Source organism: Cibotium barometz, chromosome 27 (genome assembly GCF_041138505.1).
Source record: "Cibotium barometz isolate CiBa-2024 chromosome 27, ASM4113850v1, whole genome shotgun sequence".
NCBI classification, from domain to species: domain Eukaryota; kingdom Viridiplantae; phylum Streptophyta; class Polypodiopsida; order Cyatheales; family Cibotiaceae; genus Cibotium; species Cibotium barometz.
Genome location: NC_141072.1, coordinates 40,059,418 through 40,131,506, shown reverse-complemented (window position 1 = coordinate 40,131,506; position 72,089 = coordinate 40,059,418). Strand labels below are relative to the sequence as shown.

Below are 72,089 nucleotides of genomic sequence, written 5' to 3'. Positions count from 1 at the left end.
CAAAATGGCTTGCACCTCGACCTCTAGATGATGATGTACCTGTACTTGTGTTTGTATAAAAGGCCAACTTCTACACATTTCTAGAAGATGATTTACTCCCAACATTCATCTCCTCAGTGAGAACTATAACATTCTCAAAATTTTAGAAAGTTATTCTGAGCTTGGATAAATGTCTAAAACTAATTATATCTTTAACAATGACATTCAATATGACTAACACTAAGCTGTCCTCATCCATAAGAACTTCGATAGAGCTAAGGACATCTACAAGATACACCTATTGTAAGAAGTAGCATTTTCTTTCAGATGTTTCAACTTCTCATCACCTAAAATAAACTCCTAATATCCTTTTTTCGTAAAGAAGTTTCTCGTCATCTTGAACTTCCATGCCTAGAAGTTGTTCTTGTCAAGCTCTCTCAATAAGAATGCCAGACATGATTACCAAATAGTGCTTGTAAAAACTTTTACACTTTCTTGCAAACTTGTAATCTCCAATATAGTGATAATGTAAACGTGTTATATTGCAACTTTATATGAGCCAATCACATAAACATACATCCACTAACAATATGCAAATCTCATATTCTCTGTGTAAAGTGTCTTGCATTCAAATTTATGTCGCAACTTTGCATCGAGCAAAAATTTGTGCATAAAGAGTAGCCATAACTTTCATAGAGCACATGCAAAATATAAATTTTAAAATCAATAATAATATTATATCAACCCAAAACGATGCCCAAAATAACCTCAAATCTAAATTGTAAAATCACTAAGTTCATATCGGTCTCTTTCACACAATATAGTATCCCTTTGCTTCACCTTGAAAGTTACCTCAAGATATGACAATGTACCTTTCTATTGTGTCAACCTGCTGCTCTTACTTAGCAGCTGTAGATTTTTGGTTCGAAATAAAAGAAAAAGAAATGGAGCCACACTTTCCATGTATCGCTTTCTTTTTATGCCTCTTTCTTTCCTCGAGTTCTTCACATGAACTAGTGCTTTGATATCATAAGAAGAATGTAGAGAACAGGGTGAGATTGAGCTCCTTACCAGATTAAATAGACACATAAGAGTAGACAAGCATATAAGAGAGGTGGATGGCTAAATTTTCTTCTATTCTCTTCTCCTCTCATAATAAAAAAATAGTACATACTACATGAAAAAGTACTCTCGTACTATAGTATACAAATGGTTGGTCCATAGTGTGAACCCGAATACAAGATTTGATACTATAACTATGCTATAAATCTAGTACACTAAAGTACCTGCTGTCACACATCCTGTAAACCAATGGTAGCATATCACCCATAATCGCACCCACCATGCTAACAACCTAAGTGCCAATTTGTCATCCTAATATCACGTGTATTCATACTATTTGGGCTCGACATTTGCACTATTAAGCTTGATATCTCAACAACAAGTGTCATGTAATATGTAGATGGCTTAAATGGGTCTCATTTAGATAGTGTTCATATTTCTTTTTATATAATTTGAACGGACATTTGTGGACTCATGGTGATTTAGAGCTGTAGTTGAGTGAAAAAATCCTAACGCTACCTTTTTTTAAATAATTACTCCCCCTTATGAATGAAAGAGAAAAACACTTACTTTTTAAATTATTTTCTTTATTTAGTATTATTTCTCTTGTGTGAGCTTGACAGTAGTATCTTGTTAAGCATTTCTTAATCTTCATTAGTATATCATGTTTTAACATCAAGGTAAGATGTAGCCTTGATTAGTTGTTTTAAGCTAAGATGTTTTGACATTAAGCCAAGATATAACCTTAATTAGCATTTGATTAGTTGTTTTAATTAAGAGGTTAAATCTTGCAATGACTAGATTTACTAGTATTTCTCTACTCCTTAATTTTTTTATTAGCATTTCCTAATTTGTAATTAACATAATCAATGAGTTCATCTACATCTATGTAGATTTTTGATGTAGTGAGCATTTTGGAGGAACTTCTACGTCCCTCCCTCCCAACACACCTTTAGATCTCCCTCTATTTCTTTCCTTTTCACCTCCTTTATCCCCTTCCCCATTTGTGATGTATTCTATAACATATTTACCATCTCCAACTTCTACCCCAAGCTTCACTACTCTTCAACTCTCTTTGGTTGCTAGTGCTAAGATGCCAAAAGCTAAAGTACTACTACGGGTTGCATTAGAAAAATTATGAGCTCATTTTGGGACCCTCTAAGAAGTTTCATACTCATTTTGGGACCCTCTAAGGAGTTTCATACTCTCTTTAAAAAAAATAGGACTATGGTGAAATTTAAGAACATCATTTCCAAATTTTTTGGAGTTAGTACACACAACACATCGGGAGCAGAGTAATGTTTTTTAGTACCGTTTTTGCAGTGTTTTCAAAAGGAAAATATCAAGGGGTTTCATGATGCTGAGCAACGATTTGTCACTGCTCCACAACATTTTTATGTTGCTGAGCATCGCTCTTTACAACGAAAACTCACTGCCCAACAGTGTATATAGCAATAAAAGAACGTTGCTATACTGTAAAAATATCTCGCTTTTTTACCGTTTCTTTTGCCGCCACGTAGTTTTATCTTTTAAATACAATAAAATTATACTCTAAGTTTTGTTTTGTAGGTTTATGCCTTATCTATCACTTCTACATCTCCTATCCTATTCTCCTCAAGCTCAAGCAAGATATGTCTACTCTTTTGCTTTATCTCCTATGTAAACAAGCTTTCCGTGAAAGCTTTCTTGTAAGTATTTCCTTTCTCTTTCCTCTCTTTTAAGTTTTTCTTTTCTTCTTTTTCCCTTCTTATTGAAGCTTCACCATTAGGAGTATTTTTCCTTCTTTTTTTCTCTAATTAAGAGCTCTCCATTAATGCTTCATATGGTAAAATCTAGATTTTTTTTAATACTTTTTTTTTCTTGACTTGGTTTAATTTTATAGGTTTTCAACATATACAAGCCTCACAAGAGATCTCTTTTTTGTATGTTTCTTCTTTCATGCTTTTACATGTTTATAAGTTTTGTAAGTTTTAGGACTTTTAAGATTAGAGTTTGTTATTAATAATTTTTTTTCTTAATTTGGTTTGATTTTATAGGTTTTCAACACATATAAGCCTCACAAGGTAAGAGATCTCTTTCTTGTATATTTCTTCTCTTATGATTTTACATGTTATAGGATTTGTAATTTTAAGATTTCAAGATTAGGGTTTGTCATTTTTTCCATGCTCTATGGATAGCCTTTAGAGAGCTACGCTTCTCTCAAGAGATGGCCATATGTCTTAGCCTCATGCATGAAACATATACATTAGCCTCATGCATAAGACATAAGCTTTATGCCGGTAGCTTCCAATGCACGTCGATAGCTTTCAATGTATGCTGGTAGCTACCTATATATGCCAGTAGTTTCCTAGACATGCCAATAGCTACCTAAGTATGCGGATAGATACCTACGCATGCCGGTAGCTTCCAATGCATAAAGCCATATACGTAAGCCTCATGCATTGAAGTATGCATAAAAGTTTTAAGTTTTTATGTTTTTTCTCAGATAGATGGCAAATAACTTGTAAGGCAATGTTACATGTGAAGAAGTCGTCGATATCCCAATAATATTTGTAAATATATATTAGCCTCAAATTATATCTCATCCAATTTTAAATAAAATAAGTTATCTTAAATAACAACATAATTATAATGTTCATTTGTTAGTATGTCTATAACTTAAAGCACTGGACCGCCCCCTATGCAAGATGAATATGATTTTGTATTGCAACGGAGTTTAGAAGCTATATTTAAAAGGGTGCAAGAGGAAAAATATATTGTTATTACTGGAAGACATGCTTGGCAAGCATGACAACTAAGTACATTCCTAAACCCTAAACCTTAAGTACATTCATAAACTTTAAACCTCTTTGTTTTTGTAAAACTCATTTTCACTTCTGTTACTTTTATTGTATTTTAGGATCATGTAACTAGTGTTAGAATTAGAGTTAGGCTTTCTTGCAAGATCTATTTTTGTAATTTGGCGTGTACCTTTGTTTGCTCATTCATTTGAGCCTCCTCCCTTGTACGTGGTTGCTCTTCTCTTTAAATGTAGGCGGCTGAAATCTATCTTGCATCGAGGGAGAGAAAGGTCGCTTTGGACCCTGTACAAGGAGAGGGATAAAAGGGTCATTTTGGACCCTATACAAGGAGAGAGAGAAAAGGTCACTTTGGACTCTATATGAGAGGGAGAAAAAGGTCCCTCTGGACCTGTACAAGAGAGGGGTAGAGAGGTCGCCTAGACTTGTATGAGAGAGAGAGTGAGTCAAGTCATGCTAAACCCCACAAGCAAGAGAGAGTTTGGCTTGGATGATGTATGAGAGAGGGACTGGAATACCATGAAATCCTAAAGCATGTGAGAGAGAGAGAGAGAGAGAGAGAGAGAGAGAGAGAAAAGAGGGGGGTGGTTAAAGAAGAAGAGGACGCTAGGAGAAGGAAAGAAAGATGAGTTTGCCAAGTATACTACATGCATCGACATTGAAGAATTGTAGCCAAAAAAAGGAGTAAAATTTAAAATGTTAAATAATCAATTTCAACAATATGAAGCTCTAGAGAACCAACCACAGCACATTATCATTCGAGTGGCCTATTTCAATCAAAGTAATTATTACTACGATGGTGATGTCCCATGTGGAACTTTAGAAAGCAAGGAAACAAAGTAAGCAAACCTTGTAGACGGGACCAAAGCCACCTTCCCCGAGTTTGTTTCTGGGATGGAAATCATCGGTTGCTTCTCGTAGCTCCTCAAGGGAGAAATTTGTTGCCCCTCGTCGAAATTTGAATGGCAGCGCATCGTAGTCCGGGTCTACATAAAATTATTGAGATCAATTATTACCAATTAGATTGCGTATTAAGACTGGTAGCATGCTACGTCCATTTCATGAACAAACGTAGTCAAACCGAACCGGTTGTTTTATATTGTTGTGCTAGTTTGGCCGTTCGCTTCCGTCTGCCAAACCACAGCGCCACGACAGCTGCAGCCGCGAAAACGCCCAGCACGATTCCCACGATGATTGGAACTGTGCTTCGTTTTTTGCTTTGTACTACGACAAGAGGAGTAGGAAGAAAGAGGGCGTTCAATTTTTTTTTTTGGAGAATCAGGGGAGCTACGTTAACTACATCTACGTAGAGAGTGAGAACCGGTGCTGCGTACCTTGTTGGGGGGTATTGGGGACGCCAGTAGTCCCGGAAGCTTCCTGTGCAGAGGGCGAGGTGCTGCTAGCCTGTGGTACTAGAGAGCTGGCCTTTGGTGGTAACGCTGCCGGAGCTGGCGATGGGCCGGTGGTGGCGGTAGTGGTGAAGAGGAGGGGTGTATTGTCGAAGAGATAGTAGCAGGTGACGAAGTAGGCCTGGCCGGCTACTGCGTTCTTGCAGAAACTGGTGTAGTCTGAGACTTGCGAGAGGCATCTTTGGCACTGGGACGGGGTGAGATAGCCCACACACTGTGCAAGAGCATAGGCTGTGCTACCACCTTTGCCCACGCTAGACTCGTTGAAGCCAAAGCCAGCGTGCGCGGGGGCAGCCTTTGCCGTGGCGTTGAGCACGGTGCCTAGATTGGCTTGGTAGAGCGAGTTGGTACTGCGCGTGGTAGAGCAATTCGATGTCACCAGAGTGTCCTCGGCAACCTCCAGGAAGTTGTAGTTCTCGTAGCGCGCGTAGCAACCTTTCAACTGCACTCGCATGCCCATTGCTGGACCACACGCAGAAGTCCCCAAAATTGGCGAAACACAAACATAGCAGTCGGAAAAGGAGAGGTCTCCCCGGCACTGGTACATGCCATACACATAGGAAGCGTTGGAAGAACCAGAAGTTACTGTGGCATTTGAGTACAAGGACCTAGAGGCTTGCTGGGTGAGGGTGCCCAGCACTGAGTTGAGGTTGTGAGCAAAGGAGCCGTTGGTAGAGAACCTGGCCGTGTTACACAAGCCATACACTGACTCAGTCATCTGCTGTTGCCCCAATGCCGGGCAAGGCTGAAGAGGTAGAATGCTTATGGCTACCACTTGCAAGAGCAAGACTAGCAGCCCCAAAAGAGGGCGATCTTCCATGGCCGCCACACTGAAGAGCAAATTTTGAAGATCGACAGAATTAACAAGTTACTGTGTTCGCACAATGCTGTTGGCCTTACTCAGAATTATGCGTAAGAGCCCTTGTTAAGAAGGCAATCGTGTCGACATTAATCACTCGATCCTTTACGCTCCGTCAATGGACTGTAAAGTTTTCTTTTCGTCCTCACCACCGACTGTCACATCTTTCATAAACGTCTCGTCCTTTCACCCAGCAATTTCCAACAACGTTCCATTCATGTGCCCAGACTGCTCCGCGGAGGCCTCATTCAAGCCCTACCTAAACTCATCACTGCTATTGTGCTAGTCACTATAGTTTGCATTGACCATTGTGCCCAAACGAAACTTTCACCCAAATGCTAAATTAACCAGAGATTATATTCTATTATACATTCAATTTTTTTTCCAAATAAAAGACAGCTTATATTAAGAAATTAGAAAAGTTACATCAAATAGAGAGCTTTCACAAGCAAAATGTCAGTGGTGATAACTATTTCTCTGAACATCATCATCTCTTGAATTGTGTGGATCAATTGGTCAGCCTGTCTGACCTTAGCTTTCTTGTGTAGTTGTGCTATTTTGGTATTCAAATCTCTGAGTCTCTTCTAGATGCATGTTTCACCTGCTTGAATCAAGTTCTCTTTTAGCCAAATGTGGTTAGTCGGGTTGCTCTTCTAAATGAAGTCAAGATAGGCACCATAGCATTTCAGATCTCAGCACAACCCATAATTCCATGGAACACACAATGCTTTCTCCCAGAATCAGGTTTTTCTAACCTAAGGAGTGGCCATTCCAGCCATGAATGCACTTTGCCATAGCATTAAAGCAACCTTTGGCTTGTGGATAGTGGATAAAGATGTGCAGGTCATCCTCCATCTCATGACATTTGTAACATTTACCATTTCCAATGTTTATTTTGAAAGCTCTCTGATGGGTCCAAGTAGCTCTCTACATAATCAACCAAGCCAGGCATGCTTTTTTAGGTTCCATATACTTATTCCATAGCTTACCAAAAAGGAAATACCATTGTGATCTGTCCAAACAGAGGCCCCATCTCTTGTTAAGTTTGCAATGGACAAGGGGAGACCTCTATTTGGTTGGTATGGGAATCACGTTAGACTGATCCCTCCATTGGAATGCTTTAGGGTGAGGAAGATCTCTAATTGAGAGCAGCCAATAGTCTGTGTGGCTCCACAAACTGATTCTCTCACCAATAAGCTCTAACTCTGCATTGGGCACATTGTAGGTCCTTATAAGTTCTTCTCTGGATAGCCGAGTATTATTATGACTATCCCATACATCCCACCAACTGCAAATGCATCCTAAGAGCACTCTCAGCCTACATTTCATCCATTGGGGGTAGAGGCAGGCAAGGCCACCACAAAGAATCTTTACCATGGATGCCCCAAGTGTTGCTAGGTTTCTCAGATAGGACTAAGTCATTTTTCACAGCATTCCAAGCAGACCAAAGGGAGGAGACCAGCTGGCTGCCTACTACTACAGGTTTGATTTGAAAATTGCTTACCATAATTGTAAGGGGGAGAAGATTCTTCCATTTAGGGAATTTTTTAAGTTGGAACTAGTTGGTGTTCCGATTGATCAACCAGGCCCGAGGCCCATTCATCAAAAGGGTGGAGAAAACTTCTTAGGATCCATTTAGCAACCATTCTATCAGCTAGGTTGGTCACATCTTTGAGGCCTAGACCCCCTTTGTTGGTTTCCAAACAGCACCAATCTCATCTTACTTTAGGGATTTTCTTAATCCAAGGATCTCCTCCACAGGAAGTTTCTACACAACCTAATTAATTTTATTAAATCAACATCTGGGGGGTCTCCAACAACTTAGAAAGTAGATGACAGAGGGGAGTATGAAATGGTTGATGATCATCTTTTTCCTCCCTGCAAGATTAGGCTACATTTTCTGCCATCTGGTGAGTTTACCTTCAACCCTGTTTAGCACCCATTGCCACCTCTATTTTAGATTGACTTTGAAGCCCATTAGAATACCTAGCAATCTGAAAATCACCCCATCCTCCAAGGTGTTACACCCTGCTTGAATCAACCACTCAAGAGGCTTCTCTATTGTAAGAATTCTAATGCCTATTTTTTAGTGGTTAATTATAGAACCTGAGGCTCTACAATAAATACCTAGCAATCTGAAAATCACCCCATCCTCCAAGGTGTTACACCCTGCTTGAATCAACCACTCAAGAGGCTTCTCTATTGTAAGAATTCTAATGCCGTGGTTAATTATAGAACCTGAGGCTCTACAGTAAATATCCAAGCATGCCTAGAAGCGGCTTATACTATGCTCATTGTTTGCAACCATTGCATTTGTCTCATGTACTACAAACATTCGGGGACATAGTTGTTAGCCATTGGGGAGGGCAATAGCCTGCATTTCATCTTTGTCCATCCTATCTTTAATCAACCAGCTAAGACCATTTGCAGCAATGGCATAGAGAAGAGGGGCTAAGGGGAAACCTTGTCTAATGGACTTAGTTAGGGAGAAAGCCTCTAAGAGCACACCATTGACGTTGACCCTTGCTATGGCATTACCAAACAATGTACCCACCATCTGAATAAAGTGTTGACCTCCCTGCACTCATATGTTTAAGAGATTCCAATACATAGTGCCAACTGAGACTCTAAATAGCTTTATCAAAATCTATTTTAAAGAATATATAGTCATGTTCTGATTCTTCAGCATACTCCATACCCTCCCATAATGTAATTATAGCATCCAAGATAAACCTTCCCTTTATGAAACCCTTATGTTCTTGTCTGATCCAACTCATCAGCTGATTGGGACAACCTTAGAGCCAGGGTTTTAGCAAATATTTTGTAAGCACAGGTTAACAGTGATGGGCCTCCAGTTGCTCAGGTCCTCCTTCTCCCCTTTCTTATGGATGTGTTTGATCTACCCCTCATTGATTATGAGGGGGAGAGCCCTGTAAGACACGGCCTCTTGCCAGACAAGTAGAAGAGGAATCACCAAGATCTCCTTAAAAGTGTTATAGAATTCTGAGGGCATGCCATCCACTCTTGGGCCTTTCCTCCCCTTTAGACTGCCTATTGCCTTACCTAATTACTCTCTTGAAAGATTATTTTCCAAAGTTTTAGAGACGTTGTGGGAAGGCTGGAAAAGTGAAATCACCTCTATAGCTACCCACCCAACAACCTTGGAAAATACAACAAAGATAGGGGACACCACCAGTAGGATGCTGGAAAGAAAAATTTCACAGATACCTTGTATTTTAGATAGGGAGTTAATACTTACAATTGTTCCCTTGATGTCATATTTTACATGTAATATTGCTTCAAAGCATGTACTGACTACAATTGAAGCTTTCCTTTCGCATCTTTCTTTCTCAAATTCAATAGTAGTTAGGTATAGCCAACAACTTTACAAATGATTTGTTTGTCGTATTCTTTATAAAGAGGATAAATTAGATGGGTCAAATTACTCCCTATGGAGTTTTATGATCATAATTTTCCTGGTTGTAAAGGGATTATGGGGTCATGTCAATAGTGATGACCCTCACCCTATTGCAATTGCCCCTACTACTCCTCAAAGGGGTCAAGGCCAATAGATCCAACAACAAGCTCCTCAAATCATTACTAAACAAAGAAGATGGGATTCTTATGATGCTCAAGCTTTGACATATTGATTGCCTTGTCAGTTAAAAGGTCTATTGTTTTGCACATTTTCTCTCTGTAGAACACCTATGCTTTCTTAGAATACTCTAGATGTTATGTATCAGTAGTCTAAAACTAATGCAAAGATTACCCATCTTAAAAATCAAATTAACAATTAAAATATGCAAAAGGGTCCATGAATAAACATTTAACAAAGTTACAAGACTTGAGAGAGAAACTTCTCAATATTGATGAAATCATTCCTTAAAAATAACATGATTAACATCACCCTTAATTCTTTTCCTGAACCTTATCTTGGCTTCAATACTTCCCTCTGTCTTTCATTGAGAGGAAATGCAACCCCTCTTACTTATCAGGACCTTGTAAGCTTACTATTATAGGAGGAACAATCCACAAATAATGTTTTTTGAGAGTTCGAGTAGTGATCAAGCTACATGGGATGTTAGAGGATGTTTCTCAACTTGATCTACCAGCAAGATATGCTTGAAGGATGTATCCTTAGCGAGTTACTCTTTACTAGTTGTAAATTAATGAAATTATTGCATGCATATTTTGTGTTGTCCAATCAACTATTTTGTAGCCGACCAACACGATATCTAAGATAAGTATTTACTATACTCTCTCTATTTATATTTTTATTTCAAATATTCAAGCATTTTGAGAGTATATTGTTTACAGTTAAAACTTTATTTTTTTGTTTCTCGATCCATTAAATTTGTTTAAAATGGTCAAACAATATCCTTTTTAAGTCAAAATAAATTTCATAAGTCATTGTTGAGATTATCACTTTTTCTTTGGATGATTATTTCATTTGCATGTGCAAAATTAATTATTTCAACGTTTATTTCCTAGTTTTTAATTAAAATTGTTTGAAAAATATAGTTTGCATGATGCTAGGAAATTCCATAAAAAGGAAATGAAAGCTTTGTTGAAAACCTCAAAAAGCTTTAGCCTTTGGGAGTAAGACCTTAGATCATAGAGACCAAAATTTTTCTCCAATATCTTTTTCCAAGGCTTAGAAGAGACCTTAAATTTTCTTTGTTCCAACCTAATCATTTTTATGATGCAGAGATTACAATACTTTCAAGTTTATCAACGATTAAGTGCAAATCGTTTAGAGTTTTCATATTGTTAAGATATTTGAACACCACTTTTATTGTTTATTCTCAACTCATCACACATGGAGGTAATTTTTCTTATCTGTGAATGGACAAGAGCTAAGGGAGGTAAGAGAGAGAGAAAGAGTAAGGCGGGAGAGGCTCTATTGAAAACCAAAAGTAAAGAGAGAAAAGTGACGGTGTTTGGGTCTTTTAATTTTGTGTCATCGATATCTACATCAAAAAAAGCATCGTTATATGTTTTACCCAATGTCAGTATGACCATCAGTATATCCATCGGTATTAATGTTGATTTTAGACATGTATATACTGACACCTATACCAACAGTCATATTCATGATGTAAGTTATTTCTGTAATGTTTTGAATTTCATGAGAAAAAAAGTAACCATATATTGATTGATAATGCATACTCCCACTTAAAGGGAGCCATATTTTCATTTCTCTATAACATTTCTCTATAACATTTCTCTTAATCTCTTGATCCCCATTACATTTCTCCATAACATTTATCCCATTATATAAAATTCTCGTCATCTCTCTCCATTTTGTTAATGGAGCGTGTAAACAATTCACCATTTTCAGAGGAACAGCCTGAATAAGTGAGCATGGAATGGTTGGAGTAGAGTATCCAATGTCTGTGTACACGTTGCAAGTACTCTTTTAGAAGACATTGTGAGGAGTTTTTTTGTGATGCATGCAGATAGGACATGAGCAAGCCTGAAGGAGGTGAGAGCTTTTGATGGTGTGACTTGGACAAGTCATGGATCTTGTGAGCAGGTCAATCTGGTATGCTTTTGGAGCGATCCTTACATAAGGATGAGTGACAAGTTGATGAACAACTGCTAGAGATTTTGGATGATGCATTGGAGTCGGCCAAAGAATGAAGATGAAATATGGACATGAGCAAGCCTGAAGGAGGTGAGAGCTTTTGATGGTGTGACTTGGACAAGTCATGGATCTTGTGAGCAGGTCAATCTGGTATGCTTTTGGAGCGATCCTTACATAAGGATGAGTGACAAGTTGATGAACAACTGCTAGAGATTTTGGATGATGCATTGGAGTCGGCCAAAGAATGAAGATGAAATATGGATGAAGTGCATAAGGAAATGCCAATAGTCAATGAGTAGGATACTCCTGCCTTGCGAGTATTTGATGTGGTTATGCTACCCAAGGTGGGTTGCATGAATACATACACTCATGGTGTTATTGTTTGCAGACTGATTATTGTGGGCATGTAACCCTTTTGTATGGGATGCCATGATTTGGTCCAAAAGGCAAGTGAAGGTGGCAGTTCCAAAGACCTGCACATCAAGGGTGATGAGCCCCCAGGTCACCGCACCGCTAGGAGCTAGGAAGGAAACCGTGCACCGTTAGGAGGAGGAAAGAGGCCTAAAAGAGATGACGACGCTTGACCAACGAGCAGGGTGGAGAGAAGAGAAGAATATCGAAGAAGGATTGACGCCCACAACGAAAGCAATATAGGCAACCATGGTGCGTGAAAAGCTAGCGTAAAGAGGAGGGGTAATCCCAAAAGCAAAAAGAGGCTCAAAGAGACCCTTGATGAGCCAGGTGCTAGTCGGCGAACGCACGGTTAGGCAGCGGAGGCTATGTGGTGGAGCAAAGAGAGACTGTAAGAACACAAGACTGTAAGCACACGACAAGGCGCAAGGCTCAGCACAGCAAGGTGGTGCTCATGTAGCAAGACAAGCACTTGTAGCAAAGTAAGCACTAGGTACCAAAACCTTGGCACAAAGCTGGCCGTAAACAAGCTATAGAGTGGAGGGCTGGGCATAAGAACAACAACAAAGCAAAGGAAAAAAGACGTGCACAAGGAGTGCAAGGTGGTTACATAGTAGGCTAAGTAAGGGTGAGTAGGTGACCTTGTTTGTAGTGTGGGTAGAGGCGGCGTATGATGTGGTGTGGCCTTTACTTAAACATGGCATAAAGCAATCGTCTCAATCGTCTCAAAGCCCAGCATAGAGAAAGGTGGTGGAGGTGGTGGAGCGTAGCAAATCTCAGCTCTATCTATCGTGATGAATGGGATTGATCCAAGTTTCTACCAGCATAAAATCAACTTGAAGGAGGATGCAACCTCAATCAGGCAAAGTAGATACAGAATGAACCCAAACTATACCAAACAACAAGTGAAGAAAGAGATTGACAAATTACTGAAGGAAGCGTTCATCTATCGTGTGGATAGGGAGGAATGGCTATCACCGATAGTCATTATTTTTCCAAAAAAGAATGGAAAGTTGAGGGTCTATATATAGACTACCGCAAGCTGAATGCTTTCACCATATCCGACCCATTCCCATTGCCGTTCATTGAGGATATAGTAGCAAGACATGAAACATACTCTTTTTTGGATGAATTTAGTGGGTACAATCAGGTGCAAACAGCCCAGGAAGCTAAAGAAAAGACTTCTTTTGTGTGACAGAATGGGGGAAATTCGCCTCCAATGTGATGACATTTGGGCTTAAAAATGCTCCTACTACATTCCAAAGTATGGTTCAAGAAATATTCAATGAATATCTAACCACCTTCATGAGGGTGTTTGTGGATGACTTTAGCATGTTCGGAAAGAAAGAAGAACACATTACACACCTCACAATGTACCTGGACAAGTGCAGGAGGGCCAAGCTGAGCCTAAATCCAACCAAGTGTGCCTTATCTATAACTAGTGGATCCCTCTTAGGGCATATAGTGTCAGAAGGGCTTGCGGTGGATTCGAACAAGGTCACAGTCATTGTGTCAAGCTGCAGCCACCCAAGAATTCCAAAGAGCTTGCAAGATTCTTGGGGCTAATCAAAGTGGCATAATAGATTCATGAGGTTTCTGGCAAACGTGGTGGTGCCCCGATATAGCCTGTGATGGTGAAGGACGTTGAATATGTATGGTCCGGATCCTATTAAGAGGCATTCAGGAATCTCAAGAGGACATTGTTAGCAGCTCCCATCCTCCAGCAGCCCAACTATGACGTGGTATTCCATGTGTTTTTCAATACCTTGGATGTAGCCATTGGCAGTGCTCTATTGCAAGAAGCACAAGAGGGATGGTACAAACCAATCTACTATGCAAGGAAGAGGCTGCCTAGGCTGGAAAAGAACTAAACCATAGAGAAGGAGTCATTGGGAATGATCTACTTCATCAAGAAGTTCAAGCACTACTTGGTGGGTAAGATGCAGGAATTTGAGTTCAACATAAGGCACACCTGCGGGAACAAGCATGCAGTGGTAGACTTCCTGTCAAGACTAGAAACATGAGAAGAACTAGAAGGGGTGGAAGATAACTCCTCAGATGTGCAGCTTCTTCTTATAGAAGGGGAGAGACCTAGCTGGTATGACGAAATGTTGTAGTTCATGTTTGACTTGTTCTTTCTGGAGTACATGACCAGAGATCAGAGAAAGAAGTTGATTCTCCAAAGCAATTCATTCATGGTGATGGTTGGGCATCTCTACAAGATGGGCATTAACCTGATACTGAGGAGATGAACAAGCTGTGCTAGAAGAAGCGCATCAAGGTATAAGCGGTGGGTATTTTTTTGGAGAGGTCACAAGATGGAAGGTATTCTAGGTAGGTATGTGGTGGCCAACTTCATTAAAAGATGCACACGAGTTCGCAAAAGAGTGTGACATGTGCCAGAGGAGGCTAGGGCAACCAAGTGATGTAGACCAAATGCCCCATAACCTAGTCCTACCACTTGAGCCATTCTAGAAGTGGGGTCTCAACTTTGTCAGCCCATTCAAACCACTTGCTCTCAAAGGATAAGAAACAAATACATCTTAGTGGCCATTGATTATTACACAAAATGGGTAGAGGCCAAGGCCCTTAGAGACTACAAAGTGTCATCCGTAGCAAAGTTTCTTTATGAAACCATAATGACAAGATTCAGATGCCCTATATGAGATAGTTAGTGAACCAAGGGACTCACTTCATCAATGAGGTAATCAAGAAACTGACGGAGCAGCACGATAATACACAAGAAATTGACAGTCTACTACCCATAAGCCAATGGGCAAGCAGATTCCACCAATAAGATTCTCAAGGGAATCCTGATCAAGACAATAAATGAGAATAGGAGCGACTGGGACACGAAGTTTCACTCGGCATTATGGGCATTCCGGATGACTTATAAGAATACAACAGGACTTACACCCTTTAGCATGGTGTAGACTAAAGCAGTAGTGCCCATTTTTTCCTGACACGGAGTCTCAAGATAGCAGCTGAAAGACTCTCTCCAAAAGAATCAGAAGTACACATGATGAACAACTCTTGAAGCTAGATGAAAAGAGACTGCACAACGCCTGGAGAATCGAAGATTGGGTAAAGGAGAAGGAAGCTACAAGTGGACAAGAACGTAAAGTTCAAGATCTTTGAGGAAGGAGGCGACCTCACCCAGGAAAATTGAAAATGAGATGGATGGCCCATATAGGATTGTCAAAAAGGTGGGGACATGAACTTTTGAGCTAGCTAGTCTGGATGGTGAACAACTCAAGAAGTTGGTAAATGGGTACAAACTGAAGCCCTATTATGGAAAAATGCCAGATGAATAGAAAATGTGTCCAGAAGGGAAACACAATCCTGTTCTAGAGATGATTCAAGAACTAGAATCTGCATCTAGGCACGAACAGAAAGCATGACAGGGTTTTGAAGAAATAAAAATGGTAAAGAAAATAGCCCAAAATTAGACTCCCCATGTGTAAATATGATAATGATATGTATAGATACCAGGGATCCAGGTGCACCATCACCTATTCTTGGCCCAACCATTAATAACCTTGTAAATAGTGTGCATGGCATTGATGGTTGGATAGCGAGGAGGATCAAGGGAACTCATGGAAAATGGACACCCGTGGGAAAAGTGCAAACAATGGCCGAATGCTTCTCCATTTAAAGCTTAGTTTCCATATCACATTCCAAAAATTCTCTACGTGCTCTAGATTCCCTCTCTGCTAAACTCTTCTCCTTTCCAAGTTTGCTCATACTCAACCCCTGCACACCTATGGTGCTGGAGTTCGAGCCCCTATCCTCCACTGTCTATAAGGAGGTGGATAGGCATTTTGAATGGCTGGAGAGGGTAGGATTAAAGGACTTCATTGAGATGCCCTGGGAGGAGCTACAACAAAACTACAAGGTTGCAGAGCAGCTGTAGAAATCCAACACCATTATGCTTCCATCAGGGGAGAAAAGGGTGTTCAACCCTCTATAAGTGGAAGAGGTCTTTAGACTACCGAAACTGAAGGTGAAGGGGAGATCAAGCTAGCTGATGAAGAAGACATGATCAAGGAGTTTGGCACGTTGGAAGGTAAGGCCAAATAATTTAAAATTACAGGAACTCTAGATGAGGATAGGTAGAAGCGTATGCACTCCATGGTGGAGATGACCAATCTCACCCACAAGCCATACTGTATGTCCAAGAAAGAGCCTTCGGATTAGTAAATGTAGTAGAGGTAGGGATGAAGATGGCTTGGGCGGAGGTGTTTTACAACAATAACCTAAAAGACTAGATCGGGAAGTTCACTTGCCCAAACACCAAGATAAAGATTGCCCCCCCTACCTAATAGCATTATTTAAAGCACAACCAGGAGCTGCGAAAGAGGAGGAGAGCCGGAAGGAGGAGGCAAGCATCAAAGAAGATGAAGTACAAAGGGAGGAGACAGAGGCAAGATCCCAGCAAGAAGGGAGCTCTGGATAGACAATGTCCGGGAAGAAGAGGATTTTTGAGTTTGGGGAGAAGAAGGGCAAGAAGGGGAAGATAGTGGAAGAAAAGAGTAGCAAGAAGTTAAAAGAGGACTTTGCCAAAATTGGCAAGTCAATACTCAAATAGAAGCTGGAGGGGCACCAAGAAACAACAACCTCGGAATGCCCGCGACCCAAACATAGACAATAGGAGTCCACAGGAGCAAAATGCCTGCCAACTGGGACATGCACCACAAATGATTATGGTGAAGGAACCACTACAAATAGGAGGCCACAGGAGCAAAATGCCTGCCAACTGGGACATGCACCACAAATGATTATGGTCAAGGAACCACTACAAATGGAAGCACAAGTTGAGCTCCCTACTCCCCATCCTGCAAGTTTCCCGGAGTCCTTTGACACACATATTGGGTGCAAGCATGCCTCATTTATTTGCAAAGATGTATGGCAGATGGATTGAAGGAAAACACTAAGCTGCAAGCTTGTAAAAGAAAAAACGCTTTGCGTTTCCATTCTGGACAAATTGCCATGAATACCAGAAACAAGAAAGAAAGGATTCATTGAGTACGTATTTACCAATAGTATTGTTGCCCTTGCCTGGTAGCTTTGTAGCCGATGCTTTTGGTCATTTTAGGGAGCAAGATGCAATCATCCAGACCATGAAGAGCCAACAAGAACCTCTGTAAGAGGAATTAAATAGAAGGAGGAGAGAAGCAGGCAAGTTTGAGGAAATATGAAGACAGCTATTGAGGCTCAAGAAATAGAGATGGCGATGATAAAAGGGGAATGAGGAGGCCAAGAGGGAGATGGAGGAGATGGACAGGGTCAAGGAAAGCCAAGCTAGGGAAGAGAGTCAAATCCTCTTGATCAGAGAAGAGCACATCACAAGCATACAAGAGGTGCGGGTAGGGCAAATAGAGACAAAGTGGAGCTAGTCAAGGCAGAAGCCCGACTAGCAATCCTTGACGTTGAGGAGTTCCCAAAATTCTATGAACTGGAAGTAGAAAAAATGGAACAAAGGTAAAGCAACGCCATGGAGTACCTAAAAGAGGTGTGGGTTGGATATCTGGAAAAAATGACAACGGCAATGTAATCCCCCACACTTCCAGGGGCAAGACAAAAATCCAGAGGAAGGATCCGAAAATCGAGACACCTGAAAGCTGACAAGAGCTGTCCCTCTACAAGAGCCCTAGAGGTTGCTACCCACAGCCAAGGAGACAAGGAGGTAGGACCCAGTAGAGCAAACACCAACAAGAAAAAGGAGTTGCAAGCTCAAAATGAGCAGCTTAGATTGGAAATAGAGACAACGTAGACTGGAAATAGAGACATGGAAGAAAAAATTCACGTAGCTGAAAGGTGATGGTGGGAAGATGATGCAGGAGAAGCTTGAGGGGAAGGGAAAGGAGCTAATATTATACAAAGGATTATCAATGGATGTAATCCCTGATGATGAGCTGCGAAAGCATGCCTTGGCAGTCACACAAAAAGCTCAAAGAAAGAGCTGGAGATGAGGCTGCTCTCAAAGCACATATAGAAGAGCTGGATGGCCTCGTGGTAGAGTACAAGGACGGTAAAATCCCTCAAGAAGGATATTGAGTCCACAACCCCTGCCAATAACGCAAGAGGAAAAGGAGAAAAAATGACGGTTAATAAGTTGAACATCGCCCTTGGCGATAGTCCATGTCGATCTAAAGAAAAGATAGGATCCGTTGGATTCCACAAGAAGAACAAACGCGTAAGAGCTAAAGGCATCCAGATCTGAACTCAGGAAAAGACAAGAGTAGTGGAGACCATAAGGAAGGCCCACGCTGCTGAAATGCAAAACAAAGATAAAATGATTGAAGATTTCCAAGGGTGGGAAAAAATGCAGAAAAAGGAAAAAGACGCTCTGTAGAGCAAAGGCTCCAGGAAGAGAGAACACAAAAGAATATGGCTATTTGGAAGGAAACAGCCCTTATGCATATGAAAAGTCTAATTTAGGTTGCCAAGAAGGCAGGAGCGATGCAACCGTCTAATTTGGATGAGATTGCCAAATTTATGACCCAGTTAGACGTCACAGACAAAAAAACAAGGAAAGTGAAGCTCCTAGGCGGCAAAATCAGTGCCAAGAAAAAGCCCCTCATCTGAATCTCGAGTAGTAAAAGCAAGCGGCGCAATCGTATGCATCAAGGATCGGGGTGAGGAGGCCATAGTCCATGCACATGGCACGACTGTCAGTGCCCCTTGCCAACAAAGCCACTTGGAAAAAGAAGAAAGGGCACATGATAGATCAGAACCAATAAGAAAACCATCATATGGGTGGAAGTGGAGTCAAGGGGGAGGGGAAACCAAGAGAGCCCAAGGAGACTGTGTGAAAACGCAACTATCATCCCAAACATAGCCGCATGCCTTTGCCAACGAGGATGGTCGTTAATGTGATGGAAAGGGCTAGGAAAAATTACCCCTATGCCAAGCCCATTGATGTGCACTTGCAACGAGCAGATGAAAGGAAAAGAGTCAAACATGCAAGGGTGAGCAGTAGGAAGAGGGCTTACGAGCCCATGCACACCCAAGACAAGCCAATAAAGTTTGTCTTTGGGGGCCTCGCACAGAGGAAGGACCGGATGAAGGAGGTTGGAATAGGCCTTAAATTCGGACCCGGATTTTGGAGATGAAATTTTTGTATTGATTTTCAAAGAACTGAAGTGGTCTAATGCAGTGTCCAATGTGATTTCTAGGTGTTGGGGGTTATCCAACCGTCCGTGTGCCCAGCCTTGCCACCAATTTTTCTGCCCAGCTGTATATCTGTTGGGCGCAACAAACTCTCGAGACATGAATCTTCTTTCTTGTAACAATCTTGTAAGTGAATCTTGCCAATGGGTAGTACTCGGGCAGATGTACAAGGAAAAAGGGAGATTATCCAAAGAGATATACGGGATAAAGGAGAGAGTAGAAAAAACAATTGAGAGTGTGACACGACATTGTACTTTGGGCTAAACCTCTGATCTAGTGAGACAAGTGATTTGTCTATGCAATTCTCATTTTCCTATGCTATGTAAGTCTATTTGAAACCTTGTCTATGTCGAGCACTTTCTTGTTAAGATATGCCTTCTCGTCGAGATTTCAACTCAGAGTCATTCCTATCTGGATGTGACTCTTATCTAGAAACATTATCAAGAGTCACATCAAGGATCCTGACAGATGCAGGAACTGACCTCTATGCTGGCATGACGAACTCTCTTAGCCTAGGTAGATCGGTGGTAAAACGAATTAGCGTTAGCTTATCTCATTGGGCACAGTTTCATTAGTTGCATCTCCTCCGGAGCCGACTAGGTGGTCCGAAACCATGCAAGTGCCCGGACATCCACATTGAGAATTTAAAGGATGGTGGCTTTAGCACTCTACGACCTTGAAGGCAGGGCAGCGATGGCGACACATGGCTTGAGCCTAGGTCAAGCTGTGTTATATTATAGGTAGAAGTTCTTTTGATCAAGGCATCATTCAACCTTTTGGCTGAAACCAAAGCACCCATTCACATGCGGTCCCTCTCACCTCAAGAACTGGCCACACATCGATTCCACGGGACTTTCGATGTGTGCACATGAAACATATATAAATCTTGAGCAATTGTTCGTATAGATGGCTATGCACCATGTTAGATTTTACATAGAAAGAGCCATGTGCACACTTGTACATGCATGTGTTTGCATGGACGCTTATGCATTATGCTAGATTTTACATGGATCAATTTTACATACAAAGATGCCATGAAGTCGATGCACATGGGTACCAATCCCTTGGTAAAAAAGAAGAGTGGGAGAGTAATTGATAAAATTGATTGAATCTCACATGTTCAAGGCCCAATCAAACCGAATCGGTGGTTTTACATTGACAAGCTTATATATGATCCGGGATGATTTGTACCTTACAAGCTACACATGTATAATTTAGACTAGGAAATCATTAGCAACTCACCGCACATGATGCACATGTAGACACACACATGCACATGCACTTGTAGTCACACTCATACCCCTATTCTTTAAGAGAAGGGGAATGTGATAATATTAAGGTTACTTACACATTAAACTTAGGACATTCAGATTTATAATTTAGGACAAACAATTACAACCACCAAGACACTTGTATCCTATAACATCACGTACAATACAATAATTCTTGCTTGTATCTCTCTCCTGCTATCTTTGTGTGTTTATGTAAGATACATTACAATGTCTGGGTTTATCAAAGGTAAACCACCAGACTCTAACATATATATCATACTCTAAAAAAATGTTTTACATGATAATGTCTACATTTGAAGAAATACAATTTCCCACTAGCTTTTTTAGGTTCCCTCTTGTCCACATCCCCCATTTACAAGGTCTTACTCTACTTCCCCTCTACAATTTTCCATTGTAGGGGTTCACAAGATAGAGATAACCGTGGACACTTAGAATCCGATAGATATGAATATTTGAACCCACTTTAATAAAACCTCATTTGTGCAAGTATCATGGCACCCTTTCCTAGTGGGTTGAAGGTTGATCACCTAGTATTAAGGTGGGTGTCTATTTTCATATACAGAGGGATGCTAGGAACAAAATATAAATGGTTTATGGACTTGTTGTGATTCATCTACACTATCATATAGCAACAAAATACAAATGGTTTATGGACTAGTTGTGATTCATCTACACTATCATATAGCAATAATAAATGTTGGTATAGTTGCAATTGAGAATACAGTAGTAGTAAATGTTGTTTAACCTTGTATATACAGTGGTGGGTAGATTTTTCCAATACTGAAGTTTGTTAATTTTTTAAGGTTAGATTTCTTTGTCATTTTGGATTATTTATCATTTAAAGGTATTTGGGAAAAAAATATTAATATGATGTACTAATTTAGTGTGGGTTTTATTGATATTTTAGTTTTAATAGTTTATATATATAAAACTAATTTTATGCTTGTGTTATAAATTAAAATTTGCATTCAACTAGGGATTGGTCTTTTAATTTGTTATTTAGATTTACTATTTAGCTTGATAATTTATATAAAGATATATTTATATGCAATTTGAATTGTTGAATTCTTTTTTAAATCATTAATTTAGTAGTATCATAGTTTAATTTTATTTTAGAAAAGTTCTAATAACATGATATTATGTAACTTCAAAGATGTTTTGAAATAAAAATAATATAATGCATATATGGATTTTTGTGTTATACTTTCTATATAGTTACCAATTATTTATCATAGTATAATGTATATAGCTTTTTTAATTTTCTAATTAAAGAACTTTTTGTTTATGATATTTGATAGTTTTTATTTTTATCATGTTACACCTATACATATTTAGACACTTTAATTTAATTTATGTCTATACGCTAAGGATAAACTGAACTATAAATTAAGGTGTTATAAATTATAGATTGTGATTTAAAGGGAAAATAAATTTATTGTAAATTCAAAGCCAAACATATTGAATGCTACATTTTATAGCAAAATAGACAAGACAAAATCAAAATAAAGCTATAAAAAGAGAAATCAAAATAAAGCTATACAAAGAGACTTTACATTATAAAATAAGTTAGGAATAATTTCAAAATGCTGGCTTGTTGGTGATTTTACAAGGCATCTGGGTAGGTGCACATGCCTCGAGTATTTTTGAATAATAGCCAATACTCGAAGGACATGGTCAAATCTTGATAGGTCCCCCATGCCTCGCCACCTCTCTACAATAAATACTCACTAAAACAACAAACCACCAAAAAACACCAAAACCACCATGGAAAACTAAATTGAGTACATTGCCCATATCAAAATTGAAAACTAAATTGAATACATGGCTCCTATCAAAATTGAAAACTAAATTGAATACATGGCCCCTATCAAAATTGAAAACTAAATTGAGTACACCGAAACCACCTTGGAAAACTAAATTGAATACATTGCCCCTATCGAAATTGGGATTTGGGAATATGCAACTTGTCAAAATTTGCAACTTATTTTCACATGTACTGAGGCCCTTTACACACAGCCCTACTTACTAGAGACTCCACTTTCCCCCCCTTTTTTGTTGACACGACTACAATCAGGGCCAAAATTTTATGGGTTTCTTAAAATTTCAAGTGACATACAATTTTTGAAATTTCTTTTCATTTGAAATAAAATCTTACAATTATACCTTTTAAGTGGCATTAGATACACGAGAATAAAATGCATTCTTTCTTTAATGGAAAAACATTATATATCAAGATGCATATATTTAAAGAGATAACACTTTTGGCCATAATAAAGATCTATAATCCTAATAACATATAATGATAGAAAAAAGTATACCCACATCATGACTAAAGACTTACTAACGTGGAAATGTAGGAGGCATGCCTTAGATGATTGGTTCTTGAAGAATGAATGCTATTATACCACCCGTTTTGCTTGATAGGAGCCAGGCTCATGGGCATCAAGATGTAGAAGCATCCCCCTATCTTTATTTAACTTCATCCTCCTCCCATCCTCGTTGGTGAGCTAGGCCATCCAACCCACCTCCTACTACCTAGGCAAACCAACTAGTTGGTGAACTAGGAAACTTGACCCCAAGTGTGTGAAAAAAAGAAGAGAGAGACTCTAAAAATAAAAGCTTTTATGATATAGACTGCTCAATGCTCAAAAACCACATTCTACAATGTCTCGCCCCACTAAGGGGCTGCGTTAGAACTTAGGGCTCCTCAATAACATCTAAGTTATTAAGGTTAGGGTTATACATGCCTAAGCTAAGGAGGATCGTAGAGATCCATGGTGTATGTGTATTTTGTAGAGAATATATATATATATATATATATATATATATATATATATATATATATATATATATAGAGAGAGAGAGAGAGAGAGAGAGAGAGAGAGAGAGAGAGAGAGAATTGCACGACTAAAATGAGATTAGATTGATTTATTGACCTTCACCAAGTTTATGCCTTTTTGTAAGCTTTTGGAGAACCTTATCTTTGAATCACACGTAAGAAATGGCTACTAAATGCAATTATTGATGACTACTTACACACACTAGACTTAGAGGTTGTTCATGTACGCAAGCACACTTACACATAACTGCGTGCTCACACCCCTTTAGGAGCTATTCACATACACACATACATGCACACAAACAATGGTACATGCACACGTACATGAGGCTATGAATACCCAACGAACCCCCTTTCAGAGGCAAAGGTGGAAGTGTGATGAGAGGAACTTTCACTACGTAGGAATACACATGCTTCAACTTTAGTAAGAACTTGGATTGTTCTAGTTGTAACCTCAAAGGCTTATGTAACTTGGCTTAGGGGTTGGTGAGCTTGGCTTAGAAGTTGGTGAATTTGGTCTCAACAAGCTCAGAGGCTCAACATTAGCATGGCTTAGATTCTTAACATGAATGGTTTAGAGGTCCATGTAGCTTATCCCTCGACAGAGACGACTCAGAGAGACCAAGGTTACAATGGGAGTTAGTGGTCCATGTTCTACATTGGTTTCAATCATAATATCCCCCCTTGCTTTAAAGGATAAACTTGAATAGAGGTGTATCACAAATATATAAGAGAAAAACACACATAGGAATTATTGTTCAAATTTTGGGGGACATCCTAGGCAGAAAATCCTTAATGCACACACATCATTAGGAGAATTTTGGATTCAACTTTGGGCCCTCTAAGAAGTGCCAACTCAGCTTAAAGAGAGATAATCCAAAAAGTTAAAAAATAGAATGAAATTAGTTTTGGTTTATTTTCTCTCCACTTTCTAAGATATAAAAGATATATTCCTATTCTTAAATGTAGATAAATAATGTAGATATATTCCTATTCTTAAATGTAGATAAATAATGGTAAAATATTATCAGTTTTCGAAGTTTTCAATCAGGTTTTGTTGTTCATGTAGTACAAACTACGTGAAAAGTGAAGTACATTTACGATATGGGCAGTTTTCGAAAATGGCTCATATCTTAAAAAATTTGCTTGGACACCGAAATAGCATATTTCTCAAAATTTGAACCAAGCTTATCCAAAAGTAGTTTGACTTAAGTTCCTGTTTTGGTGCCTTTTTATTTTCATTTTAATTTTGTTATCCTTTATAAATGCATATAAAAAATCTCTAAACATGTAAGACTGTGATTGATTTAGACCCTAGGACATTGAGGAACAAATCAAGAGGATGGAAGAGGGATCAAGAGCAAGGAGGAATACAGAGAGAAGCGATATTTATAACCTACACATTGAGCTTGAATGTTTTTTTGAATATGGTCTTTGCGTTGTGGTGAGTCATTTTGTGGAATCAAGAGCTCTCCATGAGAAATCACTACAATGTGAGGAGGGGATCAAGATTGTGTCTGATGTCGCCATTTTGCATTGCAGTGATTTCTCATGCAGAGCTCTTCAGTTCACAAAATGACTACGTGACAAATCACTACAACGCGTGACAAGGCCTTACAAATTTTTTGAATATGGTCTTCACAGTGTGGTAAGTCATTTTGTGGAATGAAGAGCTCTACATGAGAAATCACTACAACGCGAGGAGGAGATCAAGATTGTGTCAGATGTCCCCATTTCGAGTTGTAGTGATTTGGTGTTATTTTCTTTGTTTTTAATATTTTTGAGAGGAGTTACTTGTAACTTAAATGCCCATTTAAATTTTCAGATGATGTGTATGAAAGAAAGACACTGCAAGGCAAACGATGATCCTAAAGTAGGGAAAAGAGCTTCAAAATCTAAGAAGGTTGGTCTTAGCAAAAAAAATGTCCACACTCTTGGCACGAGTAGCATAGATATGTCCTCCTTGAGCTGAGAAGGGTGCAAAAACATATGCAAAGGGTTCGTCCCGAAGATCCCTTTCCAATTCCTCGTAAGATCCATTTACGAGATTCAGGATCAATATGTGTTGGTAGGCTTCTTCCCTAGGTTGCCTCTACAGGAAGTTGAGGAGGACTTTCTTATCAAATTTGTTCAGGATAGTTATGTCCTCGTGCCCATGCGCACAGAGTCACAGTGATGCTTAGGGAAAGAACTCCCTTTGGCTTGTTAAATTTTGTTACAATAAGACTCTTGAGCATGTACTTCTTTCCAACAAGAAGATGAAAGATATTCTTAAAATCCCTCCTTTGAAGGAAAATGTTAAGGTCACAGATGGGACAGAGGTCCCTAATTCTCGTGACATAGAGGAAACCAAGCTAGGGATCAGGAGTTGGAAGAGAGGCAGAGGAGGGATGTTGATGTTGCTATTGAGCTCATCTGATCCTAGAGGAAGCAACTCGTCATCATCTGAGTCTGAGTAGTACTCAGACTTATAGTATCACATCTGTATTGAGGAGGGATGTTGATGTTGCTATTGAGCTCATCTGAGTCTGAGTAGTACTCAGACTTATAGTATCACATCTGTATTGAGGATGTGGTTGTATATATATTTTTGTAACTGAAGCCATGGGCTTTTTTAGACAAACTAATTTGATTTTGTATATATTTGTTTATATTGAAGCCATGGGCTACTTCGACATATGGACTCCCTTGTATATATGTTTTTACATAATGAAAGCCATAGGCTTATTTCAGCACACATAAAATTTTAATAGTATTGCATTCATGTCTTTCTTGAATCGTGTATTGATAATGTCATTCTTGAATCGTGTATTGACAATGCATAAAATGTTCTTCGTGGTGGATGGTGCAATGCACCAAAAAAAAATCCAAAGAGTGCTATTGGGTGCTAGAATGCTGGAATAGATTTCTGGCACCAAATACCACTCTCTGGATTTTTTTATTTTTGCTCTCTGTTTGCGTGTGCGTAAAGTCTGCCAAAGTCGCGTTTATATGCACAGAAAATCTGTTAAACACGCCTGTATCGGTGCACCAAAACTGATAATCTCATGTATCAATGCATCTGAGACGGGCATCATACATGCACTTTTACACGCATGTCTGTGGTCACGATTATAGACAGTGCTGATACACGGCCCGCTACTTTTCTTCACAAGTCATTTTCCGTGGCTAACAGCGTGGGTATGAGCCCGATCCCTTGTAGTGTTGGTAAAAAAGAAGAGCGAGAGAGTAAGTGATAAAATCGATGGAATCTCACATGTTCAAGGCCCAATCAAACTTAATCAGGCCCACTTTTACATTGACAAACTCATATATGATCCAGGACGATTCATAACTTACAAGTTACACATGTATAATTTAGACTAAGAAATCATGAGCACTCATTGAACTCACCACACATGATGCACGCATGCAACTCTATTTATTAAGAGAAGGGGAATGCAATAATATTAAGGTCATCTACACATTAAACCTTAGGACATTTAGACTTATAATTTAAGTACAAACAATTACAACTGCCAAAACACTCGTGTCTTGTAACATCACCTTTGTATTTTACACACAATATGAATATTCCAACAATATAATAATTCTTGCTCTTATCTCTCTCCTCCCATCTTTGTGTGTTTATGTAAGATACATTACAATATAGTGGTTTATCAAAGGTAAACCACTAAACTCTAACATATACATCATACTCTAAAAAAAATGTTTCACATGATTCTGTCTACATTTTAAGAAATACGATCACCCAGTAGCTTTTTTAGGTTCCCTCATTTCCAAATTCTTCATTTATAAGATCCTACTCTATTCCCCCTCTGCAATTGTCCCACACAAGCAGACTTACACATAAGTGAGTGTTCACACATAAACATACAGGTACACAAACAATGGTACACACACATCTACACGTACACAAGGCTCCAAATACCCAACATAACGCACCTCACAACACAACCCTTAACTTTTGAAGAGGCTCCTTTATACTCTATAGACTTTGTCACTCACACCCACATAACAAGGCCCTCGACTTTACTGAAATTCTTCATAGCTCGAGTCCCTTCCATGCTCTTGTGGCACACTCTTGTATTCCCACAAAACCTTACAAAACCACCATGAACTTCTCCAAATATTTCTTAATCACGCACTTTTATGGCCTCTCTTTTCTGCCTTGCTATGGCACCACCAACGGCCTTTATGACCTTGCCTTTCACAATATAGGGGCTTTGCCCAACCCTACATTTAGAACTACACTTGTATTACATTAGCACAAGCCACCAACATGCAACATCACCCATGCATCCCCACTTGTATAGATGAGAGGGAGTGCAATAAATGGGTTGCCTAAGCAAGGGGAGGGAGGGAGAGGAGACTTGGTAAGGGCTAGGTTCTCAATGTAGATAAGCCTGACGAGGAGGAGAGCTCTTATGATGCACATGCAATTAATGAAACTCAAATTAAATTTTATTATAATATATATATGTATATGTATGGAAGAGGGTTAGATGATGGTAGTTGTTATGATGAACATGTAATTAATGAAACTCAAATTAAATTTTATTATAATATATATGTATATGTATATAAGATCACAATTAACAATGTATATAATAATTTTGTAATACATGTATCAATACAGATACATATGAATATATAACAAGAAAATTTGAAAAGCAATTTTTTTAGAAATGCTAATGAAGGGTAATTTACAACACTATTTTCATAGTAAAAGCAACTTACGACACATTTGATGGTTTTTGGCATGCTAAATAAAATTTCTACCGTTTTTGACAGGCAAAAACACACTTGACAAGCAAAACACCACTCAAATTTTGGCTTGCAATCTCCCCGCCCAAGCTATGAGCTTGAATGTTATCATGTTCGAAAAACATAAAATATCCAAAAGCTATTCTATGGACAATAAATGGGCTTGTATAACTCGAGGTGGTTTTCACGTTGTACTAGAACATGGATAGTTCCAGTTAAATTGTTAGGTGTACATCGTGTTCTTCTTTGTTTTGCCCTGAAAACTGCATTCATTGCACATTGCACTATTGGTTACAACACCAACAGCCTTTATGACCTTGCCTTTCACAATATAGGGGCTTTGCCTCGCCCTACATCTGGAATTGCACCTGCATTACACAACACAACCCACCACCATGTGAGATCCACCATGCATCCCCACTTTGCAGGGATGAAAGGGAGTGATATAAATGGGTTGCCTAGGCAAGGGGAGGGAGGGAGAGGAGACTTGGTTAGGGTTAGGTTCTCAATGTAGTGAAGCCTCACAAGGAGGAGAGCTCTTATTATGGAAATGCAATGAAAGAAACTCAAATTAAATTTTATTATAATATATGTATGTAAGAGGGTTAGATGATGGTAGTTTTTATGATGGACATGCAAATAATGAAACTTATATTTAATTTTATTATAATATATATATGTATATGTATATAAGATCACAATTTATACTAGTAACAATGTATATAATAATTTTATCAATATAGATACATATGAATATATAACAAGAAAAAATGAAAAGCAATCTTTTAAGAAATGCCAATGAAGGGTAATTTAGAGTAGTATATAGTGAAAAACAACTTATGACATATTGAATAAAATTTCTACCGTTTTTGACAGGCAAAAACCGCCTTGAGAGGCAAAACAACCCCTCAAATTTTGGCCTGCAATCAAGCTACGAAAAGGAGCTTACCATGTTCGAAAAAAATAAAATATCGGAAAGCTATTCTATGGGCAATAATAAATGGGCTTGTATAACTCGAGGTGGTTTTCACGTTGTACTAGAACACGGACAGTGCCAGTAAATTGTTAGGTGTTTGCCCTGCAAACTGCATTCATCGCACACTGCACCATCAGTTACTGGCAATGGAAGCCCCGGCTCCAAGTCCAAGCGGGAGCGCTGGTCCCCAAGATGGCGACGGCTGGGCGCTAGCCGCTTCCACGCTGGTCTTCTTAGTGGCGCTCGTGGTCTCCCACCTGCAGGGGCTTGGCATGGCGCGCGACCTCGTCCTCTCCTTTGTGCGACCCATCTCCCAGCTCTTCTTGGTTGGCTTCGTGCTGCAGTTCATCTTCTCGCAGCGCTCCCTCGCCTGGACTCTTTTCCCCTACATCCTCGCTGTGAGCCTTTACTTTGGTTTGTTGCTCTGAGTAATGTGTGTGTGTGAGAGAGAGAGAGATCTAAGCTAATTTGCGCATTCGCCGTATACACGTGCTGTTATTGTTCGAGCGGCGCTTCTGTGTAGGTGGTGATTGGTGGCTATACCGCCGGACGTCGAGCAAAGCATGTGCCCAAAGGGCACTACGTAGCTGGGGCTTCCATTTTGGTGGGAACATTGAGCACCATGTCCCTGCTGCTACTATTGAAGGTTTTCCCGCTCACCCCGCGAAACATCATCCCTGTGGCTGGTCTCACGGTGGGGAGAGCCATGGCCGTTACCGGAGTCACCTTGAAACGCCTGCGGGACGACTTGAAACTCAAAAAGAACTTGGTATGCTCTCGGTTGCTATGATCAGTAGCTTGGGAAGATTGAAGACTATACTTACAGCCTGTCTCAATATACGGTAATGCTTGGATGGTTGTTCAATGGTAGGTGGAGGCAGCACTAGCGCTGGGGGCAACGCCAAAGCAGGCTTGTTGGGAGAGCATGAGGGGGGCGCAGGTGATAGCCCTGGCTCCCGTGCTGGATACTGCCAAGACGTTTGGGCTGGTGAGCCTGCCGGGGGCCATGACAGAGGCATGATCATCGCTGGGGCATCCCCACTCCAGGCCATCGTGCTGCAGATCCTACTCATGAACACGCTGCTTTGCGCATCCGTCCTGAGTGGTGTGGCGGCCGCCCACTTCAGCTGGCGCCTCTTCTTCACTGAGACGGCCCAACTTCGAGCCAACGTCTTTGTAGCGGATTAAACCTCGTTTGTGACGAGCTTAATAACCGCCCTCGAGCTTCATACGCCAAGGGGGCCACTGGCCAGTGTCCAATAGATACTGTGTTTGTCTAGACTCTATTTTCATAAAACAAAATTTGGAATCGGCCTATATCCCGACAGGGATTCTAAAACATCATAATCTTACTGAGATTCATAAAGAAATTATCCGGCTTTGTATTGCCTTGCTATTATGATTTACTGCAAAGCCTTTCTTTGTAATGTTATTCCCAAACTCCATTTTTTTTTCTCTTACGACCTTTATCGTCGAGATCGTCACCTCGGGTATTGCTCAAAGATGAACCACCCTGTATAATGTGCATTTTATGAGACGAAAGCACGTACAGGATTATGGTCGATTCAAAGAAATAAGGCATCCTAATGCTTTGATGAGCATCATATATTCAATTTTTCTTCCACGTATACATTTGATTGTGCTATTTATAAGATTGTGTACTAGTTTATGGATGGCAATCAAGAGACTCATAGAATAAGAGATTCAATGCGTCATTACTCTGTCACAAGTGGATGATTAGAGACAATTTAGAGACCAAGGCAATTTTGGTGTGAATGATATCTTGAGCAAAGAACCCCCACATGATCAAGAATCGCCTTTATTTTTGTCACATGAAGGCAAGGAGAATTTATCCACGGGCAAGGTGCTTGATGTGACCTTGAAACTGCTTAACTCGCAAACCATGTAACAATGCTAGTGTTACAAGCCTCTTTGGTTGAGTGTCCATCTTTTATGGTTTACAATGTATTATGAACTCTATAAATAATCTTGGAAAGTGATGGTGGTTTGTATAGATTATGAGTGCATATATGCGTGTGTCAATGAATTGTGCATGCTATTTAGGGGTGTTCACAAAGATGCGATCCAATGTATGAATTGTGGTGAGTCTCGTTATTGAAGTGATTTGTAAGATATTTATTGTTGAGCTCATGACATGGTAATGTGTAGTTACTCCATCGATGCCATGATGAGGATTCATGCAAATTCAATTGTAAGGAAACATGTTAATCACAATGATTAACATTATTCTAAGCGTGGTTAAGCTTCATGTCATTAGTTTTTATTCAAAACTGCATTAAACGTTTCATGTAAGAAGATATAGGATGATCAAGTTTAGGACACGTGTAAGGACGACCATGTGCAACAAAAGCCTAGGTGTAAAGAGAGTTAGAGAACCAATTTTGGGTCCCCAATTGTTAAATGGTCGGTCGGCCATTGTAAAAAGACTTATGAAATATGATAATGGGATATACAATCCCATTATCACAATTGAGTCTTCTTCTTTTCTCTCTTTTGTGGCTATGGTGGTGAGCTTGTGTGTTGATGCATGTATGCTTACTTGATTGTATGTGTGTTTGTAGATGATGTTCCCTTTCTTGCCTCTTCTTATTCTTGAACTCTGTCTTGGATAAAAGAAAATGGAACTAGCAACATTCAGAAACATTACTCTCACACACAAAATATCCAAGCTTAGGATCAGTCATTATGTTGCCATTACATGTGAGAGGTCAAGCTTTCGAATGTTAGCTCGTCACTCCTTGATGGTTAAGGTCTTGTGAGAACGAGTATAGAAAACCACACGAATGCCACAGTGTAGTCTTGAGATTTCATGCAAGAGACTTCTTGAGATTTCATGCAAGAGGCTTCATGATCTTCACTAGCTTCCAAGATGGAAATGTTTCTTGGTGCCTCAATCTTCAACAATGGTTACTTGGAAGGTCCACCATCTTGACTCAGCAACATCTTAGCCTTCAATGAGTTTGGTAAAGGTCTTCAAAGCTAACAGCATGAAGAATCTTTATACTTCACTTTCCTCCACATCATCACGAGCTGTTCAAGTCTATACTATATATGCTCTGCTCAATATTTTAGCAGCATCTCCTTCACATCAACGGCCAAAAAAGGCCCTCAACACCACCCCCTTGAACTCCTTTTATAACCTTCTGTTGTCTCGGTTTGCTTGCGCCCTTCTCATATGAAAGGATATGGCAAATGCCAAGTGGCACACTCATGCTTGCTGCCAGCCCTTGTCGTGATCAGCCCAGGCCATGCCAGCGCCATTGCCTTGCCAATGAGTCCCCATAATCTTTCCGAAAAGGTCCAATATCCAGTCACCATGCCTGTGCAGCCATGTCGTCCATAGTTGGCAGCCCACAAGCTTCCCATACTTGCCTTATACCATATCAGCCTAAATATACCCATGGCCATGAGCTTCATCATCATCATCATCTCGACCATCATCTCGATCATCATCTTTTTCCACGCGTTCGTCATGTAGCAGTGCACCATCCTGTCCGCCTATCTTGCCTGGATTAGTGACTAAGGTTTTTTTGCTTTAAGACTCAATATTGAGATTTTTAAATAATCACTATCACGCCACACAAGCACCAACAAGCACCATGGAGCTAAGCACTATTAGCACTAGTTCACATAGGTAGGCCACCACTACCTACATCTCCTCAAGAAACTAAACCTTCCAAAACTCCAAGAAATGTTAACCATATCCAGCACATCCATCCCTGTCAATATAAGTCAGAGACCATGAAGTGCCTCTCCCATTGTCAGTTGTGAACACCTTGAAGCCATTGTCATTGCCAGGACCGTGTGTTAGGATATAAAGCCACATTAGGAAGCTCCTAGAAAGACTGTCATCATGGCTTCAGCTCAAACACACATACCAACACACAGGCAAAAGAGACATGCCAAAGCACCTGCTCTGGATACAAGCATTTGTCATTGCTTGGATCAAAAACACAAGAACACTATACATATACACGTTATTTTTTGGTTTGATTTCTTAGCCTCATAGCAGGGCTGTCTCAAAAGATACATTTTTTTCGCGCAGTTAAGACACCTGCCTCTGTTAGTCTATGAGTGTACATCCATACCTTCATAGACATGTTCCTCCACAAGTCAACGATCGTACCGTCACGAGCCCATGTATGTTTTCCCCCAGTGAATGTCCTTTGCTAACACCACCCCCACGACCGTACCTCCTTGTAATTGAATGATCGTTCCTCTAATTGAGGAATGCATGCTCTTCTATCTAGCCACGGTCGTACCTTCCTGATGCACAAATGCCCGTTCCTCCATAAGGAAATGCATGTTTCTATTTTCCCACACACGATCGTACCTATGCCAACAAACGGTCATCGCCCTAGTTAAGCCATGCTCGTATCTACATCAACCGAACATCCATTCCTCTGTGAAGAAAAGACACCGCAATCTTGTGTATTCCTCTTTTCATCAATTCTTTGTGTTCGAAAATGCTTGCCTTCACACCATATAGCATTGAACATATTGCACTGGACCAAAATAGAAGCAATATTTGTGTAAACAATGTGAATAAATATTAAAAGCAAATCACTTACAACTAATGCAAAACATTAGTTCTATGTACCTTTAACATGTATCCTCGTGCATACTCCCATTCTTCCGCCGTGATATGCAGCCCCTCGTCGCTCTTTGCTCTCTCCATTTCCTCATGTAACCAATCAACATGGATATCATTCGAAAGTGTTGCTAGATGCTTAGTGTACGCCTTACGAGAGCCATGTTGCCTCCAAAAGAGAGATCTTTCTGCTTGCCTTTTTGTCTTTGCATCCTCATACCTTGTAACCCATCTGCTCATCACATCACTATTAAGGATGCAAGTGAAATTGAGATCATCAATCAATGTTCCATTAGGGGAAGGTTGAGGTCTATGGGGGCCCTTTAAGCTGCCATGAGATTAAGAAGATGATTAGTGTGAAGGCCAATAGGAAAAATACATGTGTACAAAAACGTTGGGTTGATTAAGACCCTAAATCTTGTGGTCAAAGGTGGAATCTTGCCTTTTTCAGATCTGCCAGCAAAGAAAATCTTCAATATCTTTTTTTTAAATATTTTTTTAAAGGAAAAGTTTCAAAAAGTTACCCCCCCTCACTTCCCTCTTCCCTCCAAAAGTAGGGGCGTGTTTCTCTCTCCTCCCTTTTAGACTAACCCACTTTCCCCATCTACCACTCACTACACCCTCACTTGCAGCCCTATCTTCATCCCCAACTTGAGGAAAGCTCTTTGCTACCACCTACTCAGAGAAAGCTCTGTTATCAGCCTCTTTCTCTCTCTAGAGGAAGCTCTGTTATCAGACTCTTTCTCTCTCTAGAGGAAGCTCTGTTATCAGACTCTTTCTCTAGGTCTCTCTCTCTCTGTGTGCAAGCAGGCACCTAATGCAATCTCTCATTAGCTTTCTTTTGAGGAAAGCTCTTTGCTACCAGCTACTCAGAGGAAGCTCTGTTATCAGCCCTTCTCTCTCTCTCTAGAGGAAGCTCTGTTATCAGACTCTCTCTCTCTCTCTCTCTCTCTCTCTCTCTCTCTCTCTCTCTCTGCATGCAGGCACCTAATGCAATCTCTCATTTGCTGTCTTTTGAAGGTTTAGCTTTCTGTGTGTGTGTGCATGTGTGTGTGTGTGTGTGTGTATTGTGTGTGTGTATGGATTTGCAGCAAACTTCTTTGAAGCTTTAGCTAGCTCTCTCTCTCTCTGTCTCTGAGCAGGTATTTGCTTTTTTGCCATATTCTTAACATTCACTTTCTTTTCATTTGGGCCATCTATGGCTCTTCAGTGTGTACGCAGGCCATCATCCACTATCGAGTCCATGGCTATTTCCACAGTACAGGATGATGAAGGTTATTGGATTCCTACCGTTTTTAAGCGGTTCATGTGGATAACAATGCAGCCCAGTTTGAGGGGTGCACACAAGGTTCCTCGAAGGCACATGGCTTCCACAAGCCATCACTGGAAAGGAAGGATCTTAGAATTCAAAGTTTGCAACAAGGATGGAAAGCGGCTTGCAAAGGTGCAACATGTTTACACCTCAAGCCAAATACATCTTGAAGATGAGAACTCACCACGGTTCCCAACTAACTGTAAGTTTCAGTCCTTGTTTAATGTTTCTTTGCTTTGGAGAAATGCTTGCATGAAGACTATGTGAATATCAAGAACTCCAATGTATTCTATTGTATGCAGATGTTTTCCCTTCAACATGTGTGGAATGGCAGCCTCTAGAATGTTTTACAGGGACCTTCGAAGCATGTCATGTTGATCTAGGTAGGCTTATGTATGCTGGGGAAACAAGTTCCGAACTTGCAAATAGAGGAGTATTTTTCATTGCTGCAACATATGTTGTGCCACAGAGGGGAAGGTTTGGAGCACTTGAGCCAATTTCTCCTCCTGCACTAAATAGCCCGGAATGGCCCATTCCAGACCCCACTACAATGGAGAGCTTTCAGCGCAGGATTTTCCATGACATTCAGTCAAGCCTAAAGGCTGCATATGGATCCCACAGGATAAGTGTATCTCTTTTCATGCCTTTACATGTGTTTATTGCTATTTTCAAAGCAGGCAAGTTCCATCGCACCCCAACAATGTGGATAAGCAAAGATGGGGCCTTTGAAGCTCTAGATACATTTCTAAAAGGCGACTGGACCACCAAGGTGGCAGAACATAAGGGCGATGTAATAAAGTGCTCAACGGTAATGTCAATGGTAAGATGCAGGTATCAGATAGGCAAGCAAAATCTAACTATGGTGTACCCTATTAGAAGGTGGAAATGCTCGCATGGTGAATGGGAGGCTTTGGACTCTGATCTCTATGCTAGGGAGGAGGTAGAACTTCATATTGAAGTTCACCCAGGAGAGGAGCATACAGTGGTAGTTAATGATGATTGGAATTTTGCTCAGTTGAGAGATCGTATTGTCATGTCCTTTAATGTAAGGAACCAATTCAAGTTTGTTGTTTCTAATCGACCCATGCGTCAAAGGTCAGAGAAACATACACTCTGTGTGTCATTGGAGCCCCCTAGGGTCCTTAGCTTGAAAGACTGTTAAGTTGCAGACTTAGGTAACATTTTGAGTGATTTTGGGCGATAATTTGTAGCGGTGTACTTCTGAATACAAAATTATTGATTGCACCATAGTCCCAATGTCCTCTGTATTTCACTGCAATTTGGATTTTAATTTTGTTAAATTTAAAATTTTTAAGTATGTTCTATAAATTTATTAAACTTTATAGTGGAATGCTTTATAAGAATAGGTTTTGCTCTATAAAGCTCATTTCATTCTTAAGATCTTGCAGTTTCTATTTCCCTTCAATATCCCGCCATGGCTTCAAGCTCTAACTCGCTACGCGCAAAACTTGAGAAAATTGGGCTCTCAGCAGGTGCAGGTGAGAACATCGCCATTTTTGAGGGGGTGATCGATATGCAAAAAACTATAGACCTTCATGCAGAGGCTTTTCAAGAGCAGGTCCAGTACATGAATGATGTAGTGGCACAATATGTCGTGCAATTGCCTGAATCCACCACTAAATGGGTTCCAGTGGACTTAATCAGGCATCTGTACCATGGTGACAAGTCGTTCCGATTCAGGCTCAACCGATTTTTGAAAGGGCTTACATCTAGCAATTATAGGGTCGAAGATGATGACACCGTTTATGAATTGCAGGTTGGTAATGTAGGCACCACCTTCCTTTCATGGGATATGACGTTAGCACTGTTTTTGCAAGAAGCCAGGGATACAGAAAAAAAGAAGGGAAAGGCAGTGAAAAAGGAAGTAGCTCTTGTGAAGGAATCCAAAGGCGAGGTGGAAGAGGTTTTCTCAGAAGAAGCTGAAGCGTCCATGGCCTTGGTGCTTCTCCAACAAGGGTCAACTGAGGATGAAGAGCCTCATCGTGACCTCGAAGGGGATGAAATTGTGGAAGAGATCCCTGAGTTGGATGTAACCACTTTGAATCCCATCATCATGGATAACAAGGAATTTCTTTTCCTTGATGACATTTGTAAATCCTTGGGGTTAAGGGAGGATGAGGCCTTAAGCATATTAGCAATTGGGTCTGGTTTCTGCAAAGAAGACACACTTGAGCAACAGCCTGCAGGTGTACAGATTGATTTTGATGACCATGATCTTACCAAAGCGCTAGCATTCCAAGGTTATGATACAGAACGTACAATTGAGGAAACTGTTTCCAATGCTCTTGTTGCTATAGAAAATGTAGCAGCAGAGTATGAAAGTGTCCCTCAAGAAGCATTTCAACCACATAAGCGCTTGCCTGTAGATACATCAGTTGAGCAGCGTGGAAGCAGTATAGACATATGCAACCCACGCATTAGCCAATGTGATGATGACATTGAGGTGGGTTTAAATCAAAGTTGTGCCTTCATATTTATAAGTGAGTTATTACTAACACCTGATTTTTTTCTCTTGTAGAAAGCTTATATTTTTGACAAGTTTGCTGCACGTGGAGGTGGAGTTCGTGTGCAATCCGATGGATGAGACACCTCCCTGATTCATTACCTTCCTAGCCTCTCTCCATCATTTATTCGAGTAATCCATTTAGAGTACTCTGAGGAGGCACAAGCAGAGCTCATCAAGTGTAAAGCTCTAAGTGGGGTTCTCACCGAAGATGGGCTAGCAAATAATGCAAACAAATGTATACTTATTAGCAGGGAGGCAGCCATGTACACATTTGCAGGCAACTACACCGGCCACGTGCTAAGCCACTGTGCCACTTCAATCTCCAAAGGTGTAACCAATCCTATTATTATAGCTAATAGCCTAGGTGAGAAAACCACACAGAGTGACGAAGCTAAAGAAGCTCTCAGAAATCTTCTCAGGAACTTGTAATTTTCTTTCTACGAAATCAATACAAAATGTATACTTTTTTAATTGTAATGTTTCTAAGAAGTCTGAACCATTTCTCTTGTTTATTTGATGTGTCAGCACTGTGCCCTCTAAACTTTTGGGGCAGGCATGTGAATGTGTAGGAAATTTCATTGATAATGATCAAATATTTGTTCTTTGAATGTCACTTAACATCCAGCTGAAATCTGGCAGTACAAAATCTGAACAATTTTTAAAAAATCAGAATTTTTTATGTTTTTTGATATTTGTAAGCATATTTTTCATCAAAAAAGTGCACATACTCCTGGATAGAGTCAAAAAATTAAAAAAAAATGGCTGTGCGCTACGGCGCGAATTTCAGCCTTTCAAATTGCAGGCCAGGCTTAAATTCGCGCCGTAGCGCACAGCCCTTTTTTTGATCATTTTTTCACAAAAAAATGCATTGTGTGCACTTTATTTTGATGATTACTCTGCCTAGAACCATAAAAAAAAAGAAAACTGTTGCTTTTATAAAAAATGTTCTATCTAATGCCAGACTTCACCAGGTGATTTTGAGCACCAAATAACTTTTTTTTTGTCCCTGAGCTTTTCTAAGGCCTTATTGAGCTTTAAGCCTTTTTTTCGGACCGAAAATAAATTCAATATAATTTTGTTTCTGCACTATGTAAGGATCCTCTGTTCAGTGCCAACAACAATGCCACGTATAACAAGATAATGTTTCACAATCACCTTATCAGTAATATAAATTTTGTTCCTGTTTAACTAAGGCTCTTAATACATGATCAACAGTTTCTCTCATTCAAACAACAGTACAAGAAATGAAATGTCTGCTTTTATAACAGTTGAAACAAATGAATACGTTGGTTAACGAGTCATTGACAATATCTTATAGATTCAAAAAAATGTATTACAATGTCGAGATTACAAAAGGCACAAAGGCCGCCGCCTAAAAGCTTAATCCTATCCTGTAAAGCCTTCCTTATGGAGCGCTTTATCCTGACGTAAACGTAGTGCAAGTGCCATGTCAACAGGCTTTAGGGTCACCCTTTTGGCGTGAGCATGGCACAGCACCGAATCTTGAAACAGAGAGACCAAAATTGTTTCTGACGCCTCTTGGAGGGCCTCCAGTGCCGTACTCTGTACCCGAGTGACCCTGTCACTGTACTTGTCGATGACTTCTTTTACAACTCTTGCAAAGGGGGCCTTCGCCATGATGGGGTCTGTGCTCTTTTGGTACTTTCTGATTTCTCGCAGAGCCACGGTCCTTGGTTTCCATCTTCTCTTCTTATTGGCTACGGGGGGTGGTGGTGGATGCGACCTCTCTTCCCATGGTTGTCTATCATTTCTAAATTTTTTTCGCCTTTCTTGCTCGGCTGGATCTAGATTTAGTCTTCTCTTACTTGCTTCTGCCTTCTTCTTTTCTTGTTCTTGTTTTAATCTGCGTGCTTCTTGAATTCTTTGTTCCCGTCTTTCCCTCTCCCTTTGCACCTCCTGCTCCAGTCTTTCCCTCTCCCTTTGCTCCTCCTGCTCCAGTCTTTCCCTCTCCCTTTGCTCCTCTACTTGTCGTCGATCCTCATCTTCCATCTCCACCTCTTGCTGCCTGTTTGCACGTTCCTTCTTTCTCTTGACACTAATCTTTATTCTTTGTTTTTTAGGTGGAGACGGGGGCTGACGCCTCTCAAGTTCCTCATGTAGTGTTTGTGCTAAGAGCCTATCCTGCTCTTCACGATGGCTTATTTCCTCTGCTTCATAGAAGTCAGCAGCCTGTTGAAACTGCTCTTGCTCAATACACAGAAGTGCTTCCTGGTCTTCCTCAAATGCGACCCTTAGCTCCTCTTGTAGCTGCTGAGGGAATAGGGCTTGCTGTTGCTCTCTTCTTCTATGCTCCTCCTCATCAATCTGGCGTTGTTGCTCTTCCAGCACACGCTCCTGCTGCTCAGCCTCTGAGAGAGGTCGGGGGAATGGTGTACGCGTGGCTCTAAATGAGCCGGTGTCTCCAGGCTGCTTGGAGACATCCTCAATATTGTCCAGTCCTGAGAACACATCCGGCTGTACATCTTCCTGTCTGGTCTCTACCTCTCTGTCCATGCTTGTATGCTTCTTTTTGATACGTTTTTGCACTTGTTGAAATGCCTGTGCCGCGGCTACTGCGTGTATTAAGTTGTGTGCACCAGACGGTACGTTTGGGTTCTCAGTTTTGCGTGCAGTGTGCTTAGTTCTAGCCATCCATTGACTTACACGAGTGAATGAACGTGAAAATGTAATTTTAAAACTCACTTTCACAGGTTTATATAGTTTTTGAAAAATAACTTATTAATAAAAAAAAACTCGACATTAATAAAAAAAGCTCTAACTTAAAAAAGGTTACAATTTTCTAATATGGAACCCATTTTCGACCCATACGCCTCCGCGCAGCGAACCACTCACGCATCCCATGCACGGCACTTGATGCTCGCCATGCAATTGCTCGTTGCAGATTGACATTTTTTACAACCCTTCGTAGTAATGACACCTGCCCTTTTGGTTTCTGTCGGCGTCGACCTCCCAAACTGCGATAAAACCAATTAAACATCTCATGCAAGGCATTACTTTTTTCCTTACCACCTCCACCATGTCGCGTGTTCTTAAAGTATGCTGCCTTAGCTTGATAATGAGAGCGCTCCATTCCTTGGGTGCTCCAAATTGCCATTGGACCATATTCGTCGAGAAAAAACTGTGCGTGGGCAAATATAATGTGCTGCAACAAAGATCATATCAGAATTTTACTATTTGGCGATTAATATCAGTAAATAGATAGAAAGGTAAATACCATATAGTGGGTGATATGTGTTTCTCCCCATGCATCAACCATTGCTGAGTAAATGTATGTATTGCAGTCTTCAAGTTTGCAATCTCCTCGGCAACAAGTGGAGCCTTTTCTAGCAATTGAATCATTTTGTCAAGTGACTCCCACAGCCTTGCCCGCTTGAGACCAAGCTCTGCATTATTCCCACGATAAGTGGTGCATTCACAAATGGCCTTCCATAATTCATATTTTGTGTGACTATTGTACCCCTCGTAATTTGAGAGAAGGTGTCTTGCTTTGGACCCACCCATGCATATTTTGTTTGGATTATCCTGACCCGGTCCTGACTTTTTAGTATCCTTAGTCAGCTTTACAGCACCACCATGAAGCCCCACACTTGAAAGGACATCTTCCAGCTTACTGATGCATTCGTTGCGAAGATGTTCAGGCTCCATATTCCATGCATAATTGATATGTAACTTCAGTAATTTGTCCATTATGCGTAACCTAGCATGAAGCGTGCAAATATGAACACGGGAAAGTGGAATCTCTAATATAGGGCTCCATGAGATATCTTCTTGATCACGATTAGGCGGACAATTGGTATTACAATTCATGATGCCATTAACCCACTGCATAGGTTTCTTTGGATCTTTGTTTTGCGTTGCACTCATTGAAGTTGGTTGTACATTTTTCTTGCCCTTTGCATGAGATTTGGTCGTGTTGGTGGCTGCAACCTTGCCTGAAGCTTTGCCACGATCAATATACTCTGATTTTGAATGGCAGCAATAAATACATGGAAAAAAAGTATTTGCTCCTAGCTTGCATCCCAGCATACACTTCAATGTCTTTAAATCACCTGCCATGTGCCACTCAACTGTAAATGTTCCTACATCTTCCACATGCAAAGTTTCTCCTTTTGATTGCAATGATATGACATTTGGGATGCCTGTTCGGGTAAGGTACCATCGCAATGTATCATTCGTCTCCTGTGGAAGCTCAAATGCTGCCAACCACCATATATTCTTTTCTGATTGCACTCCATAGTAATCTTTTCCCTGAGATTGACTTCCCTTGTTGGAATTTGAGGCTTGTGCACTACAGTCAAGAAGATTATCATCCTGTTCCAGATTTCCTTTCATAGCCCCGTTCATAAGTGTTAGGCTGACTCTTTCTAATTTTCGTCCTTTTACAATTTGACACTCATCAAGCTTTAACACAAACACAGCCTGACCTTGGCACTCCTCAATGCTTAGACCATAATAAGAAATCATAGCTCTTTGAAGGGTCCTTAAATCAATAAAGACATTGTTGTACTTGTTGTATTCAAATACCTTTGTAGTACATACAGGCAGAGCATCCTCCACATGACGGTAGCCACCTAACATGGTCGCAATTTCTGAGTTTGCACTTTTTCTTGCCATGGTTACACTGTATGGAGTTGGTAGCATGGGTCGAAGAAAACCTTTAGCACGATGACCTAGTGTAAACACCCTGTAGATGGCTTCATATCCCTTCCTACTGACACCAGCACTATCACATGCATCCATAATCTGTATGGGGCTTACCATATTTTGCAGCTCTCCAGAAATTCTGTTTCGGATTTGCTTAGATATTTTGCATGTGGGATCTTCTAGCAGCTTATATATGTCTGATAACTTAACAACATGTTTCAATATGCCTGCTCTACATTCCTCAGCACCACCTTCATATCCCATCATATCCCCAGCAATATCTCTACATGGAACATAAATACAAAATAACATCAATATGTTTCACAAAACAGAAAGGCCTGCAAAACAATGGCAAGAATAGAAGTTACCTTGTTGCTCGTACACGTCGTTTTCTTGCTCCACTTAGGATTGCCAAGGTTTCTAGGGACTGACGCTTTCTTTTCCGTTGTCGAAAGCCTACTGGAAGCTTCTTCAGGCTTGCAAGATGTCGTTGCTTGTTTCGTGCATCCTGTTTGGCTGCATTCACCTTGTCCCGTTCAGTATCAAAGGCCTGCTTAAGCAAAAAGTTGTTCTGCTGGAGCTCCTGATTCTGAGTTTTCAAGTTGTTCACCACTTCTTCAAGCCTATCAATGTCCTTCTTGTGTTGCTTCTGCAACTCAAGCCATAAGCCTCGGAAATGCAGTCTTGAATGCGATTCCTGAGCTGCAACAAAAGAAAGCCTCCTACAATAGCCAAATAGACCATTAGCTCCATCACCTACATAACTAAGAAATGTAGTGATATTAACAAAATGAGGTGGAGCATTGGTGAGCGGGTCAATAGGGTATATGAATCCATTCGTCCAGAGGTCAATACATTTTCGCCCTTGTGATCGAAGAGTACTCAATGGCACATCGGTCACACCACTTGATTTTGTGCTGCGGATTGTAGCATACTCAGCAGCCAAATCTACATGTAACCTGAACTTTGGGGCTCTGTTAGATATATCTTCAAGTGGCATTTTCTTTAGGGTTAGGCAATGCTGAAAAGACCTTCTAGTAGAACACAATGCAAGAGTGAGGATAGGGTATTCTGAGGAGAGTGCAATGAAGTTTTGCTGTAAAAAATATTAGAAGGTCATAGATCTTCTGATTAGGTAATAGGAGAAAGGACAAGGAAGATGGCAAGAGGCATAGAAAATGGTAGATTGAGGTTTTGCAGCATAATGCAGTAGAGAGAGAGAGAGAGATGTAGATTGCAGACAGAAGTAGGGGATATGTATGGTAAACAATGCAAGAATGGAAAATGGTAAGCTTTGAAGCTATGGAGGTTGACAGAGGGATTTTCTGCACTTCAATGGGGGAAAGACGTGAGAGAGAGAGAGAGAGAGAGAGAGAGAGAGAGAGAGAGAGAGAGAGAGAGAGAGAGAGAGAGGAGAAAATGATAAAAAGATGAGGCATGGAGGATGAGAGAGTGTGAGATATCTGCATTTGGAAGTTCAGAGGTTATGGAAGCTTACTAATCAGAGATGCAGAGCCATGGCACACCCAAATGTGAGAAAGGGGAAGAGAGAGAGTGGTAGAGAAACGAGGGCATCTTAGAGAGAGAATGTAGAGAGAGAAAGTGGGGGGGGGGAGCTAAACGTGGAGGGAAGAGAGGAGGGAAGGCTTTCCAGCCATTTTGAATTTGGGGAAACCAAAAAGTTACCCCCATTTTAGCTCAAGCAAATATATATTTGAAAAAATAGAAATTCAAATAATGAATGCATAAAGATCCCCTTGTCAGGCCTAGTCAAAGTATGCTTAGAGTCCTTAAGCAAAAGTTCTTAAAAACATAATATGGCAGCTTAAAGGGCCCCCATAGACCTCAACCTTCCCCTAATGTATCAATTACTTTACCATGTCCTTTTCCTTGAGGCACAATAGAGGTCATCCTCAAGTCCTCTTCATTTCTCCATAGTCGCGGCAAAGAGCTATGCACCTGACCAAGAAATTCTGAAATATATACAAGAGACTCTTGTATCAACCAACCCTTGGCCATGCTTCCTTCGGGCCTTGCACTTTGCCTCACAAAGTCTTTTAAGGTCTTCATGAAGCGCTCTAGGAAGAACATCCAACGTGCATGCACAGTGCCACATAAAGCAATTTCGTCCACTAAATGCACAATGAGATGTAGTTGACTTGTGAGAATGGTTCGTGAAAAAGTCTCCTCTAACAAACCACCTCCACTGCCATAACACGCGCATTATCCAACGTGGCTGGATCAATTGATTTGGAACTAACATATCTGAAAAATAAATGAATAGTACGTTATACCTCATGCACGTTCATTTTGCAAGGTATAATGAAGGGTGATCTGACATGGGTTTTACATACCTCACAAGCTCGCCCATCTTATAAATACATTTTTTCAAACTCTTGTTTGCACAACGGTTGATGCTAGTAGAGGTAGTATGAACTGCGCACATAAGAGCACATGTATGTATGGTTTATGGCATTACAAAATTTAATCTCAATGTACAAGACTTGGAAAACACTTACTTGGAGCATCTTGTGCCAATCGCGGGACTTCAACCCATATAGTTGCTCAACGCCTCTTTTCTTAGTGGTTGTAAAGGCTCCCTTCAATGATCTCATGCATCCAGTGGGAGTACGCAAAGTGGTGATGGCCTGCTTTACCTCCTTCTCCTCTTTCTTTGATATAATCCATGGTGCAGGCGGAAGACGAACGTGCCCACCCTCCTCTCGTGGCCAAGCTTGATGCATATGTCCTCTGCGACCCGCAAGTCCTCCCGTATGCTAACATTGTCTCGTTTACTAATAACATGTTCCCAAATACCAGATCCCACATTCTTGAAGATGTGCATGGGATCAAGAAGATGGTTGATCTTAAGATGGGTCCAATATGGTAGCCGAAAAAAATGGAGTACCTACACAAGGGATTGCTCTCTGTGATCTTTAATCCAATTAGAGACTATACAAAACAAGATTGAAAAACATTACTGTACCTGTTCATGCCATCTGGAGGAAGAACATTTGTAGACTCCCAAATACGCTTCCAATCTTTTGCACGAAGTGTTTGTGGAGGAATGTTACTCTTACTAGCAACATATTTAGGATGATCTGACGGGAGAAATCGATGATGATTATCGAATGTGGTCTTACACAAACCGTCAACATACTCATATACTAAAACGAAGGGCCACAAACAGGACATGCATGTTTATCCGATATTTTCAAACCTGTTAAAATATAAATAAAAGTTAGAATAAAAAAGTCAATAAATAAAAGTTAGAATAAAAAAGTCAATAGTTATAATTAATACAGCCAATAGTATTAGAGTAGGGAGGTAATTAGAATTCTTACCAGAACAATCGTTGTATCCTGGAAAGTCATGCATTGTCCACATCAACACTGCTTTTAAGTCGAAGTGTCGAGAGGAGGGAGGCCTCTCCATAGTTCCTCCAACTGTCCACATCAACACTGCTTTTAAGTCGAAGTGTCGAGAGGAGGGAGGCCTCTCCATAGTTCCTCCAACTGTCCACATCAACACTGCTTTTAAGTCGAAGTGTCGAGAGGAGGGAGGCCTCTCCATAGTTCCTCCAACTCATCAATCAACGGTTTGAGATAAACATCCATACGCTTGACTTTATGTTTCCCTAGAATTAGAAGGGATAACATAAGATGTCCCTTCTTGATCTCGCCATTGATGGTGGAAGGTTGTAATTCACCAACACAACTGGCCACACGCTGTATGCGGTGCTTTTGAGACCAAATGGATTCACTCCATCCATACCTAGGCCAAGTCTCAAGTTTCTGGGCTCTGTTTTAAAGCTAGGCCACTCATCTTCAATATGCTTCCAAGCAGGAGTGTCTGCGGAAATTCTCCACATGCCATCATCCGATCCATGTGAGGAATGCCATGACATGAGATCTGCTATGGATTTGCACTTGAACATGTGTTTGATGCGAGGAATTATAGGAAAGTTTCGCAAGACTTTACGAGGTACATCAAACTCTTCACATCTGTTCTATACCTTGCTTCACCCCACAAGTGAGACAATGTCGAGCCTCCTTATGCGTCCCACGAAAGAGAATGCAATCATTGACGCATGCATGTATGCGATCATAATCCAATCCTTCAAGAGATGTCACATAGCACCTCGCTATGTCTCTTGAGGTGGGTAGTCTATTCCCCTTTGGATAATAGCATGCATCCAATATCATCAATTAGCCCTAAACCCTAAATCCTAAACCCTAAACCCTAAACCCTAAACCCTAAATCCTAAACCACTAATTCAAATTTGCAAGTTAGAGTCCTTACTTCAATAATGCATCAAGACTTGCATTGCTCCATCCAAAAACTGTTTGTATATTGAGTAGTTCAAGTGAAGCACGTAAAATAGAGAATGTGCACCCTTCAAACATCGGTGTCGATTAAGCCTTGTAAAGATGCTCTTGTTCCATAGCATCATCATCCATACCTTTGGGATCATCCCTAAAAAGATACCGCACCATATCATCAAACATTTCCTCTTCCACAACTTCGTGGGGTGCAGGGCTATTGTCATCCCTTTCCCACTCATCTCTGACAATAGATCCCGAAGCTCCAGCATCATCTCGTCGAAGCTTTGCATGCTCTCGCCGCACGTAGGGCACCATGTTAGGGTGTGGTACTGCATCCTGCTTCAATTAGAGTATATATATTACAACTCCATTAATTTGGACACCATGAGTCATTTGAGTACTATCAATTTACATCTACTTACCTCTAAACCTATTTGATTCCATTCTCCATACATGGAGATGTGATTTAAGGTAATTCGACGCACTCGTACAATGCATCCTTGACATCGATTACACATACACTTGATCCTTTGTCCCAACCACACATCGCGATTACAATGACACATTGTCTCATCCTCACCAGAACTGCTTGAGGAGGTTGATGACATCCTATGTACAAAAGAGCAAACACATAATCATAATTAGTTTTTAATAAAAGTATAAAAAGTTTCTATATCTTGTGTTGATCGCGTGTAATAGCGTATCTCACTGTTTTAAATCGCATGTAACAGCGTGTCTAGATGTGTAAAATCGCGTGTATAAATGCGGCTGTTTAATTATACATGCGAATATACACGCGCTCCTACACGCGACCACCTGTCTATACCTAAAATAACCCACCACCTTCTCCAAAAAACCATTTTCAAACTCATCTTTCCTCTCCTTCGTCGCCACCAAATCTTCCCTCTTCCAACAGAGCACTAACAAGTGCAACAAGGAGCAGACACGGGTGAAGGAAACCAGCCAAAAAGAAGACTCACTTTTCCAGAGGTGAGTCAGTTTGTCCTTTGTCTTGTCTCTTTCCTTCCATTTATTTATGCGATTGTCTCTTTTCCTTATGCGATTGTCTTCGTCTTTCTCTAGTCGTGCCTGCTTCAGTACTTTTGTGAACGATAGTGACAGTCTGGGCTTTCTTTATAAGAAAGATTTGTCAGTGGTTGGTCGTTTTTTATTATATTTTTTGTGCAGGCGACGGGTGCTTTGGTGGGGGAGGTAGTAGGGCATGCGGTGAGAGAGGAGATAGAGGGCGAAGAGTTAGAGGAGACAGTCAGGATGAGGAGGAGGTGAGAGAGGTGGAGGGATTAATCTACTATGATGTGACGGATAGGGGCGGGGTAGTGATGGATGCGAGGGGGGAAAGAGGTAATGGAGTACATGCGTGGGGTAGTTTCAAACTTGTACAGAAATTGTTTTATTAGATTTAAAGATCAAAATAGCCGATTAGTTGGGGAGGTGATAGATGCTATACATAGTCGGTACCCCAATCCCCCACATGTGACATTCTCGGATGTATGGGAAAGGACGCGAATAAGGGAGATCTTAAGTAATAAAAGATCTCACCTTAAGAAACTCGCGTACGATGATGGGCTAAATGTAGCTGCGGGTGGCTATCCTGCCGAGAAACCTACCACTGCGCACAAACGCGAGTGGAAGGAGGCAAAGAAACGAGTAGAGGGTGGCGTGAAGAGCAGGCAGCATGTGGAGGCACGACGGATATGGAGACCATTGGATCTTTGCATTTCGGATCTGGTGGCGTCGAGTCATGGGAGGCAGAGTTCATAAGTATCTTGCCACTTTATTTGATTGTTTACTTAATTCATTGATTCTATGATTGTTTTAATCTTACAAATTGTGTTGATACAGCGGACGGGTTATGGGGAGGAAGCCCACAGCCCATGATACTGGCTATGCTCGCCGGCATAGCAGACATGACACGTGGGCCCTCTTCAGAGCCGAGGGACGTATTACTTACGCGCAGTTTGAGATGGCCATGAGACCATACGGTCGACAGGTACTTGAAAACTCTAAACGAATGATTTTGGTTTATTAAATTACATATATATATACTTATATACGATATATTACTTGAACAGGCACAAGCTGCTGCTGCACCTACTGATGCTCCTGCCACTGATGATCCACCCGCCGCCACTGCTCTTGCTGGACGTGAGCACTACTCATCGGACATGTATACCGATGTGAACTCATCTGATCATGGAGGGAGTAGTGGGTCATCATCTCGGTCTGAGTAGTACTCAGACTTATAGTATCACATTCCATATTGAGGATGTGGTTGTATATATATGTTTATAATTGAAGCCATGGGCTACTTCGACATATGGACGTGAGCACTACTCATCGGACATGTATACCGATGTGAACTCATCTGATCATGGAGGGAGAAGTGGGTCATCATCTGGGTCTGAGTAGTACTCAGACTTATAGTATCACATTCCATATTGAGGATGTGGTTGTATATATATGTTTATAATTGAAGCCATGGGCTACTTCGACATATGGACTCCCTTGTATATATGTGTACACATAAAATTTTGATAGTAATATTAAATCCCGAATTGATAGTATTGCATTCATGTCTAGCTTGAATCGTGTATCGACAATGTATGCATTCATGTCATTCTTGAATCGTGTAATGACAATGCACTAAATCTTCCTCGTGGATGGTGCAATGCACCCAAAAAAAAATCTAGAGAGTGCTATTGGGTGCTGGAATGCTGGAACAGCATTCAGGTACCAAATAGCACTCTCTGGATTTTTTTTTTGCTCTTTGTTCGCGTGTGTAGACGCGTCAACTCTGTAAAAGTCACGTGTATATACGCGGATACTTTGTGAAATATGCGTGTATAAGCGTAGCTAAACTGACAAAATGCGTGTATAAGCCCTCGTATCAGCACGTCTGACTATGTCTATACACGTGCTTTTACACGCATGTCTCTGGCCGCGATGATACATGCGCTTATACATGGGTCCGCTACTTTTTATTCCACAAGTCATTTTCCGCAGCTAGGAGCGCGGGTATGAGCCCGATCCCTTGTAGTGTTTCTTGGCCTTCTACATGAGTTGGGGTGGCAGGTGTTGGAGAAATAAAGACCGGGAGCACAAGTGGTTGTTCTTTTCTCTCTTCTTCTTTTCTTGTTCTGTTGTTGTCAGAGAGCCCAAACTGAGCTTAGTCATCAAATCCTTTATCTCTGCTAACACAGCTGAATCCTTTTTGTAATGCTTCTTTATCAAAAGGAAGATCTTCGAGTTCTTGGTCGTCTTTGGTAAGGAATCCTGGGAGTATGGCTAAGCTCTTGTGTGATGATATATGGGTTAAGCACCTTGTTTTGATGCTTGCTTAGGTAATGGGTGAAGTCTCTATGTAGCAAGATAGCCCGATCATTTTTCTTGCCTTTTTGCAACCTATAAACCTTGTACATGTCCACTTTGTTGTATCTATCCGTTGGCTTGACTTGCATAAACTTTGACACCACCCAGCTTGCTTTTTATAGCTTTAGATCTTTGAGGGTAGAGAATTCAGCACCATTATTAACTTTTTTTGCTAGAAAACTATTTAAGAAATCTAACTTCTTTGAGATTTTGAAGGGTGTGGACTTAAGATTAAAGGGTACATGTAGGGCTTCCTGGATGAGTGTTTCTATAATCAATATTGCCTTCTTTGATCCATCCATGCTCGGGGGCTTCACCTAAAAATATGCAAGTGTAGCATGTGAGTTCATTATAGGAGGGGTATATTAATTTAGAAAAGTTACAGAATTACATTTACAAGAGAGGGTTTTAAAACCAATGTTGAAAAAAAACCATAAGTTATGAAGAAAAAGGGGTCATTTTATTCATAAAAGTATGTAAGTGTAAGGGGTTTTTAAAATACTCCTTGAATGCATGTGATGCATAGGATTTCTGAATAGTGCACCCCCAAAGCATCCGTGCTGGTGACTATTTTTCTTTTGGATCCTTTCTGGTACAAGGCCAAGAATTTGGTGCGCAAAGCTTGGTGTTCACATGGCATTGTACTGCCTCTACCAGACTCCCAAGACCTTATTGGTTAAGCTTCTCTTTTTCCTCAGTGTCATTCACTAGTTGCATACACTTGGGAGAGTGGTATTGAAAATACAACTTTTTATTCTCCACTATCTTGGTATGGCTAAGTATGGTGCCGTGGCATTGATCCATGAGAGGCTGAGGTAGCTGGTCTTCTGATGGATAAGTTTTGCTACCTTTTCCTTGGCCTTCTTCTTTGGGGTTTTGTCATCTCCTTTCGAGGACAATGGTGTGGTGACCTCGGGTATTCATATAAGGGGTCTAGATTCACATCCTTTTACCTGCCATGATATTGAAACATAGAAAGTTCTATTAGTCCATTCATTGGTAGAAGCACATTTTTCCCTTGTCTTCTTAGAGTTTTTTTGTTAGAACTTTGTGTTAGGCTAGGCCATGAATGTTAGCATAGAACTATTTCAGGGTACTAGAGGATGAATTGTAGCTCTTTGGAAAGGTAGTTGGCCGTGATTTAGCAATTTGAAAAATCACAGTTTGACATATCTCACAGTTTTCACCCCTTAGATAGCAAAACACTGGAGAAGTATCAGAGGAGTAAGAATTGGATCCGTGCAACATGATAGAAATTTTTCCGTGATTGTGCAGACCCGATTGGTGATGTGATTTAACAAAGATGACATGGTAGTCATGGTTTGTCCTGTAACTATGATTGGTGATGTGGCATAGTCATGATCATGATTACACAGACTACAAAATCATGATGGAAGTATTATGGATACTTTTTGTGAAAAAGGTTCCCTGGGCTATTCTGGAGACTTGGACTACAAAATCACGATGGAAGTATTGATGAGGTGGAGAGGAGTTGTGCCTCTATCTTATTCGTGTGATGATGTGGCAATAATCACTATCGTGATTGTGTAGACTAAATTTAGGCCCTAGAGGCATGGTAAAATGTTGCTACCCTTGTTTCTGTTGAATTTATGAGGGATACACAACCGTGATTATGCATGCATGACTAATGATGAAGCAATCATGGACATGATCCATGGTAATATTGATTGGTGGACCTGGCATCGTGATTGATGACGTGGAAATCACGGTTATCATTTTATAGACTGCAAAATCACGGTAATAAAAGAAATTAATTGGCCATTATTGGGCACCTCGAATGACAATGTAGAAGGGGAGATTTTTGAGTTGGTATAGTTTTAGGGGCTGTGGTATTGCTTTCAATGGCAATGGAGGATTGTGATTTTATACGTTGCAAAATCACAGCTTTACACATGAGATAATGATATTGAGGGCTGGAAGCAGCTCACCTAGGGTTGTACTATTAAGTTATTATACCTTCAACACCAGGATGTGACGGGAAGAAGGTGAGAAAATTAACATTGATGTATACTCAATCACATCAAGTGAGATGCATTGGTGAAGCACGATTCCAATCAGGTCAAGTGAGATGCATCAAAATAAAGAAATTCAAGCATAATAAATCACAAAACATCTTGAGGACTCAATATATTTTAGGTTTGGTTCATTTTTTGTAACATGATTCTATAGGCCTCAGAATCATGACCTGATTATGCAAAATCACGCGGTGAAAGAACTATGATTTTATGGGTATGCGAGGCTCCACAGCGGAACATGAAGCATTGTAACATAATAGTGAGGATAATATTATAGTTTGCTTGAATAGTGATAACTTTCACCGTACTGCTAAAAAACCAATTGTACCATAATAGATAGAAAGGTTGTTTTTTATGTAGATGTGTTTAGACTACTCATACATTGGATTTGGAGTTCTGTAGCTCAAGTTATGAATAGAACAAGATAAGGGTGCAGATTTGGGATGCCTACTACAACATTTAAAGTGTTGATGTATATGAAGTATTGCCCACATGCTTTGGTTTAAGGCTGAACTTAACAAATTGAATGTATGCATTATGATTGCTATTGCTACATATTGGTATTGGAAAGATCTTGAGAAGCTGGTTTATAGGTTGTTGGAAAAGGGGATTAATCTGGAGCTTATAGAAATTTGGCAAGACAATATTTGGGCTACTTAATTCCTAATGTAACTATATGTGTATGTATGGAGAAAATGAGAATATGAGAGTGTACATGGTTTGAGAATGATTTTTAAAATTCTTTTGCACATTGATAAAGTGAATGTGCAAGTGGCATTGACACTACATTGATGGAATTTGTGCATGTATTAGCGAGCATCGTACTATTTTATGAGTGTGCTTATTGAAGCATTGTGTTTGGCCAAGATGAGGGATGGTCTAGATAAAATTATTACTAAAAATATTGACAAGAACAACTCCTAGATTTGGAAGTATCGCATGACAAACTTCTTGAAAGGAAAAGGGCTTTGGAATTTGGTGGCAGGTAAAGAGACAAAGCCAAGGGTTCCCATAGTTAATGTAGTTCCGACACACTTATAGGACATAGGAATTGATTGAAAAGAGTATTTAAGGTGTTACATTACTTCTTGATTTGTGTGACGGATGGAATGTTATGTCATATCTAGGATGTGGACAATCCCAAGGATCCATGATGGAATACATTGGTGAAGATGTATGACATGAACACAAAGGCAAGGAAGATTTAGTTGTTAAAATAAAAGATACACAGTACAACATTGAACAATAGGGGTGTGCATAATAATGTGCATGAGATCAAAGCATGTATAGATGCATTGGCCTCTACTATCAATGCACCAATGGATGATGATGATTGATACATGAAAAGGTTTGGGTGAGGAGTGCAAATCATTTGACACTTCCATCATTGTGAGAAGTGTTGATCCCCCATATTTTCAAGAGTTGATTTCATTGCTTATTGTGGAAGAGCTAAAGCTTGGATTAGGTATATCATTGAGTAGCAGTGTGCATGCAAGGGAGTAGGCATTTTACACACAAAGAGGTGCAGGAAACATGGGGAGATTCTAATCTAGAGGATGTATAGGTGGATGTGGTTTGGCACGATAGACCACCAAAACAAAAATAGAATTTTCAGCCCTTATTATGGTGCACAAGGAAGTGGAGAATCATACTCTTGAGACAGGGGGAGATAAAATTCTAGAGGAAGAGGTAGAACAATAATATGGAAGTGGCATTGAGTGTCACTATTTGTGGAAAGATTAGACGTATAGCCCGGGAATGTTATTACAAGGAGAAAAATTATTTGCAATATGGCAAAATTTAACATGGCGACTATGCATCCTGTAGCAATGCAGGTCATGGGAATGAAGATCATTTGTTTGTAAATGAAGCATGTGATGATCACACAACACGTAGTGAAGGAGATGATACTTAGTACATGGATTCTGGTGCATCAAATCATTTTTCCCAAGTCTCTTCTCCTATTGTGAATACAATAGCTCTCTATCTCTCTCTCTCTCTCTCTCTCTCTCTCTCTCTCTCTTCCCCCCCAAGATCCCATTGTAATATAATATGATAGCCCTATTGTGAATACAATAGGATAGCCTTGAGGCACTTCAGAATAGTCTCTTCCATTTTTCGAATGGCAAAAATTTCAGATTCAACAAGAGTACAGAAGGTGGACTTCCATGTTCGTATATTGCATGAATATGCACCAATCAAGAAAGAATATCTGAATGCACAGGAGAAGTATGCAAGAAGACAACAGGGTCAGACTAATGTGGATCTTTGGGTTGATGGATATTTATATCCTAATGATCCTTCTTCGCATTCTCCTCCACCCTTCACTGATCTCCCTTCATTTATTCAGTTTGTTGTGGAGAGGGTGAGAATGGGCTGCTTGGGTAGTACTGTAGAAGGTTAAGCATGAGTGATGCATGGAGAGTCCAATTCCTCCACTCTCACAAACAAAAAGCTTACAAAGGGCTTTGAGTAGTGTGCAACATGCACTACAAGATGCACAAAATAATATTGTAAAGCTAGAGAAAAGAGACCAAGTGAAAGAGACCAAGTGAAAGAGACCAAGTGAAAGAGACTCGCATTAATGAAGCTACAAGACACAATCTCTCGCATGAAGAGCAGTCCTGTGGGATCAAGAGAGCGAAAGAGGACAATCAATAACATTCAAAAACTCGTAGTTGGTGGTGGTGCTCGCAAGCGAAGAATCCATGCAGTAAGGTTTGTTTTCTGTTGTTTGCAAGTAATTTTGATTAAGGTATTTTTGGTTGTTGTGGTTGTTATAAGAATTAGATTAAGGTGTTTTTGGTAATATTTATTGGTTTGTGATAGGAACTTTTTAAAATAAGAATGTGGTGATAATGGTCCTCAAGATTTTGGAGAAATATTATATAGTTGTGTGAGGAGGCGTGACATTCTCTCTATCATTCAAGACCCGTGTCACAAGAAGATACGTCAAGTACTTGCAAATGAGATAATGGATGACATTACCAATCTTCTAAGCATTGAGGAGGCTCAAAATGCATGCGATGAGGTGGTCATTAGCACAAAAGGATATCAAGCCCTCCCCATCAATTACTAAAAGATACACTCTGCAAACAAGGCATCACAAGGAATATTTTTCTTGTCACTAGAAAGATAAGATTAGCAAAGACGACATGCAATGATGATGTGCAACACAAAATTGGAGAATATTATTGCATCAATGATACATTAACCATTGGAGATTGGGGGGAAAAGTGAGGCACAAATGGTAAGATCACGTATCCCTACAATGAGTTCAAAAATATATTTGTTGATCTACAGTGTCTTCAGAGTGCTATGATCTTCTTCTATGGACTGCCTAAATAATGTAAGTATTTTTTTACATTCCTTGCGAGCTAATAGATTTAAGTACTAAAGCTTATTTACTTTTGCTTGCCATGCAAGGTGACAAGGTAAGTTTTGTGTTGAAAAAGGATAAGTGTCAGATTGTGAAAGGTAAGAGGTTAGAACGAATAAGTATCACACTTATGAATGAGGCAATGGCATATGAAAAGAGTGAGATCAACATGACTGAGGAGACTGAGCTTCCTTTGGAAGGTTCTAATGAAAACCTAGACAATCAGACAAGCAATAGGGATAGGGTTTGCAAGTCAAGTTTTTCCTCTTTTAGTGTACAATCTGAGATGGAGATATGGTGGCCTGGGGCATTTGAAGTACCGATGGAGATAGATGAAGTGCTGGCTTGGATGTTTGATAGGATACCATGGATTATCAATGTCATCAAAGCACAGATTCAAGGGGAAAAATTAGAAGTGGAGGGTATGGGAACTTATACAGTAGACTAGAATTTAGGAGGTGACTTGAAGATAATAAAGTGCCTTCTTGGGTGTCCACAAGGCGATAACACCCCAAATCCTTGTCCATGGTGCATGAGAATGGTGAGAGAAAAGAAACAGAAGAAGGCAGAAAGAAAGAGGAAGCTAGAGAATCAAGATGATGAGAATGACAATGGATGATGATGTTGGCAATTGGGTTGGTGGTGTCTTGTTTGCTAACATGCTAGCTGAGCTAAACATGCATTTGAGAGACCCCGAATGGAATTCTATTATTCCCTTTTGGAATTCAAGAATGTCCACTTTTATACTTTGCATGCATTCATGCGTGTGTTTGAGCGTCTGCTCGAGTGTCACATTGATTATGCATTTACCATGCAAGGCAAGAAAAGACAACATGAAGCTCTTTAGAAAGTAGAGGAGCTACTCAACTCAATTGGGTGCATTTTTAATGTGCAGATTACTCTTAACAAGAAGACCTCTCGCATGAATCATGAAGCGGCCCAGCAGGTGTCTATGAGTTCATACAAGGCAAGATATATTCTAGAGAGGCTAGAAAAAGTAAAGAACTCAAAGTCCTGGGACTTGTGGAAGGATTTTGTAAGATTCCTCCCTCCGGCTTTTGAGATATGCAAGTGTAAGAACCTCCCCTTGTGATCTTATAACTATTCCCCTCTTTGAAATAAAAGAAAGATCCTGTTTTACCCTATTTTGGCCTAGAGAGAGAAAATGTCTAAAGGGAGGTAATTCAAAATTGAGATATTTTTGGATATAAAAATCTTCCTAATGTCTAAAATGGTTTCCCTTGAAACAGATATTCAAAAAGAAATTTCCAATGTACAATTGGAATAAATTAAAATCAGGTAATAAGGACCTTAGCCTAAGGGTCCAGATTTTTAAAAATTTTTGAATTAAGGTTCCTATGGACCAATTCGATTAATCCAAATGTAGGGAGGAGATAAATGGAAGAATAAAAGAGAATCCCCCAAAAATGAGTAAATACTCACATAAGATGAAGAGTTGACTAAGGACAAGGTTATTAGTTAAAAAAGAAGAGATATTTAGAAGAAATGATGCATTTTGACACCTCAGTGTGGGGAATTTCCCTCATGAAGGAGGCGCCTATTTCACATGTGTGGTTCAGTTTTAAACTCACAAATAATGAGATATTTTCATCTCTCCTGCTTCAACTAGATCCAAAAAGTAAGCTAAACTGACCTAAAACTGGTAAAAATTTGACCAAACTGATCTCGAAAATTCTAGAATCAGTTTGCTTGATATTAGAGGCTCACTTTTTCCTATAAATGAAGCTCCCCCTTTGTAAATGGTTAATAGTGCTTTATGCACTGTTACTCTACTCCTCCCTAGAGCCAAAAACAGTGAATTCATTGATAATTTATTTATTTTTGACCATTTCCTCTTCTCAAAAGAATTGGTGGCCACTCTTGTTGTTGCAAACAAGATTAGATCCCTCAAACCATCAAACCGCCAAAGGAAAGCTCACAAAACTCCTAGTAAGTTAGAAATTCTACTTTTTCTTATTCTATTTTATGGTTTTCTGATTTTTGCTTTCTTTAAAATGAAAATGGATGTTATGCCCTACTGGAAAGGCTTTCCCCCTTCTCTTCATTATTGAATTCAGCCTTTCTTTATCCTAGATGTGTAGTCAAATTGATGGAATTAAACTTTTCATATTGTTTACTCTTAATAAAGTGAAAATTGATTAGATTAGAATGATTTAAATCATCTTGGATAATTTCTAGTAAATTTTAGAGTGAAAAAATTAAAGAATGGTCAGCCATACAAAGGAGGTTATGGTAAAATTTTCTTAAATTTGGTGAAATAAGTTTTATCTTTTTATTATTCAAAAAGAGTAATCCTCATCGCTGTGTATTCTAAAAGTCTTATTTTTATTCTATGCATAGAAAAATGCATATTAGAAATATTATTATTATAAAAGTGTTATTTTCATTAGAATTAATTTCTATGCATAGAAAGATGCATATTGGGAATATTTTGATTATAAAGTGTTACTTTTATAAAAATTGATTTTTATGCATAAATAGATGCATAAAAGATTATTTTATTATAAAAGTGTTACTTTCATTAAAATTGAATTTATGCATAAACAGATGCATAAAAGGATTTTTTTATTATAAAGCGTTACTTTCATCAAATTTTGATTCTATGCATAGAAAGATGCATAAAGAAATTTATTTTTATTTCAAAAGAGTTATTCTCATCAATTTTAATTTTATGCATAGAAAGATGCATAAAGAAATTTATTTTTATTTCAACAGAGTTATTCTCATCAATTTTGATTTTATGCATAGAAAGACGCATAAAGAAATTTATTTTTATTTCAAAAGAGTTATTCTCGTCAATTTTGATTTTATGCATAGAAAGATGCATAAAGAAATTTATTTTTATTTCAAAAGAGTTATTCTCATTAAAATTGAATTTATGCATAGAAAGATGCATAAAAGATTTATTTTTATTTCGAAAGTGTTATTCTCCTTAAAATTAAATTTATGCATAAATAGATGCATAAACGGATTTTTATAAAAGTGTTATTTTCCATTGAAGTTGTTCTTATGCATAAATAGATGTGTAAAGAATCTTTATATCAAAAATGAGAATTCTCTTACATTCTATAAATAGATGTGATGATATGTAATGCGAATCGGATAGATGGGAATGAATGGATGGATGTGTAAAGAATCTTTATATAAAAAATAAGAATTCTCTTACATTCTATAAATAGATGTGATGATATGTAATGTGAATTGGATAGATGGGAATGAATGGATGGATGAATGTGATGAGAATAGATGTGACGAGAATGAGAGGTAAATAGATGTGATGATATGTGATGCAAATCAGATAGATGGGAATGAATGGATGGATGGATGCGATGAGAATAGGAGTGACGAGAATGTGAGGTGAATAGATGTGATGAGATGTAATGTGAATCAGATAGATGGGAATGAATGGATGGATGGATGTGATGAGAATAGATGTGATGAGAATGAGAGGTAAATAAATGTGATGAGATGGGATACGAATCAGATAGATAGGAAAGAATGGATGGATGGATGTGATGAGAATGAGAGGTAAATAGATGTGATGAGATGTGATGTGAATCAGATAAATGTGAATGAATAGATGAGATGTGATGTCATGTGAATCAGGATGTAAATGAATGATATAGGATGTGAATGAATGTGTTAGCATGTGAATCGGGATGTGAATGAATGATATAGGATGTGAATGAATGTGTTAGCATGTGAATCGAGATGTGAATGAATGATAAGGGATGTGAATGGATGTGATGTGATGTGAATGAATGATAAGGGACATGAATAAATGTGTTAGCATGTGAATCAGGATGTGAATGAATGAGATGTGATGTGAAATGGATGTAAGAAGATGCGATGTAAACTGGATAGATGTTAATGTATGTGAAGTGATGAGATGTATAGGTAGATGCAAGTGGATGAGATCTGATGGAGGATAAATGAGGAAATAAGTGATGAGATAGAAAAAGATGTGATTACATGAGAATGGAAATACTTATGAAATGAATGTGGATGGATGAGTGGATAATGTGGATTGAAGTGGATGAAGTGGATGGATGTATGGATGATGTGGATTGATGTGTGGGTAATGTGAATTGGCATGGATGGATGTATGGATGATGTGGGTTGATGAGTGGATAATGTGGATTGCAGTGGATGATGTGGATGGATATATGGATGATGTGGATTGCTGTGTGGGTAATGTGGATTGGCGTGGATGGATGTATGGATGATGTGGGTTGATGTGTGGATAATGTGGATTGACGTGAATGGATGTATGGATGATGTGGATAATGTGGATGGATGAGTGGATAATGTGGATTGATGTGGATGATGTGGATGGATGTATGGATTATGTGGATTGATGTGTGGGTAATATGGATTGACGTGAATGGATGTATGGATGATGTGGGTTGATGTGTGGATAATGTGGATTGACGTGAATGGATGTAAGGATGATATGGGTTGATGTGTGGATAATGTGGATTGACGTGAATGGATGTATGGATAATGTGGATTGATGTGTGGATAATGTGGAGGATTGATGTGGATAGATGTATGGATGATGTGGATTGACGTGTGGATTGATGTGGATGGATGTATGGAAGATGTGGAAAGTGGATGGATGTATGGAAGATGTGGATGGATGTGTGGATTGATATGGATGGATGTATGGATGATGTGGATGATGTGGATGGATGATGTGGATGATGTGGATGGATGTATGGATGATGTCGATTGATGTGTGGATGATGCGATTGGATGTGACTTGATGTGGGAATGATGTGATGTGATAGGGATCGATGAAGAAAAAAAAATTATAGGAAGATGAGAAAAGATGGGGTCTAATGTGAAAGGATGTGGAGTGATGAGAAAAGATGGAAATATTGTTGGAACTGTATTTGTATGTGAAATCTGTTTTTAAATGACTGTTTTATGTCAAGAATGTTGGGGAAGCATTTTGACTGTCTTGTGAATGAGGTTATGGAGACCTATCTGTTAAAGTTGCAACTGCTGATGGAGAGTCAACGGAGGACGTCTTGCATAGCAAGGTCGACCGAGGTCTTGACTAGCCTCGGTTTGATTTAAATGGTGAGCTTCCGGTACAGTGGATGAGGGACCAAGGAAGCGGCCTATGAGTGAAGCGCTAGGTGACCTACGAAGGATCCTAGAGGGTGCTGACCATATGGTGCTCAGGCTCTGGGTCACTGAAGATACCCACACGTACGTCGGGGAAGATATTTGGAACAAGGAGTAAGAGTTGTTTTCTGAATTCGGGCATGGATCTGGTTGATTGACCTTGCTGGTCCTCAACGGATGAGTCCATGCTTCTTTTATATGGATCTGTTGGTTAATCTTACTGATCTTCAACGGAGACTCCATTTCTGTTAAAGTGAATACTTTCCGGTTACTATGAGCTAGGAACTATCGAAAAGGCCCCTGAGTGGATAGGAGGTGAACGTTATAGTTGCCAATGATGCCATAGGTACACCGAGATGAAGGAATGTTTGGAAATAAAGATTCAACTGGATAATCAGAGGATTATGATAAGTGACACTATGGTTTCATTAAATGATTGTTTTAAAGACAGTTGAATATGTGAAAAAGGTAATTTCATATTGGGTGTGTAAATGGTGCGACTAGTTTTAAGTTTGCATGAATATCCGGCTAGGGGGCCTGGGAACTCTTTTCCCTGGTACCCGAGATAACCTAACCAAATTCTTAATTGGATCCCATCACTACAGTGGTTGGGCGGTTGGCTAACCCATGGGACTGGATGGGCTGGACTGATGGATCCCTAAATTGAGACTTAATTCTGTTCTGGTTTGATAGATGAAGTAAATCCCGGACAAAAATTGTTCTATGGAAAAGAATCAACGGTTGTGCCTCTCAATGAGGAAAAAAGCGTTGGTCTCTATGATCCAAGTACAATCTTTTCCTTGATCTGACTATGGGACTTACGGGTTCGGTCAGATCAGTTCAGTTAGTTAAGGCTTTTGACTACGTTAGAGAAACGTTATCCTGGAGGAATCGCCCGTGCTTTTCGGGCAAGGGAAGTTTTTCCAGGTTCGGTTTTGGAAGAACCGATGGATTAGTCTCTTGTCCGGATATCCGTGGGCGAGGCCCCGAGTGTGGGACCCTGCCCCGCGCAAGAATTGCTACTTCCGCTTCAATAAGATGGTTAAATTAATGACCGAAAGCAGGACAACTATAGAGAAGCGCAAAAAATTTTAAGAAGAGCTTCAAAATTTTACAAAGGCCATGGTCGATACATGGGGTGATACCAACAATACGCATTGGTAAACATGTAGAGTTTTTTTCTACTCACATCAATTTGAAATGATTATGAATAATAGCTTCTGAATTAGTCTTATTTTCTTCTATAGTACATTTTGTATGCTCATGGTGCATACTTCATGAGTGAATATGGTTTTCTTGACATATGGAGCACCCAAGGAATGGAAAAATCTCACTATTGAGCTAGAGGAGTATATTTCAAAAACACCTAACATGGAGGAGGGAAGACTCGTACAAATTACCTCAAAGAAATGTTCAATTGGTTCACAAATATACTTTTGGGCAAAAACTATCAATGGAAAAGGCCCGTATGAGTGATTTAGCAAAGGCAGCACGAAATCAAGCCAAAATATGGAGATCACTGAAGTGGAAAGCTGAAACATGACCAACACGTCATGCAGCATCATGGAGATCATCAAGAAGATGAGAAGGAAGAATTGGGATTTAGTGTAATGAAATTTTATATACCAAACAATTAAGAACATGCCATAACAAGTAGATAACATTTTGAAGAGTGTTGTAAATATTTTTTGCTCAATACAGACTTGGAATTAAAACTTAATCACATCATTTCATTACATAAAAGATATAACAAAATATTTACAATGACAAGATAATTAATTTCTCTTGATTCTCTTCTCTACTTGCTCTTCCTCTTCACTAGGCATTTTTCCTCTATAGTGCAAAAACTTCTTTAGACTATAACCCTCACCTACCATTTCACACTATAGCTACATGCTATTGGAGTGGAGTTATACCTCTTGATGGTATGGGACATCAAGGTAAAGGTATGATGTATTTCATTATAATTCATGTGTGTATCCCTTGGCTCGGGGGTGGTCGGGTGGATGAGTTTATGCCTGATTTATGCGTAATAATTATCTAGAGATATCTTAGGGTTTTAATAGTGGTATCAGAGCAATCTCTAGTTAATTGTTATTGATTTTTCTTTTTTATTGTAAAATTTGGTATTTTTTTGAAGTAAATTTTAATATTTACTAATAAAAATATTATTTTATTAATTTATGTTGATGATTTGTATGTGGATCATTGATATGGTGATTGGAACGTGTGTTACTACTATTCAATGGATGAATTGACGTTGCAGGGGAATTCGGTGAGTTTAATGCTATTTTTCTCTATTTTTTATGGTTTAAAATAAGCATTAATGGAAGTTTTTACAAAAATACCACATATTTTTACTATAGATATTTTTGGTAGAATAGATTCCCTAAATTTCCAGAATTTTTAGAAATTTTTTTCTAATTTTTTAGAATTTTTTATAAAATTTTTGAGCATTTTTATGGTTAAAAATGTATTTTTAATGGACTTTTGCAGATTTTCTGCGCATATTCTATCCATTTTCTGCCAATTTTGTGTTGAAATGCAGTAGGGGGAGCATGTTGATGCATGGAATGCTCTCCCATGTGCGTTGGATCCTCTTCGTCTCTCAAATCTGAATTTTTCTTCTATTTTCCTCTCGCCCGTGTGAACTTCTCTTAAATAGGGAATTTTTTTTATTAAACTTTAATCATAATTAATATTATTGATTATGATTAAAATTTTTAAATTAATTGCTAATCCTTTCTATGATATAATAGAGGAGGGGTGGTAAGAGAGTTGAAAAGTTTGGAGAAGAAGGAGAGAGGAGAGTGGAGAGGGAGACCCTTCTCCCTCTCTCTCTCTTCTACACCGCGGAGCACGCGTGGGAGGGGGGGTGCGCAGCAACCGTCGGGCGAAAAAATGCTCCCCTCCCATAAAATTGAGTTTATAAGCTTAATAAAAGCTTATTAAAGTTTTGTTTTTTTATTTTTTTTAAAAGGAGTTTTTTTTAAAAATTTCCAATAAAAAAGCTTTTGGTAAATCTAAATTGCTAATTATTTTTTTGGAAAAATATAGGTTTGGAATGCCATAAGATAGGTTTGGTGGAATTCAAAATTAAAGTATTTTGAGTCCCCATAAAATTATGAAAAATTAGAAAAAAATCATGATATTTTTTTTCTCGAGAATTTAATATTTTTGAGGGTTATTTAATGTTGAAGTAATTTTTGTCATGCTAACATTAGATAGATGCGGGTTATTCGCATATTATTAAAACGATTGTACCTCGTAGTAGTAGTTATTTTTGTTTGGATTAATGCTAAACGATGTTTTCATGATTTTTTACCATTGTTTAGTCATGATTTTTGGATTAATTCTAAACGATGTTTTCATGATTTTTTACCATTGTTGTCATTATTTTTGGACATGTTTCTTACTTTCTTCAATGATGGCTAGAATTTGCATTCAAAGTGTGTTTCACCTTTGACACTTGTACATGATAATTTATTTTGCACTTGTTTAAGTGTGGTTTGTGCTTAATTTCTTAAGCCTAAGACAAATTCTATCATGGGTTAGTTGATCGGTTTGTTTTGGTGGATTTTATTGGATGTTTTCCAAGTTTTATATGGACTCATCAGGTTCTACCTAGATCACTAGTGTCTATGGGTTTTTTAATGAGTGCTACACACATGTGTTTCACTTGCTTACTTTGGAGTTTTGCTTGAACGACACCACATTCATATACTTCAGATTGATGAGTTGGCCCCCACCAATTTTAATGCTTCTTTTGGCATGATTAATGACCATTAGATTGCATGCATTGATTGTTATGATCAACTATGGTTTTCATGGATTTGAGGAGCTTCTATGCTTTTATCCATGGTTTTATAAGGATTTTTTGATCTTTTGGATAATATCATGTGCTTTGAAGGTAGCATTTGCCTTTATTTTTTGCTCGTAATTTTGGAGTATATTGCTTGTAATCTTGTACATATTCCAACTCGGATACCTAGTTGCTTATATTTCAGGTGAGTTATTTTTCTACCCTAACTTTATTGTATTTTGGGTAGTTATCATTAGAAAGGCGCCAGTAATTCAATTTCTTTTCTAATGATGTACTCGGAAAGAGTTATTCCTTGATGTAGTCTTAGGAATATAGAGATAGGTTTTAGTATGTGAAAGTCTGGGATAAGGTCATCTTATTCTTTTTATACAGGATTTTATTCATATTTTCTAGATGGCATACTAGGGAGTTTCAAATTGGTAAGGTATATATGGGTGATATCATGGTGATATGGGACACTAGCGATCCCTCACATATATTATCTTATGGGATAATGTGGGCTCAAGATTGTTGCTTTGCTTACATCACTTAGCATGCTGACCTCAACATTCAAAGACAATCTCATTTTCTGAATTCATTTAAAGTTATTGTGTGGGCATTCTTTAGATAAACTTATTTTATCTATAGCCTGCATGTATTGATGAGTGTAATCTCGTCAACATTTTCACTTGTTGAAATCTTTTTCTTTAGAGTTCAACGAGTTTATCTTGTTGTGTTCGGATTAAGAAAATTTGGATTTTTCCTTTGTTGGCCTTTCTTTCTCTAGTTTCGTACTTTAGGTGATTTATACAATCAACCTGACGGTTTATGGATGGACATATATGAGTCATCGAGACGTTCATGACTCTCTATGTTGATATAGATAACTCGGGACACTGATAATTCCATGAGTAGATGTGGGGTAGATCGGGCTGCTAATGGATACATTGTTCCTGTTGTTATAATGCCATGTTTCCTTACTTTATTATGAATGGTTTACAAAACGAGGAAACTACTTTGAGTATGAATTGCTTTGATCATCCACAGTTTGATGGGTAAACATAGCGTATGAATCAGATTGTAGAGGATATGCTTCGTGCATACGTCTCTGGAAAAGCTTCAAATTTGGAAAAATATCTTCCAATGATGGAATTTGCCTATAACAGTTTTAAACATACGGCTATTGGTTTTAGTTCATTCATGCTTATGTATGGGTATCAACCCAGGGCACCTATTGATGCCAGTCTTAAGGACATCGATCTTGATGCATCGAGGGATTTCTTGCGTGATATGCAGGAAATGCTGCCCGAAGCTCGGGATTCTATCAAAAGTGCTCAGGATAGGGCACGGTTCTATGTCGATAGAGGACGCTCAATTTGGTCTTTTGAACCAGGAGTGTTGGTTTATTTAAAAGTTCCTAAAGATTCTCAGACTTTGTCAAAAGGAAAATGCTTGAATTTATCTCCTAGATATTGTGGTCCATTTTGATTTTTACATCGGATTGGCACGGTTTTTGCGTATGAACTTAAACTAGCTCCACATGTTAGAGTTCATCCAGTCTTTTATATCAATAGATTGAAAGGGAAATTGGGAGTTGAGGATAACATAGTTACTCCTCAAGAACTCGTTGAAGTCGAAGAATTATCCTATGTTCTATATGAACCTGATAAGGTACTTGAATTCAAGGAAAGAAAACTTTGTAGTTGACTAATCCCTGAGGTTAAAATTAGGTGGAAAGATAGGGAAATAGAAGATTTGACTTGGGAGTCGGTTGAGATTGTTCAGTGCAGTTCTCCTTCTTTTCATTGCAAGAGTGCAATGTTTTGGGAGAGGGGAAGTATGTTATATGCACATTATGTATGCATATACTAGGAGGCTAACCCACATTAGGCTTGTGAGCATGGGAACAAGCTCTAGTGGAGTATGGGTTAGGACTAACCTTAAGGGTTAAGGTTAGGGTCAAGCATCCAAGCGTCACACATGGGAAATGGAGAGTCAAGAGTCACTTGAGGGCCCTCCTATATAATAGGGACATGGGGCACACTCAAAGGAGGCTTGTGGGCTTGGAGGCCAAGGCTATGTTATCTTGAGGCTTAGCCTATGGTCTCTTAGGTTATGTTATGCTCTCTTGTGTAGAGGATCATAACTACTCACCTACCATTTCACACTATAGCTACATGCAATTGGATTGGAGTTATACCTCTTGATGGTATGTGACATCAAGGTAAAGGTACGATGTATTTCATTATAATTCATGTGTGTATCCGTTGGCTCGGGGTTGGTCAGGTGGATGAGTTTATGCCTGATTTATGCATAACAATTATCTAGAGAGATCTTAGGGTTTTAACATAAGACAAGGTTCAGTCTCCTTGGCTTTGTCAAAGCACAATGACATGGCTCTAGGGGCTTCAATGAAGTTCTCTATCACCTCAGTGTCCAACTTTACAAACTCCTCTTTATGTTCATTCTCCACATCGAGTATACCTCTGGTAGCTTCACAACCATCTGCTATAATTATGAGGTAATAATCCTCCCTTAAACTATAAAGCTTTTGTATGTGGGAGTATAAGAAAGGAGGGCAACCCAGGGATGACAAAGTTTGATTTTAAGCGCTCTCCATGCACAGATGATCCCTCATCAATAATAGTGGATGCCTTAAGCTCTGCCACATCAAACCCTGTGCCTAGAAGGCATTCCTTATCACCAGAAAAACTAGGTCCATATACCCATCTTCAGATTCAATCTCTATGACAAATGAAGCTTGTGAAACCTTTTGACCCTTCTGAACTTCCAATTCTTCCTTTGTGTAGTCCTCTTTGTCTTTATGAAGAAATAGATAAGCAACAAACCCAAAGTAGTACTGAAGAACCTTGCACTTTTTCTTGTGCAGGGGGCAGTTGTCAAGACAAGTCTTTATCCTCTTATCTTCTGAATAGGCATCCCACCTTCTTGACATGCTTTTCTTTTTCAGATGAGGAGAGGAAAAAGCTAGACATGTGAACATATTGTGATGATCCCTCATTTATAATTTCTGTACTAACCAATTTACAATATGCCTCCCACTCTTCCCCTAACATAGAGCTTTCCATGTCCTTAACAATATGTTCCAAACTGAAGGGCACATTGAATGTTGGCTCAACATCTGGAAGACGTTCATCATGCCCAGCTCTCCTTAACAAATCAAATAGGTTTTCATTGGCAGCACTAGGCTCATCTGTTACCTCTTCAAGTGTATCTAAATCTTCCACATGATCATAATAGTGAACCACTTGTTGCTCCATGCTCGAATTGTCAGCCATGGTGTGAGGATGAAAGACTAACCAGAACTGAAATTGCTTATCGTGCGGTGAACTGAATTCCCACGGCGCGAGTGAAGGGAGACCGAAAGCGATCTACGGCTTGAGGAAGGGGGACCGAAAGAAAAAAAATAAAATTTAAACAATGCACGCCTATATATAGACATTATTAGGGTTGATGTCATCTGTGTGTATGACGGACGTGTAGGGCTGACGTTGTCAGGCTAAAATTTGAAAGGTATTTTGGGTCAGTGTACATATGGTGCATGTGGTGTGTGAATAAACTTTGCCCTGAATGCCTTGGCAAGTGTACAGGCCGAGTGGTTTGGTAGTGAGCTAGAATATGCACCTGTTTTTTTGGGAGAAGATGCTGGAGTTTGGAAGTTTTTATGGCAACGGTGTGATGTGCGGGTGGTTACTAAATGCATAGCACGGACTGGAAATTGTCAGGTTTGGTAAGTTGATGCTGATGATTCGAGATTGTGGGCAGATGTTGCATAATTTTGGAAAGTCGTGGTGCTCCACTTGAACTTGAGAAGCAAGGTATTAAGGTTTGGATGGTGGTCATCATTTGGTGGCTTTGAGGCTTTTAAAAAATTAAAAAAATACACATGTATATATGGTCACCTTCTAAAGGGCCATGTGGGGGTGTTATGGGATGCCAGTGAGACCATCTGGAAGATGGTCGAAGGGTGGCGCTTCGAAGGCACACGGAGGAAAAGGAGGTCACCGAAAGGAAGGTGGGCGGCTTAGAACCGGGGGCCTCGTAGGTGTTGGTGTGGGAGGCGCTGCAGATAACGAGACAGAGGAAGACCTTTGCTGGAACGCTGTAGGTACAGGCAGCGTGGGCTTCTTAGAGAGTCGGGGCTCTTGGGCGTGTGCTGCAAGTGAAGCAGGGCATTGCTAGTGTGAGGCGACGTCACAGAGGTGAGACAAAGGTAGGGTAGCTCTGCAGCATGAGCGGAGGAAAAGCAGAGAGCTGCTGCCTTGTGTGTGTGAAGGCTGGCGGAGGTGTTGCAGATATCAAGGGTCGTTAAGAGGAGGCGCTGCGAAGAAAGTGAGTAGTCGCCTTGCACAGGTGATCTGCACAGCAGCTGGTCTTGTATAGACGAGAGTCTGCAGCAGCAAATAGCGAAGCACTGTGGAGACTGTGGCCGCTGCGTTGAACTGGTGGGGGGGGGCCTCCGTGTAAAGAGGAGTCGGGCGCAGCAGCAGGTTAAGAGAAGGCACAGTCGTGTGAAGAAAAGGGAGCCGCCTGGGAGCTGCTGGCGTCAAGGTGCAAGGCAAGTGTGGGCCACCTTGTGACGACTGGTGGGGGACCAGTAGAGCGCAAACAAGGGATGCACAGAGGAGTGGCAAAAGAAAATGATGAAGGCATTGAGCTGGCCGTGTGAGAGCCAGTGAAAGCACTGGCGGGTCTGAAAGGAGATGGCTCCAAGGGTACGAGGGGACAGGCAGAGTGGAGGCCTTGTGAGAAAGTGATCGTCTCGTCATGGTGAAGGAGCTCTGGTGAGTTGCAAATAGAAATAAAGAGAGTTGCTGCCTTGCAGTAGAGGTGCTGGGGCAGCTCTGGTGATTCTGAAGAAAGCTGGATGCAGGTAAAGAATCAGGCTGGTGTGGGCCTTGGGGGTGATCGTGACAGTATGGGTTGATGATTGGAGCAGCATAGAGGGCTGCTGTTAGGAAGGAACTGAGAAGATCTGGCTTGGGCTAGATGTCTGAAAAAGCTGCGTTGAGCAGTGGTTTGTGGTGCTGAGGATTGTGCAAGGCTCTGGTGGTTGGTGAAGCTGCTGGTCACGACATACAGAGAGTGGGAGCTGCTGAGTGAAGGTTAGCTGGTGTGGGCGCCTTCTGGTGAGAGTAGCTGGTCTTGTGTGGGCGATGATTGCAGGCAGTGCGTGGATGCTGACCAGAGAGGGAGCCTTGGGTTTTTGTGTGTGTTGGCAGGTGCTGATGTGTGGGCTGGAGACAGTGGGGCTCGCCTACGACAATTGGCACGTAGCAGCTGGGGACAGAGAGTAGCCGGGCTACAGAGAAAGTGAAGAAGGGTTGCTGGTGTGGGCGCCCTCTGGAGATTGCAGGAAGCGGGAGACAGAGGCTTGGTCGTCAGACGCAAGGGTGTGATTCCCTTGGCAGTAAATCCTGGCCAGAGTCCTGGTCTTTGGTGTATTTGCTGATTTTGTACATGGTTGATGCTGTATATGTTTTTTGCTGAATGATCATCTGTCCTTCGTGGTTCTGAGCTGTCTTATGGTGTGGGTGGGTGGCGAATGATGAGAGAGTGTTCCAGCCGGTGGCTGGTGGTGCCCCGTTGTGTTTGTTGTTTCCAAGTTTGCGAGGTGGAAGGGCTATAGAGGCAGGTTCTTTCTTCTTTTTTTCACCTCACAACGTCACCAAAGCGTGATCAATTGCCACGTGCAGGGTTGATATCGTCGTCGAATTGCCACATGTAGGGTGGACATCATCGCTGAATCACCATGTGTAGGGCTTATGTTATCCTCGTAATGAAAAAGAAGAAAATATTAATTTTTTTTGTTAGGTTTCATTGACACGCGAGATCTAATTTCTTTATTTTTGAAATTTACATGATTAAGTACATCCTTTTTTAGTCCAGGCCAAAATAAGCTTTTCTTTACAGACATGTAGGTCTTGATGAAACCTGGATGTCTTGCTATAAGGCTATCATGGGCTTCATTCAGAATTTGACCCTTAGTTCCCTCATCATCATTGGGAATGCATAGCCTACTATTATAATACATAATTCCTTCATCCAAGTTGTACTCTTAAACTCGGTTCAACTCCTGATGAGGAGTTTTGCTTTCCTGCATAAGTAGGGTAGCAATAGGGCCAAAGAATTTATCCTGCATGAGTAGGGTAGCAATAGGGCCAAAGAAATTATCTTGCATGATCTTCTCTCTTGCTTCATTAATCAATGGATTTGACACCGCTATGATTGCAAGCAAGGAGGCTACTCTGCTGAGGGCATCTGCTGCTACCACATTGGGCGGTACTTGATTTCAAAATCAAATTCTTGCAGGGTCTGCATCCACCTTCTTTGGCACATGTTGAGATCCTTCTAAGTGAAGATCCACACTTTAAGCTCTGATGGTCTGTCTCATCAAAGTGAATCTTTGACCCAGTAGGTAATGTCTCCACAACTTCAGGGCATAGACTCTTGAAAGTAGCTCCAGGTCGTGGACATCATAATTTCTCTCATGCGTTCTGCGTTTTCGGGATTCATAGGCCATTGCATGACCTTCCTGCATGAGCGCACCTCCCAGGGCAAAACCACTGGCATCAGTTACTACCTCAAAGGGTAGAGAGAAATTTGGCAACTTCAGAACAGGATTCGTTACCAAGGTGGTCTTCAGCTTATCAAAAGCACTCTGGCATCTAGCAGACCATTGAAACGGGGTATTCTTCTTAAGAAGATTAGTCAGGGGGGAAGCTATGAGAGCATACTTAGGTATAAAAATTCTATACCAACCAGTTAATCCTAAGAATCCCCTGACTTCTTTCATTGTCGTTGGTTTAGGCCAATCTATGACTGCTTGGACTTTAGCGGAATCTGGAGAAATTCCGTACTTGGATACCAGAAAGCCCAAGTATTCAACATGGTTGACAGAGAATATTAGGAATGTTTTGGACCCAAAAAGGGCCTCCTAATAAGGATTCTTAATTTTAAGGGATTAGAGCTTAAAAAGCTGGGCTTAAGAAGGGAGACAGGCTATGATGACCCCTATTTTTTGCCTTGCCACATCTGCCATACCCCCCTAGTTTCACTTTTTAAAGGGAATATTCTCATACTCTCTCTCTCTTACTTTTTGACTTTTCTCATACTTTCTCTCATACTTTTTGAATCTTTTATCTTCACTCTCTATATATTGAATCTTTCTTGTTATTTTGAAATCTCCTTTCTCATTAACTCCCACCATATCTCCCTTCCACACATCAGCAAAACATTCTCGTATTTAGGTGGATCCCAAAAAGTGAAAATTTTGAAATCTCCTTTCTCATTAACTCCCACCATATCTCCCTTCCACACATCAGCAAAACATTCTCGTATTTAGGTGGATCCCAAAAAGTGAAAATTTTTTATTTTTTATTTTTTTACATTTTGAGGTGGAAAAAACACCACCTAACCAATATGTATGATGAAAATAACACCACCCAACCAATATGTATGATGAAAATAATTTTTTCCCTCCAAAAAGCTTGTAATTCAAGGGTCACGTCAAAAGCCTGTTAGGAGCTAGTACATCCATAAAACTAACTGTCAGGTCCCTACAACCCCATAAACATAACTAACTGTCAAATCCCAAAATTGTGGGGATCCCAAAAATTACTATTTTTTAATTTTTCTCATAAATGTAATTTATTGATGAAAAACTCCATGTTAGTATATTTGTATATCAAAAATATCACAGTATAGTTGCCCT

The 72,089-nt window shown here is 39.9% G+C and overlaps 3 protein-coding genes and 1 pseudogene across 4 annotated transcripts in view; 2 read left to right on the top strand and 2 right to left on the bottom strand.

Moving 5' to 3' along the window:
- LOC147623385 (cysteine-rich receptor-like protein kinase 25) overlaps positions 1-6,182 on the bottom strand; it is a 12,671-nt gene extending 6,489 nt beyond the window's left edge. The window contains exons 1-3 of the mRNA XM_086821532.1: positions 5,174-6,182; positions 4,926-5,063; positions 4,689-4,825 (exon numbers count right to left, since the gene is read on the bottom strand). Of these exons, the coding sequence (XP_086677658.1) occupies positions 4,689-4,825; positions 4,926-5,063; positions 5,174-6,068 (1,170 nt within the window). The 5' untranslated portion in view covers positions 6,069-6,182. The remainder of the gene's footprint in view (positions 1-4,688; positions 4,826-4,925; positions 5,064-5,173) is intronic.
- Positions 6,183-29,252: 23,070 nt separating this feature from the next.
- On the top strand, positions 29,253-30,605 carry LOC147623384 (protein ALUMINUM SENSITIVE 3-like; annotated as a pseudogene). The gene is made up of 3 exons (XR_015269412.1): positions 29,253-29,550; positions 29,676-29,921; positions 30,024-30,605. The product of XR_015269412.1 is annotated as a protein ALUMINUM SENSITIVE 3-like (transcript).
- Positions 30,606-34,844: 4,239 nt separating this feature from the next.
- On the top strand, positions 34,845-36,345 carry LOC147623383 (uncharacterized). The gene is made up of 2 exons (XM_086821854.1): positions 34,845-35,278; positions 35,379-36,345. Exons 1-2 carry the CDS (start codon positions 34,963-34,965, stop codon positions 36,236-36,238), a joined length of 1,176 nt encoding a protein of 391 aa, XP_086677980.1. The 5' UTR covers positions 34,845-34,962; the 3' UTR covers positions 36,239-36,345.
- A 4,317-nt stretch (positions 36,346-40,662) lies between these two features.
- LOC147623382 (uncharacterized) lies at positions 40,663-67,653 on the bottom strand. Its single transcript, XM_086821766.1, has 4 exons — positions 67,404-67,653; positions 67,081-67,174; positions 42,637-43,185; positions 40,663-42,551 (listed from the first exon to the last, which is right to left on the bottom strand). Exons 1-4 carry the CDS (start codon positions 67,651-67,653, stop codon positions 40,784-40,786), a joined length of 2,661 nt encoding a protein of 886 aa, XP_086677892.1. The 3' UTR covers positions 40,663-40,783.
- Between the last annotated feature and the right edge of the window lie 4,436 nt (positions 67,654-72,089).

What these genes read in the sequence shown, in the direction of transcription:
- LOC147623382 (XM_086821766.1), bottom strand. Translation starts at nt 67,653, where the DNA reads ATGGCTGACAATTCGAGCATGGAGCAACAAGTGGTTCACTATTATGAT. An exon ending in GGAAGAGTGGGAGGCATATT is followed by an intron (nt 67,175 to 67,403) that starts GTAAATTGGTTA and finishes TTCTTCATAAAG; the next exon opens with ACAAAGAGGACTACACAAAG. An exon ending in GAGATTGAATCTGAAGATGG is followed by an intron (nt 43,186 to 67,080) that starts GTATATGGACCT and finishes TACAATCCGCAG; the next exon opens with CACAAAATCAAGTGGTGTGA.
- LOC147623383 (XM_086821854.1), top strand. Translation starts at nt 34,963, where the DNA reads ATGGCTCTTCAGTGTGTACGCAGGCCATCATCCACTATCGAGTCCATG. An exon ending in ACCACGGTTCCCAACTAACT is followed by an intron (nt 35,279 to 35,378) that starts GTAAGTTTCAGT and finishes TATTGTATGCAG; the next exon opens with ATGTTTTCCCTTCAACATGT.